At 45.5% G+C, this 72,089-nt stretch overlaps 2 long non-coding RNA genes across 2 annotated transcripts in view; both read right to left on the bottom strand.

Moving 5' to 3' along the window:
• Positions 1-26,617: 26,617 nt before the first annotated feature.
• On the bottom strand, positions 26,618-47,719 carry LOC130541721 (uncharacterized). Its single transcript, XR_008955816.1, has 9 exons — positions 47,492-47,719; positions 46,367-46,543; positions 44,426-44,796; positions 44,081-44,267; positions 42,903-43,120; positions 38,888-39,005; positions 38,057-38,194; positions 33,957-34,035; positions 26,618-26,933 (listed from the first exon to the last, which is right to left on the bottom strand). It is a non-coding gene; the product is annotated as an uncharacterized LOC130541721 (long non-coding RNA).
• Positions 47,720-68,656: 20,937 nt separating this feature from the next.
• Positions 68,657-72,089, bottom strand: part of LOC117981574 (uncharacterized) — a 14,265-nt gene continuing 10,832 nt past the window's right edge. Inside the window, exon 3 of the long non-coding RNA XR_004673162.3 lies at positions 68,657-70,953. This is a non-coding gene — a long non-coding RNA (uncharacterized LOC117981574). The remainder of the gene's footprint in view (positions 70,954-72,089) is intronic.

The raw sequence follows: 72,089 nt of genomic DNA, 5'->3' as shown, positions 1-72,089 counted from the left end.
AAGTGTCAAAAAGAAACGTGGAATGTCACTACCAAGACTTTTAGATGGCAAGCATACTTAATGGAAACACCTCTTTCTTAACTCAGAACACTTTCTGTAGCATGCAGATTTCTGCTTTAATTGAATTAAGCTGTGCAGTGTTCTGAGCGCATTTTTGGGACATTACAGAGACACTCTCTGTAGATTACATGATCTGAAAATATAGTTAAACAAAATTTAATGAAGTGGTGCAACTCTCAGAAATCAGACATGACTATGCTGTCCAGGTGCAGTAGCCCAAGCCTATAATCCTAGCACTTTGGCAAACTGAGGTTGGAGGATTGCTTGAGCTTAGGAGTTGAAGACCAGCCTGGGCAACATAGTGAGACCACGTCTCTACTAAAAATAATTAAAAAAAAAAAAAGCTGGGCATGGTGGTGGGCACCTGTAGTCTCAGCTACTTGGGAGGCTGTGGGAGGATTGCTTGAGCCCAGGAGGTCAAGGCCACAGTTAGCTGTGACCGTGCCACTGCACTCCAGGCTGGGTGACAGAGCAAGACTCTGTTTCAAATAAAAAAAATTTTTTTAAACCACGACTATGCAAAATAAATGACATTATTTTTGTATATTACTACCTCCAACTCTCCTGGGCCATTAACAACTAATCTCGGTCATATTGGAGTTCCCTTCCCCTCTTTCCTCTGGGATTCTAGTAAGTTCCAGGGACAGGGTAATGATGGCAAGACTTACATGGTTCTGAGGCTTTGGGAAAGGGGACCTCTCATCTTTACACACTAGTTTCAACTTGTATTATTAACAGAAACTTCCACTGTCCCATCTGGCCTGTGACCAAGCATCCACACAATTTGTCCACAAGGACTTCTCCTGATCTGTGTCCTCTCTTGGACCCATGAACATGATTCAACATCTCTTGTGTAATGGGAGGTGGACAAATGTCCAGTCCACCTGGTCACATCATACCATTTCTTCTCCTAGAAGCCATGACTTCTGAGTGTTGAAGGCTGCAAGCTTATTTAGGATTTGGGGCCTCCCTGAGGCTCACAGCCTGGGGAATGGGCTGCTTGTCCTGTTGTCTCCAGAACCTGTCCACCTGAACACCACACTTAACTCTTGATTCTGTCTCCAACCCCTCGCCTGGGAGGAGGCAAGAAAGCCTTGCGCTTAGCCATATCGTCTCCTCCCACGTTTTCTGCCAGATATGTTGTGCATGCACTGAGTCTTTCTTGTTCCTCAAAGAACCTGGACTTATTTTGTTTTGATTTGCATTTTTAAGTGTCATTTATACATAAGAAAATGCGCAGATCTTAAGCATTCACTTTGAACAAGATACAGAGCATTTTCTTTAGCCCAGAAGGTTCCCAATAAAAGGGCCTAGACTTTTGAAAACTAAAAAAGCCAAAAAGATCTTCCCCTTTTTTTCCTCTACCCTGTTCTGCTACTCCTCTTTGCTGTGATAATGAGCACACCCTGGCCTACTTGCAGCTACCTAACTGGGCCAAGGTATATAAAGAAACACCAAGGGCAGAGGTACCCATGAGATCACATTTTAAACAGTATCCTCAATATTAATCACTCAATAACAAAGAATGTTTCTCATGACATTCATGCAGTACATTAGAGTCTACTAGGTGCTTTTCCACTGTTCATCTCATTTACCCTTATAATGACCCATTGTATTCATGTACAAATTACCATGCCTGTTTTGCAGGTGAGAAAATGGAGCTCCAGAGAGAAGATGTGATTTTCTAATGCTCCAAAGGTGCTAGATGTCAGGGATGAGACAGGATCCTGGTTCAAGCTCCTCCATTTCCCTTTTCAGAGAATCTAATTATCACTATCCCGCAGAAGAGAGAACAGAAAAGACAGCCACTGATGCAGAAGAAGCTGAAGGGCTCCCAAGCTGCCTTCCCTTCCCCAGCCCCCCATTAAGTTTCCTAGGACAGGGCTACCTCCTTGTACTCTCCACTGGTTCTTCCTGTGTGGTAAAGCTTCAATGACCTCAATGAACTGCCCCTGTAGAGGGTGCCATGAAGACAGGGCCCAACAAATTTACTTCCAGGAGAGAAGGAGTGCTGGAAATGAAGCAGAATGAGATGGAGGTCCACAGCATGGTGCGGGCTGAACTCCCCAGGCCAAAGCTAGAGTACGCACTTGCAGGCTCTGTGATTCTGGGTAATTTACCAAAGCTCTTTATGCCTCTGTTTTCTCATACATAAAGAGAAGATAACAATCAAATCTCCCTCAAAAGGGTTAATGTGAGACTTACATGATATCATCCAGGTAAAATATTTCTCTGATGCAGAGTAAGCATCAATTAATGCTAACAAATATTACTGCCATCAGGTGTGATAGCTCACGCCCGTAATACCAGCACTTTGGGAAGTCAAGGTGGGAGGACTGCTTGAGCCCAGGAGTTCAACAGCAGCCGAACTGGGTGACATAGCGAAACCCCATCTCTACCAAAAATACAAAAATTAGCCAGGTTTGGTAGCATGCACCTGTAGTCCTAGCTACTTTGGGAGGCTGAGGTGGGAGAATCACCCTAGCATAGGAGGCCAAGGCTGCTGTGAACTGCACTCCATGCCACCGCATTTCAGCTTGGATGACAGAGCAAGATCCTGCCTCTCTCTCTTTTTATATATATATATATATATATTTTTTTATATATATATATATCTCCTTTCAATTATATATAATATATAATATTATACTAGATTATATATTATAACATTATAAGATATTATAATGTATTATATAATATATTATTATATAATATATTATTATATAATATATAATATATTATATAATATATAATATATTATTATATAATATATTATTATATAATATATTATATATTATTATATAATATATAATATATTATTATATAATATATTATTATATAATATATTATATATTATTATATAATATATAATATATTATTATATAATATATAATATATTATTATATAATATATTATATATTATTATATAATATATATTATATAATATAATAATATATTATATTATTACATTATATATTACATTATAATATAATAATATTACATTATATTATAATATACTAGATTATATATTATAATGTTATAACATTATAATATATAATTATAACATATGTATATTATATGTATAATATGTATTATAATGGTATATTATATAATTATATTACATTATATTATAATATACTAGATTATAATATTATAATATATAATATATTATAATGTTATAACATTATAATATTATAATCTAGTATAATGTAATATATATTATACATTATATTATATATTATACACATATGTAATATATATTATACATGTATATAATATAATATATATACTATATACAATATATGCTGTATAATAATATTATAATATATAATTCTAATATTATATATATAACTGAAAGGATGCTGTAAAAACATGCAGATACTAATCTTTCACTGGCGTGTCACTAACGCTACAGAAAGACATTACTGTTGTTGAAGTTGAATAAACTACCGACACAAATCTGTAAGTTAAAAATGTTTTATCTGGGAAGCAAGAATTGCAATTCAGGGCATACACACAGACCAGGTGGTCTTCTGTTTGTCCAAAGGGCAGAGAAGTTTGGAGGTTTCATAAAAAGATAAATGTTACAAATTGTTTTGATAGAAAGTTCATTGGCACTAGTAAAGTTTTGGGGGCACTGGCAAACACTGATTGGTGAATGGTGGTGTTAGATTTCAGCAGATTATTTCAGTGACTGTTAGAGAAAACTGGTTTGAGGTTAACAGCAGGCAGTTTCAGCAGCCAGGAGCACAGAGAATCGTATCCTTCGAGCAATGCTATGTGCCCTGAGTGTTTCCCCCCAGGCCTCTTGACTCTGTTTTAGTTGAATATGACAAGAAAGACCCAATTTGTATGATCAACTGTGACACTGTTTTGTAAATCCTCTTTGATGCACTGTTCTTTTGGGGAAGCTTCTGGAAGTAACCAGCCAGGCCAATCAGAAACAAAGGTGGAATTCAGTGGTTACAGGTGGAGGCCATCACTCTATTTTCCAGGGAGAGCAGACCAAGAATGAGCCTCATGGAGGACAGCAATGCTGCCCCCAGGAAGCAGAACAGCACTGAGCAGAGAGAACTGTCAGAAAAGCAGGCAGGTCTGAGCTGGTACCACTGGCCAGGCCGGGAGACATAGGGTGATGCATGGCTGGGTGAGCCACTCACCAGGTAAGAGCATTCTTCAGGGTAGCTCACCCCAGATGGAGATGGGGACTGTAACCAAGGAGGGCATGAAGGTCAGAGTCATGTGTGGGGCTGAGGGGCCAGGTGGCTGCCTTTTGAGGTCCAAGGACAGGAAGCTTTGGAACAGGACAGAAAGGGGAGCCCAGGGTAAAGGGAGGGGTCCGAGCAGTTCTGACCTCCGACTTCAAGCTGTGCAGAAATGGAGAAGATCCTCTTTCATGTGGGTGTCCAGGGCACCCAGGCCTGAGGGAGCCAAGCTGAAGGGTATAAGGTTTCATGTCTGCATAGCAACTGGATGTTTAAAAGCAAAGATGTAGGTCAGATGCGGTGGCTCATGCCTGTAATCTCAACATTTTGGGAGGCCGAGGTGAGCGGATCACCTGAGATCAGGAGTCCAAGACCAGCCTTGCCAACATGGCAAAAGCCCATCTCTACTAAAAATACAAAAATTAGCTGGGCATGGTGGCACACACCTGTAATCCCAGCTACTCAGGAGATTGAGTCAGGAGAATTGCTTGAACCTGGGAAGCAAAGCCTGCAGTGAGCTGAGATCGCACCACTGCACTCCAGCCTGGGCCACAAAGTGAGACTCCATCTCAAAAAAAAAAAAAAAAAAAAAAAAAAAGCAAACTGCCCATTAAGCCCTTTGGGAGATTGAGGAGAATTGGTTTGCCATTTTAGGAATTGTTTGGTTTTGGCTTTCTTTTTTTTTCTTTTTCACTAAGATATTGAAATCTGAAAGAGTCTTTCAGCTTATTATTGAAAATCATCAGGACCTAAAAATTAGAGGCTGAGACTGAGATTTCAGCAGATTTGAACTCACTGGAGTGAGGTGGAAAAAATCATGGGAGGCAGATTGGCTAATCTGGAAAATAGGGAAAGGGAAGACAAGCTGTATCAGAGAAACACAGTGCCTATCCTCTCCTTGATGTAACCTGGACCACATGTAAATCTTTGGCCACTGAGGCTGAGAGGCCTGCTCTGGGTCTAACCATTCTACCTTGGGGCCTGACTTGGCCCTGCCCTTTGGAACATTCCACAAACACTTGTAGAAGGAGTGAACAAATGACAAGTCACTAAAGCTTCAATTCAGGAGTGTCACAAGAACTCCTCCAGACAGCTAGTCATTTAGCACTGCACAGATAGCAATGTTTTAAATACTTTACCTTTAGTGTTGGTAATTTCATATTTCTTTCTTTCTTTTACTTTAGCATACTGTTTTATGGTGTCTTAAACTATCACACAATTTCATGGATATACAGCACAAAAAATTGAGAAGCAGTTCTGCTAAGGAACAGGAAGATATCGATCAGAACTGACATCCATGTGACACTTTACAGTTTACAAAGTGCATTTGTTGCAATTCCAGAGTTTTCAGTTTTGGAGGAGACTGATGTGAGGGGCATAGAAAAGCAGACCATTATCTTAGAGACACAAAAATGACCATGATAAATTCATTTAAAGTAAAACCACATGAATTCTGTTACATCACCAAGCCCTGATCATTTCCAGCATCCAGGTGAGTGGATGGTGTAAATTCTCCACCAATAATTACAGAAGGAAACAAATAAAAGGGAAGGGGTAGGGGGAGAAGAAGCCCAAACCTACATTTATCTTCAGGGTCTCTTTACAAACAGGTGAGCTGGATGAGTTGGGAGTGAAAGCTCTTCTGAGTGTGGAAGATTTGGACCAGAACAGCAGCCAGATGCCACGACTCAAGGCCAGGAGGCTCTGCTGGATGATTTGGTCTCCCCTTGGTGTGTGGCTGTTGGAGGTGAAGGGAAGCAAGCTTCCTGCGGGGTGAGGAGTGAGGCCATCCCCTTGTCACCTAAGCCTTCCTTTGATGTGCTTGGAAAGCAAGTTTCTCTCTCTTCACTGGGAGGGGAGAACTAATTAATGTTTGCAAAGACCTTTACGATCTTTGTCAAAAGGGGTTTGGCTGGCTCTAACTATCCAGGTTCCAGCTGCCACTGCTTCTATCTCAGCATGGCATCTCTGCCCTGGAAGATGTCAAACACGATTGCTGTTGTCAGAGGTGTATCCAACTCCTGTGGTTTTCTATCTGCATCCCAATTACTGCTGAGATTCCAAAGCCCTATAGAGAGAAGGCATCTTGTTTGGGGAGGTGGCGACACTAGACCTGTACCGTCATCTAGCTCCACCCCATGAGAAGGCAGCTGCCTGAGAGGTATACTTTGACAAGCTTCTCAAATGCCTCACACATTCAAAAGCAACTCCCCCATTACTTCTCATGGGGGCCAGAAATTTCTCCACTAAATATTCACTCCTTTATGGGTGTTGGATGCTTTTTTGAACAATATAGAATGTGGTGATGAAAGGAGAACTTGCCCAGGAGCCAGGAAGCATAGTCCTGAGTTTCCTCCCTTGTTTTTGGTGCTGGCTCTGCCCTCACTGGCCTGGTGACCTGGATAAGCGCATTCTCTTTCTTTCTCAGTTTTTTTTTTTTTCCTATCTAAAATGGCAATGCTGATGCCTGTCTCAAAGCGCTAATGTGAAGATTAGATGAGATAATGGATGTGAAAGCCAAGTGTTGCAGAAATGTAAGCAGCATCATAGTTACTGAAATATCCAGGCTAGATAATGCCCAGGAGGGATTAGCTGATGGCTCACCAGAACCACATGGGCACCTGGGGTGGTCACAACAGAAGAGGCAGAGGGACTACAGCGAGGAGAAAGACTTCAGGAAAAGGAAAGAAAGAGAACTCACCGCTGGCACAATCACGGAAGTTTTGTGGGTGGGGAGGGGCTCTAGAAATTTCCTCTTTTCCCCAGACAACCGTGTGTACTTACAAGGGAACCGAAGCTGCCCAGCTCAGCTCAGGCTTGACCCCTCGCCTTTCTGCTGCCCTGCATGTGCAGGATGAGGAGTGATGGCTGATGAACACCTGCTTGGTGAAAGAGCCAATAAGAAAAATAAACAAATGAACCTGAATCAATGCAGACACATCACTCAGGTAATTTAGACAAAAAAGCCCAGTTTGGGCACCAGTAACTGATGTATGTCAGACTGGAGTAATTGCTTTCTTTGTCAGAATTCCTGGATAATTTCTTCCCCTTTGTTCAGCTGAAAGAAACTGGTCTTGCATCTGGGAGCCTGCTTGCTAAACACGATTGGATCCTTAGAAATGAAAGACACAGCATGAGCTACTTTCTATAAACACATTGGCACATGGATTAATTACTACAAGGGGAATATAGGCCCCTATCTTTTATGTGAGAGGTGCATGGTGCCATGGGGCAGCAATGAGTGAAGGGAGGACAAATCCTCATGAGATCACAGTAGCTACTTCTCACCAGGAACCCGCCGCGATCTAGGCTTTGTTCTGGATATTTTGCATTAAAAATATTAATCTTCACAACAGGCCTATGAGGCAGAATCCAGGAACGAAAAGAACTTGAGTTTAGAAGCCAAACATTGGTGGATTTGATTCTGTACTCTACCATTTACTGGGTGAACTGGGCAAGCTACTTGCTTGTTGGAGCTTCAGTTTTCTCATCTGTTAAATGGAAATAATGCTGGCCTCAGTGTGTTGTGAGAATTAACTGTAGCAATGACCATGAAGCAGCTGAAACCCTGCAGGCAGGGGGTAAAAGATAGCTCTTGTGTGACCCTTTACAAAGAAGCATGCAAGAAGGATAGGATGCTTGGCCAATGTCACATTGCTAGTAAACAGCAGAGCTAGGCCTGCCTCCCTCCCAAGGGCGGATGTTTTGCTTGGAGGCCACTGAACCCATACCTTTCATGACCACCTTTGCAGTGGCTGGATATAAGTCTCTCCCCACTGAGAGTAAGACCATGCATTAGGTCTCTGTATCCTTAGCATCCTCTCACATGGTACCTTCAGTATTCCTTAAGTGAATAGCAGAATTCAGGAGCACCTAGAATAGATGGACTAAGCTAAGTGCAGATAATTGCACAACAGGTGTTCACTGTGTGTGTAATAAATTCAGCGTCTTCCACATTGGTGGGACACGAGGTCCCTTCACTCCATATCAAAAAATAGTCTGAGCAACTCTAAGGCTAGCTTGCCAGGATGCAAGACTCAGGATAGGAAGAGGGATGGACCCAAGGGGAATTGGGTCAGAGCTCAAAACTGAACCCACATAGAACTAGCACAAATGGGGATTCCATGAGGAAGCTTGTGACGAGCACACATGAGGAAGATCAAATGGCACGATGGATGGGAACATTCCTTAAAAATGCGAAAGCCCATGACAATGGAAGGGGTCACTGCTTAGATCAAGAGCAGAAGCCTGAAACAGTGGTGAACAGGAGGCTTGTTAGTGCTTCCCTGGGTTGTAGGGAGATGGCAGGGAAACAAAACCCAGGGCAGAATCCCGGTCAGTGACTCACACGGAGAAGTCTGTGTTTGAGAAGCAAAATCTGAAAAGTCCCCTCCCCACTCCTCTCCTGTTTTCTGTCACATCCTCTGGTCTGAGGCCACAGTGAGGCAGCTCCCTTGGCCCCCAGTGGAATGTAGAGGCCCTTGGCAAAAACCCTCCAGCTAAGCAAAAAGGGGCAGCATTGTGGGACTTGGTCATCCTGGGCTAGTCCTTGCCTCCCTCGAGCTGCCAACTTTCTTCAGAGGGACAAAACCCTCTCCAGGCAGGCTTTGATAAATGGTATTGTCCCTGAACCCCTGCCTAAGCCCCTGGGCACCCCACCAGGCAGGCCACCACAGCCCCTGCCTGGCCTGGCACATGGAACATGGGGTGTCTTGGCACATGGAGTGGTGCCAAGTACCTGTAGTCATAGACTGGAACTCACTGGAATCCCGCCCCACCCCATGCTCCTGGCTGACAGCTTCCAACATGCAGGAGCTGAATCTGAAGACAGTGTTCTGACTGGAGCAGGCCTTATAATGAGCTGGTGATTTGATTTCCTCCCGACAGAAGGAGAAGTCTATCCCTCCCAGAAGAAACATCAGCTGACCCATGACAGGTCTCAACCCCCAGAGGCCTGGCTTCAAGCCTGCTGATGAACTCACACTCCTCCAAGTAGCTGCCACTGTGAGGCCTTCAGAGAGTGGCTAACTAGGGTCTCACCTGGCCAGCTCTGACGTGCAATCATGAACTCGTTGCCCAGCTTCCTATCCACGGTACCTTTGGGACCCTACTGCATGTCTCACAGTTGGTGTTTGACTTCCTTCATCTTTGCAAACAAGAATTCTGCTTTATTCAAACAGAAATAATCGATTGAAGGATCTACTATGTACAACACACTGCCCTTGCACCTGATACAAGAGTTAGAAAAGAAATGTGATATCCTCTGAGGTAAAGAGGTGAAGAACCCCGTGGGGAGGTAGCAGAAAACATCAAACAGTAAGTGGCTGTCAAAACAGAGATTGGGACATGTGTGCTGGTCAAGGAGGGCTTCTCTAGCAAAGTCATTCATGAATTGGGCCTTGAGGCACAGATGAGCAGGAAATGGCACAAGACACAGTTAGATGCCATTTTACCACCACTCCAGTGGCACAAATGGAAAAGGCTGACCATGCTGAGTGCTGGGGAAGAGGTGGTGCATAGCTTGTCTACCTGTTGGCTGTGGGAGTATAAAGGAATCAACCACTCAGGAAAATAGCTAAACAGCCTTCAGAGGAACAGTCTCATACACAATGACCCAGCAATTCCACTCGTAGATGTATACCTTAGAAAAACTTTTACACAAAAATGTTTATGGTAGGACTGTTCAAATGCCTACTGATGGAAGAATGGATAAGCAAACTGAGGGGTGTTCCTACCATGGAGTGCCATTCAGTAGTCAAAAGAGAGGAACTGCAGTGACCCCTAACAGTATGGACAATGCCTATCAACTTATTAGTAAGTAAGAAAAGTAAGTCCTAAAACATTGCAAACAGCATGACACCTTCTTAAAGCAGGTAAAGAGAGTTAAAATGTAATATACACATTTTAGGACTCCAAGGAATAGGTAAGATGAGAGGATAGAAAAGGAAAATAGGAGAGGTGCAGTGGCCCACGCCTGTAATCCCAGCACTTTGGGAGGCCAAGGCAGGCAGATTACTTGAGCCCAGGCGTTCAAGACTGGCCTGGGCAAAATGGTGAAACCCTGTCTCTACAAAAAATACAAAAATTAGCCAGGCATGGTGGCATGCACCTGTAGTCCTAGCTACTCAAGAGGCTGAACCAAGAGGATTGACTGAGCCCAGGAAGTTGAGGCTGCAGTAAGCTGTGTTCACATCACTGCACTACAGCCAGGGCAACAGTGCAAGGCCCTATCTCAAAAGAAAAGAAAAAGGAAAACACAGAAAGAAGGTACATGGGATTCAGGGCGTTGACTACCTTGGAGAAGGTGGGGATCAGGTGCGATGGGGTGGAACACACAGCCAATGTCAGCCATTGCTAAGGCCCTAGCTTTCAGGCTAAATGGTGGCTTCAGAGGTGTTCATCTTGTTACTTTAAAATGTGATCTGGCTGGGAGTCGTGGGTCACACCTGTAGTCCCAGCACTTTGGGAGGCGGAGGCAGGCAGATCTCTTGAGGTCAGGAGTTTGAGACCAGCCTGGCCAACATGGTGAAACTCCGCCTCTACTAACAATACAAAAATTAGCCAGGCATGGTTGCAGGTACCTGTAATCCCAGCTACTTGGGAGGCTGAGGCAGGAGAATCACTTGAACTCAGGAAGCAGAGGTTGCAGTAAGCCAAGATTGTGCCACTGCACTCCAGATTGGTTGACAGAGCGAGACTCCATCTCAAAAAAAAAAAAAAAATGTGGCCTATAATACAGCTAAGGAAGTAGGGCCATGCCTGTAACAGCAAATAGCATTGTAAGCCACAGGGTTATCATTTCACCACCTCTTGCGTACCTGTAGTCCATTAGACTTCTTCTAGTGGGAGGGCATTCATTGAAGGGGAAACGGCATGAGCAAAGGAATGATTCTGGTTGTATGGGGGACCATAGAGGAGCCAGACTGGTGCAGAAGGTAACCTGATGGTGACCTGGATGCAAAAGGAGTCTTTATGCTTTCTAGTCACTCTGGTCAGCAGTTCAGGTGTGGGTGCTTGGAACCTCTCAAGTGCCAAGGGCCCAGCCCTGTGGTCTCAATAATCTTGCCCTTGGCTTCTAGGAGCAGAGAGCTCTGCAGCTGTCCCCCCTGCAGATAACACAGACTGGGTGTGAGCTGGAGACCTGGGGTCAGTGGCTGCAGGACAACACTCTCAGATAGGGTAGGAAGCAGGGGATTTGCCTTCTTGTGCAGTAGTTTACCCATCCCTAAGTCATGTCTCTGAATTGACATACCTTTCACTACAACAACTTAAATGTTCTAGGACTAGGGCACATCCCATCAGGCCTGAGATCCCACTAGGTTCTAGAATATGTGCTGCTTGTGAAGAAGGTGGAGCCTTGGATTCACAATTACTGGGCAGTGTTCTGTCCCCCTGGTCTCCAGGCATCCACCCTGATGACCTCCAGGGTCCCCTCTGTACCTAAATAAGAGGTGACTTGTTATCTGGCTCAGACCAGATTCCTGGAGCCCTGAGTTCTGGCTGTAATTCTCATGAGTGCCCACTTCCAGAGGGGCCACCCCACAGGCCTCCAGAAGTTCTGCAGCCTGAGCCGCCTTCCTCAGACCTCTCTGCCTCAGAGTGTGCAAGAGCCTCGGGGCCTTTCCACCCTCCAAGAGCCAGGAAACAGCAGGGAGCAAGAGAAGTCTGTAGCTCCACTGTGGCAAAGAATGGCCTATTTAGGCCAATGGCGGGCCCAAGAGATCACAAACTTACATTTTCTTTGCCCAAAACGTTGAATTTAAGGCTGATTTAAAAGGATGTTCAGGAAAATCATGCTAGAAATTCCAAATATGATTAAAGAATCCTACATCAGAGGTGAACAAAGACCTGTCCCCATGTAATTCCCGAGAAGGTAGGAAGATAGCATCCCCTTTGCCCAGCTCAATGACAGGCCAGGGGACCAGATGTGGTTGTGCACAGGATGAAGCAGCAAGGGTGGAATCTTCCAGAACCCCAGGGAAGACAGGAGCAGAGGGAAGCCTTCACAGAGTACCCAAGAAGGGTGCAGGGAGCTAAACTCTTCTGCCAGAACCCAGCCATATTGCAGTCAAGGGCAAGGATGCCACTGCTGGGGCCTGCAGGGACCTGTGACTGAGGCTGCAGGAGTAGAGAATGCCTCAACACAGCATGGACAACCCCCCCAACACACTCATCCCTCTCTCCCTAAACACACCCCCAACCCCACAGGGCTGGTCCTTGGCAAGTTTCTTGGGATTGAGCCATAACAGAGGGAAAGGAGGGCTAGAGGACCCAGGGAGGCTGGGAAGAAGGCTAGACTTGTTTGAGGTAGACCTCCCGCTACCCGATAGAATGAGAACCAAAGCAGGCATTTAGACCAGTTAAATAAGAAAAATGAAAGAAATTAGCACAATGGCAAAGTGCGCGCTGGCTCTGGGGCCAGATGGCCTGAGTTTGTACCATGACTCCTTCACTTAGTATTAGTAGTGACAGGTCCATACAGGTCTGCAGCAACCTCAATTCTTGCCTCCTCAAAAAAAAAAAAAAAAAAAAAAAAAAAAAAAAAAAAAAAATTCAACCAAGCAGCATAATGCAGAAAGAGAGAGAGAGAGAGAGAGAGAGAGAAAGAGGGAGAGACTGAGGCAAGTTTTAGAGCAGGAGTGAAAGTTTATTTAAAAATATTAGGGCAGAAATGAAAGGAAGTAAAGTATACTTGGAAGAGGGTGAAGCAGGCAACTTGAGAGAGTCAAGAGAGTGGTTTAACCTTTGACTTTGGGGGCACTTTTCTGAAGGGTTGTATCCCTTCTCCTCTGATTCTTCCCTCAGGATGGGCTGTTCACATATGCAGTGGTCTCTCAGCATTTGATAGGGGCCACATGCACAGTGTGTTTACTGTAGTTGTATACAGGCTCACTTGAGGAATTCCTCCCTTACCAGTCAAATGTTCTCAAAGAAAGATCATATACCAGTTAAACTCCACCATTTTTCCTCTTAGTGTGCATGTTGAGCCCACTCTCCCAACTTCTGAGACCTTATTGGGAAGCTGCTGATCACCAACTTCAGGTGTTTCTATCTATTGGAAGACTGCCTTTTCCTAGTGCTTGCTGTGACCAATTATTGCATTAGAGAGACAGTGTAACAACCACCTAAACATCACCTGGTGATTGCCTGACATTCCTGGTGGTGGGTTGCCAGGGGAGTCTCTCCTACCCTGCTTGTGTTTAACTAGCTACCTACTGTAACATCTCCCTTCTCAAGAGAACAACAGTCCAATTCTTTAAGACAATGGATGAAGTTCAGTCTTCTGTAACTGCTTCCTGTTGACAAAGGCATGGTGGTGGTTGTTTTGTGGGTCTTGGCCTCTTGCTAGCTGTCAGGGCAAAGTGGCTCCATAGGTTGTTGAAAGCAGTATCTGGTTAGGTCTAAGTGAGACAGGAGCAGGATTTCACCTCTGTCATGTCCCACTGATGGGCAGTCTAAAGGTCCCCTGTAAAAGGGTGACTCTTGAATATTGAGAGAATGTTATCCCTTACTAAGGATCATCTGGAATTTGATAGCACATTCCTCTTGTTTCTTCTTAGCTGCAGCCAGAGATCACTGGTTGGTTCACAGGAATAAACAAGGGTAGTCTAAATTGCAGAACAAAATTAAAAACAACTGTTAAGACTAGAATCTAGTAACAGATGTACCATAGTTTTTTAACATAATTGTTTTTCTCTCCAGTTCTCATTTTTGTTAAAAACAAGTTATGATAGGACTGATTTCTCTACATAATAAGCTCTAGTCTTATTATATGTGGCCTGATTATTTGCAAAAAGAACAGCAAGAATAATTATCTGCATATATATATATATATATATATATATATATATATATATACTCCTTTTTAAATTGGCTTTGATGAACCATCCTTTCATAAGGAATCTCAGACAAGACTTTCTAGAGCCTTAAGCCCAGCCATGGGTTTGTGCCATCAAATACCTGTATGAATTGGATAAATTCCTCTTATTTTGATGTCACAAGATAACTTGAGGCTCCCAGACTTGTCAGAAAGTGACATTCTTTACTTACTACAGGTGAGAAACCCTATACAGGGACTGTGTAGACAATGAATTTGGCCAATTTTCCCAAGGGACTTTTATGGGCTTTATAAGTCAAATTTGATTTCTTAAAGGAAAGCAGGCCATTCCAGTCAAAGCCTTGGTAAAATAACCAGTTTATCTAATTGTGTCCTGTTACAAAAGAAAACAGATTCTTATTGTACTTGTGCAAATAACAATATTGTCATAAGTTAAGAATACTCACAAATAGTTTCCAAATTCTAGAGAAATCAGGTAGAGTGAAACAAATATGCTCTAAATATTATTTACAGGAATACTCAATTGTTAAATGCTGTAAATAGCTCAAAAGAAAAGTTTTCTTAACTTCAAAAAACAAAACAAAGAAGCAATGCTTTAAGCAAGAAATTAAAAAAGATTTACTTTGGTTAATTAATTCCTGTTTTGCTCAAAATTTATGAACATTTGTTTTCCAAGAGAGTCTTGAAACTTCTTTCATCTTCATTTTGATGTAACAATCTCCAAAGTTATCAGAAACCTGCAGCCAAAGCACCTGTCAAAGTTTTATAGCCAATTTTAAAAATACCTTTTAAAGAGAATCAAAATAAGACAACAATTGTCTGTGGATAACAAAATGTCTTAGGGCAGCCACAGTCAAAGACAAAATTAACAAGAAACTTTGTTACTTCTTTGGCACACAATAGATTAACATAACACTTATAAATATTACTGATAATTAATAGTGATATATATCATAATAATTGGAGTTTTAAATAATTTTGGAACACATATCAATAACACATCTATATTATTGATATTAAACACAATTCTTTATGAAACCTTATAGACAAATCTATTCAATCTTAATCAGTTCGACCATAAGGTAAGATTCTCATAAACCTTTTATAACTATTTCCAATTATTGGTTAAGTGAAGTACAATGTTATAAGAAAACATTATGGTGTTTTTTTTCCAATGTTCAATGTATGGATAAACTGAATAATACCCCTTTAACTTTAGCCAATAGGTTTACAAACAGAATTTGTTTTAAAACATTAATCCTTCACAAACCTTTCCTAACGTACTCAAAACTTCAGATTTATTCTGTCTTACTTAAAACAATCCTTTAACCATCTAAACTAAGCAGAAAAACCCACATTTTCATGCTTTCTTGTAATCTTTTACCAAAAGCACATTCTACTTTCCTTACACACCTTGCACGTAAAACTGTTTTTCCAGTAGTCTTAAATACAGTAACACTGTTAACTCTTAGCAACTTTAACTTTTACTTTTGGTGAAAAACCTGGTAAGTTATTTTAATTATGTACTAAATGTGGACCCTAGGACACCAGACAGAAATGCAGACAATCTCTGACACTTTTTAGCATAGCTAGGGGTCATGGGTAACTCTGTATGCCTCCAGCCTTATATAGCTTAAAAGCACACAAGTTGTACAGTTAAGAGTCACAGTAACAGCTTATGAAGCATTTAGTAGATCTCATAATCTTTAAAATTGTATAAGATTTCTTTTATAAATTCCCTTTCATGAGTTTTTAACTTACCCAGACCATCTATGACATGCTTGGACTTTCTGACTTTTCCTAAACATCTGTTTTTAAACAACCAGTTATTTTACTGTAGGACAAAAATTTACCATACTGGATCCTTTTTCATATAAAATCTCTTTTCTTTATACCCTTTCTTCCCAGAAATACCTTTACCTTTATAACCTTTGAACTAGACAAAAGTCATTTTCATTCTGTTAGGAAGTTATGGTTTGTACTGCATGTTGCTGTGTGAGTCCTGTGAAGAGGGAGCAAGTAAAGAGGTTGTCTGCATACCATAGAAGTTATCCCCCCTCAAGAGATTGCGTGGTTAGATTTATTGCTAGGGCACATTTGAATGAGTGTGGGCTATTTTAAACCACTGAGGTAAGATTATCCAAATTAAAGTTATTGCTTAAAGATTTAGGTTGCTTTCCCAGAAGAGATAGGACTATTAGAGGGAGAGATGAAATTTAGAGGTTGGGTGAATATTGAGCAGGCACCCATCTTGGAAAGTATATTTTCACCCCAAAGGGGTGTGAATCTTTTCTTTTGGAGGGAGAGGGTGCTACTTGCCTCCATTATTGGGCAGGATTTGGAGGAGAATTGCTTAGAGAAAGAAATTAGCAGAGTAAGCAGCTCTTAAATGCAAAAGAGAAATTCACAATTTTACTTGCCACTTCGAGTTGTCCTTGGCTTTGTCCTATTGATGACCATGTCTGATCTGGGAGCCAGCTGGAGCAGAGGGTCCCTTCAGCTCAAAACCATCAGAGATTGGGGTTCTGTCCCAAGGGCCCTTCAGCCCTCAGAGCAGTCCTGTTTCCTGTGGCTGAGCTTGTGGCAGAGGGGGCATTCCATGCAGGGCTTCTTCTTATTTATCCCATTAGGCAGTTTGCCTTCCAGTGGCCTGGCTTCCTGTACTGATTGCAGTTACCTGGAGGAGTGTCCTTAGGTCAACCTGGAGGGGGCTGTTGGACTGGCAGAGCAGCCAATAGTTGAAACTACCTCTTCTCCCTGCATTTGTTTTTTTCCTTAGCCCTGTCCTTCTTGTTCTGATCTTGGTTATAAAAGACTCAGGAGGCTAATTTGAGGATTTTCTGCTTAAGAACCCTGGATTTTAAGGTTGACTTTTGTAATTTTTCCCAGTTCATTTTTAGGCCAAACAGTATTACCAAGGAAACCTAGCTTTTGTTTAGGTGATCAGACTTTTCCCAGTCCTTAAGGATTCATCTGAGGGGCATGGCCTGTGGTATGGAGATTGAATTACCCACCTGCAAAGAGAGAATGAGGAGAAATAAAGGAAAAAGGAAAAAGAAGGCCTCCCCTCTTACTGTTCTATTATCCCAAATGGGGTGTCCCAAATTCATCCTTAGCCAGCCTTCTGGAATGAACTGGTCTTACCATGTACCCTTAACCTTGGTACCATCTCATCATGATTACCCACTTGAGGACAGAAAACCTACTGGAGTGAACAAGGTGGGCCCCTTTTTATCTTTGGGGTTCTGGAATAAACCAGTCTTATTTTGTACTTCTCACCTTGCCTTCATCTCTGCTCTAATGGTCATGTGTTAGCCTGGGACAAACCTTCATCTCTGTCTTATGGGTCTCTTGTGCCTGTGGCCTTTGGCCAGGCTCCAACCTTGTCTCTATGACCTTAGAATGACCGTCACTCAGAGCATTTGAGCAACAAAATAATTATCTCTTTTCTCAGATTTCCATTTCCCATGTTCTTTAAGTAGATGAGAAGCCTGCCTTTTAGCTAACTGCTCCAAAGGGGCTGGACTTCCTTCCCTTCGAATAGGACTGTAAGGTCTTGATGTATATTAAGAAGGGCATGGAATTGATTAGAGAAATGAAGGCTACAATAGGAAGTGGAAGGAAGTGAGAGGAATACTCACAGAAAGCCTTTCTATGCTCCCCAAGACAGCAGCCTTTGGACTCGAGAGGGTAACGTTTATTTGCCTTCCTGACATAAAGTAGTAACCTCTGGAGGACTTGGGGCTTAGGGTAAGAACCTGCAAATGGCAAAGAAAGAATTTCTTCTCCTCTCAAAGAGGTACTACCTCAAAAAAAAAAATAAAGCAAGTAGATGGGGTCCTTAAAAGGCTACTGTTTAAGGCCCTATGCAGGCAGACAAACTGCTTCAAAAGCCACCAAACAATTTAGCCCTGGAGCATAACAAGAATGAAAAGTGTGTGGTAAGTGATGATGCAATAGGAGAGCTGGGGTTCTGATTAGCGTCTGTTCTGGCAATGCACCATCAGACAGGTCTTCCAAGCTGGCAGGATAGAAACAAGTATAAATCTCAGGGGATATCAGCAAGGCAGCCCATGTCTTTGCTGTCAAGCAAATGCAACAAGAGCCACAGGTACACAAATAACAGAAAGTGTGTATTTAAGAAGTCACAGGGCATTCAAAATGAAAGCAAAGGAGGCAGAGTTGCCCCTGAGGCAGATGGTCTGGTAAGTGTGCAAGAGCATTTTAGAATACACACAGAGAGAACAGAAGAATAAGCAGTGTGAGTTTTTGGGAAAGAGTCAATTTTAGTTGAAAAAGCAGAGGAAACCCCAGATATTGCATGGTATTAGGCTTTAGCCCTACCACTCCTGTCCAGAAAAGCCAGTAGTGTCTCAGGTCTACTTGGTATTGACTCCAGGGTTCTTCCCGCCCCTGCAAGTCACCGGTGAGGGTAAGCTGAGACATCAGCCAGTGGGAGCAGAGGCAGTGTGGCCAAGAGAAACAATTTTTAGGGTTGGTTAATAAGCAGGAGAGCAAAAGGAGAGAAGGAAACTCTCCATAGGGGTTGAACGCCTGCAAACAGAAAAGGTGAGGCTTAGATGTATCTTATTGCCAGGAAATGTATCTGAGTCATGCAGCAAAAAAGTATGTCAGCAGCAGTGAATCCACAGGGGTCTGCAGCAACCTCGATGCTTGCCTCCTCAGAAGAAAGAATTTGACCAAGGGGCATAAGACAGAATGAGAGACTGAGGCAAGTTTTAGAGCAGGAATGAAAGCTTATTAAAATATTTTAGGGCAGGAATGAAAGAAGTTAAAGTATACTTGGAAGAGGGCCAAGCAGGCAACTTGAGAGAGTCAAGTGCATGGTATAACATTTGGTCTTATATGTAGGCAGACTTCTAGAGGATTGCATCCCTTCTCTCCTGATTCTTCCATTAGGGTGGGCTGTCTCCACATGCCATGGCCTGTCATCATTTGGGAGGGGCCCATATGCAGCGTGTTGAGAAAAATACATCACAAATCTAACTGCAAGGAACTGGTAGCCAAAATAATTAAAATTGGTAAAAATGCATAATGTGTAGGTCTAGATGCCCCTCCAGGACATGAGCAAAGGACAAGTCCAGGTGGTTTTCTCAGAAGCCATTGTCACAGCCCAAGAGAGCCACACTGTGGCCTAGAGGCCCCAACTTCAGTAGTAATTCAGAGTCCACAGATCCAACTGCTTAATGAGCCTGCACTTATTTCTTCATTTGTAAAATGGGCATGATTATATCTACTTTGCAGAAATCTTATGAGGACAAATTAGACAGCCTGTCACTATAGTAAGTATTCAAGAAATGGGATTATTCTATTATCAGAGGAATTATTCTAATAATTATTCTATTATCAGAGGAAGAAAATGCACAACATCACTAGCAATGAAAGATGTGGAAGTGGTGACAATTTAAAGGTAAGATGACTCATTCATTAAAGTAGAAAGAGATATTCTAGTTCACAAAAAGACTTCAACAAAAACATTAGCAGCCGTTTTCTTTATAACTTGCAAATTCTCAAAGAAGCCCAAATGTCCATTCGTAGATAAATAAATTGTAGTATATTCATGCAATAAAATGCTTCTCAGCAACAAAAAAGAGTAATTCACTGGTGCATGCAATAACGTGAATAAATTGCAAAATCACTATGCTGGGTAAAGGATGGCTTATGCAAGAGATTTCATACTGATTTTTTTTAAGACAGGGTCTCTCTCTGTCACCCAGACTGGAGTGCAGTGGCACAATCACAGCTTACAGTAGCCTCAACCTCCTGGGCTCAAGGCATTCTCCCACCTCGACCTCCTCACTGCAGGTGTGCACCACCACGCCTGAATAATTTTTCGTAGAGACAGGGTCTGAGTATGTTGCCCAGGCTGGTCTCTAACTCCTAGACTCAAGGGATCCTCCTGCCTTGGCCTCCCAAAGTGCTGAGATTATAGGTATGAGCTATAGTGCCTGGCTATAGGATTTAATCTGTATGAAATTCTGGAGCAGAAGAAACCAATCTTTCTTAGAAAAAAATCAAAACCCTGATTCCCAGAGCCCAGAAATTCTGATTTCATATTCAGATTGTATCTATTACAGAAGCGTATCATACACAAATATATCTACATAATACTTTTCACTTATCCTTCTTAAACATTTTCTGTAAAACATACCTAACCCCTTTTGGTTATAACTTTGGAATTCTGTCGTGTATGACTGCTTCAAGATCTTATTTTCTTCCTCCCACCTTTAATACTCCTTTTGGTACTGTCCAGTACTGCCTTGCCCAATGGAGAGATGGAATATTTGCTGGGTACTTCCATATTCCAGGCCCTGTATTAGGCACTTGGTATGTGTCCTCTTACTTTATCTTCACAATAGCCAGGTGGGGGATACATTATTTTTTTCCATTTTACAAATATGGAGACTAAGACACAGATTGCTAATGTAACTTGACAAATGTAACATAGGTAATAAGAGGTGTTTTCTTCCTAGTGAATAAAGATAATTTTTTTAGGCTAAGACCATTTTGAATTAATCTTATTTCAGAGTGAAAAAATTTCATTACATTAAAAATGGCAAACTCTTTCATTCTATAAGAGTAGAATTGGAGAATGGTTAAGACTCTGGTGGTAGATAGAGCTCCCTCTCCCCTCTCCCCTCTCCCCTCTCCCCTCTCCCCTCTCCCCTCTCCCCTCCCCCCTCCCCCGTCTCCCCTCTCCCCTCTCCCCTCTCCCCTCTCCCCTCTTTCCACGGTCTCCCTCTGATGCCGAGCCGAAGCTGGACGGTACTGCTGCCATCTCAGCTCACTGCAACCTCCCTGCCCGATTCTCCTGCCTCAGCCTGCCGAGTGCCTGCGATTGCAGGCGTGCGCCGCCACGCCTGACTGGTTTTCGAATTTTTTTGGTGGAGACGGGGTTTCGATGTGTCAGCTGGGCTGGTCTCCAGCTCCTAACCGCGAGTGATCCGCCAGCCTCGGCCTCCCGAGGTGCCGGGATTGCAGACGGAGTCTCGTTAACTCAGTGCTCAATGGCGCCCAGGCTGGAGTGCAGTGGCGTGATCTCGGCTCGCTACAACCACCTCCCAGCCGCCTGCCTTGGCCTCCCTAAGTGCCGAGATTGCAGCCTCTGCCTGGCAGCCACCCCGTCTGGGAAGTGAGGAGCGTCTCCGCCTGACTGCCCATCGTCTGGGATGTGAGGAGCCCCTCTGCCTGGCTGCCCAGTCTGGAAAGTGAGGAGCGTCTCTGCCCGGCCGCCATCCCATCTAGGAAGTGAGGAGCGCCTCTTCCCGGCCGCCATCACATCTGGGAAGTGAGGAGCGTCTCTGCCCGGCCGCCCATCGTCTGAGATGTGGGGAGCACCTCTGCCCTGCCGCCCCATCCGGGATGTGAGGAGTGTCTCTGCCCGGCCGCCCTGTCTGAGAAGTGAGGAGACCCTCTGCCTGGCAACCGCCCCGTCTGAGAAGTGAGGAGCCCCTCCGCCCGGCAGCCACCCCGTCTGAGAAGTGAGGAGCGTCCTCCCTCCTCATCTGGGAGGGAGGTGGGGGGGTCAGCCCCCCGCCTGGCCAGCCGCCCCGTCCGGGAGGTGAGGGGCACCTCTGCCCGGCTGCCCCTACCGGGAAGTGAGGAGCCCCTCTGCCCGGCCAGCCGCCTCGTCCGGGAGGGAGGTGGGGGGGTCAGCCCCCCGCCTGGCCAGCCGCCCCGTCCGGGAGGCGAGGGGTGCCTCTGCCCGGCCGCCCCTACTGGGAAGTGAGGAGCCCCTCTGCCCGGCCAGCCGCCCCGTCCGGGAGGGAGGTGGGGGGGTCAGCCCCCCTCCCGGCCAGCCGCCCCATCCGGGAGGGAGGTGGGGGGGTCAGCCCCCCGCCCGGCCAGCCGCCCCGTCCGGGAGGGAGGTGGGGGGATCAGCCCCCCGCCTGGCCAGCCGCCCCGTCCGGGAGGGAGGTGGGGGGATCAGCCCCCTGCCCGGCCAGCCGCCCTGTCCAGGAGGTGGGGGGGGCGCCTCTGCCCGGCCGCCCCTACTGGGAAGTGAGGAGCCCCTCTGCCCGGCCAGCCGCTCTGTCTGGGAGGGAGGTGGGGGGGGTCAGCCCCCAGCCCGGCCAGCCGCCCCGTCTGGGAGGGAGGTGGGGGGGTTAGCCCCCCGCCTGGCCAGCCGCCCCATCCGGGAGGTGAGGGGCGCCTCTGCCCGGCCGCCCCTTCTGGGAAGTGAGGAGCCCCTCTGCCTGGCCAGCCGCCCCGTCCGGGAGGGAGGTGGGGGGGTCAGCCCCCCGCCCGGCCAGCCGCCCCGTCCGGGAGGGAGGTGGGGGGGTCAGCCCCCCGCCCGGCCAGCCGCCCCGTCCGGGAGGGAGGTGGGGGGTCAGCCCCCCGCCCGGCCAGCCGCCCCGTCCGGGAGGGAGGTGGGGGGGTCAGCCCCCCGCCCGGCCAGCCGCCCCGTCCGGGAGGGAGGTGGGGGGGTCAGCCCCCCGCCCGGCCAGCCGCCCCGTCCGGGAGGGAGGTGGGGGGGTCAGCCCCCCGCCCGGCCAGCCGCCCCGTCCGGGAGGGAGGTGGGGGGTCAGCCCCCCGCCCGGCCAGCCGCCCCGTCCGGGAGGGAGGTGGGGGGATCAGCCCCCCGCCCGGCCAGCCGCCCTGTCCGGGAGGTGAGGGGCGCCTCTGCCCGGCCGCCCCTACCGGGAAGTGAGGAGCCCCTCTGCCCGGCCAGCCGCCCCCTCCGGGAGGGAGGTGGGGGGGGTCAGCCCCCCGCCGGGCCAGCCGCCCCGTCGGGGAAGTGAGGGGCACCTCTGCCCGGCCGCCCCTACTGGGAAGTGAGGAGCCCCTCTGCCCGGCCAGCCGCCCTGTCCGGGAGGGAGGTGGGGGGTCAGCCCTCCGCCCGGCCAGCCGCCCCGTCCGGGAGGGAGGTGGGGGGGTCAGCCCCCCGCCCGGCCAGCCGCCCCGTCCGGGAGGTGAGGGGTGCTTCTGCCCGGCCGCCCCTACTGGGAAGTGAGGAGCTCCTCTGCCCGGCCACCACCCCATCTGGGAGGTGTACTCAACAGCTCATTGAGAACGGGCCATGAAGACAATGGCGGTTTTGTGGAATAGAAAGGGGGGAAAGGTGGGGAAAAGATTGAGAAATCGGATGGTTGCTGTGTCTGTGTAGAAAGAGGTAGACATGGGAGACTTTTCATTTTGTTCTGTACTAAGAAAAATTCTGCCTTGGGATCCTGTTGATCTGTGACCTTACCCCCAACCCTGTGCTCTCTGAAACATGTGCTGTATCCACTCAGGGTTGAATGGATTAAGGGCGGTGCAAGATGTGCTTTGTTAAACAGATGCTTGAAGGCAGCATGTTCGTTAAGAGTCATCACCACTCCTTAATCTCAAGTACCCAGGGACACAAACACTGCAGAAGGCCGCAGGGTCCTCTGCCTAGGAAAACCAGAGAACTTTGTTCACTTGTTTATCTGCTGACCTTCCCTCCACTATTGTCCTGTGACCCTGCCAAATCCCCCTCTGCGAGAAACACCCAAGAATGATCAATAAAAAAGAAAAAAAAAAAAAAAAAAAAGACTCTAGCTCAGGACCCCAGTTTAAATCTAGGCTTCCCACTTACTAGCTGTGAGACTCTCAGTAAGCACTTTGCCTCCTTGAGCCTCCATTTCCTGTTCTCTAAAATCACATATATATATATAATGTATATTCCATATACATTTTAGAATATATATATAATGTATATGCCATATACATTTTAGAATATATATAATGTATATTCCATATACATTTTAGAATATATATATATGGCAGATTATATTGTGCATATATATGTGGCAGAATTATATTGTGCATATATATATGGCAGAATTAAACACTCCATGTTTGTTTAATGAGAGGAATGAGCCAGTAGTAAATAATGTATCTATAAGGATGAGCTTTCACTTGGTCCAGCTCCCTGCACCCAGGAAAACATGTACACAGACCCCAAAATATAACAGTCTGAGGACTGAACCCAGAGCCATCCACCAGCCAGAGGTTAGGAGGAGGAGGACCTCCCAGAGACTGAGAAGAGGCAGCCAGGGAGGTGAAAGGACAAGGGGGAGAGGGATCCCTGGAGGCTGAGTGAAGAGAGTGTTTCAAGGAGAAGAGGATAATCAGCTCTCAGATGCCACCAAGAATTGAGAACTGATGACTGAACTGGCAACTTAGAGGCCACTGGGAACCCAGTGGACCGATGGGGGACAAAGTCTCACTGGAGTGGGCTCAAGAGAGAATGAGAAGAAGGAAGTGGGTGATGGAGAGGACTGGTGATTATTTTCAGAGACTATGCTGAGAGAAGAGAAGATACAGCGCCAAGGAATTTTTTTAACAACAGAATTAATCCCATACCACACAGGTCAGACAGACCTGTAGATCATAGAAGAGAGCGCAGAGTGCCCCCACCGCTGCTGGGGCTGGAGTGATCCCCCAGGGCTCAGGCCACTACTCAGAGAGCCAAGTTGGGGCAAGGGCCAAAACTGTGGGGCCAAAGCGGGGGATGGTCTAAGAATGTTCCATTAAATGTTCTCCTGCCCCAGAAGAGTCCCAGACACCCAGGCACTGCTTAGGGACCACTGTCCCTCCACGTCACCCCAGCCTCAGCTCATGCTCCACCTTCTGGTGAAAAAGTAGATCCTCCTTTGAGAACTTGCCTTCCAGGGGCAGTGGGATCCCAGCAGAAACAGCTGGTGCAGAGAAAAGTATCCTGGCTTTAGAATCATAAGGACCCAGACCTGGACTCAAGTACCAGTTCCAGCTCACTGGAGGACCCTGGGCAAGTCCCATCACCACTCACAGCCTCCAGTTCGTCATCAGTAAAATGGGAGTAATAATTCCATCCTCCCAGCATTGTGGTGAGGACAGCAGGAGAAAATCTGAGTGCAATGCCAAGCACGGGGGACAGCCCGAGGGATGGCCCAAAGCATAGGTGATCCTTTCGTTCTTTCCTTTCCAGCCTGTTCCCTGGGACTCCTGAGGGGCTCTCCTCCCACTTGCTTACTCCCATTGTGGGTCCCCATTTGGCCCTGGAGGTCTCCAGCTCCTCTCCTGCTTCTGCCCTGATGTGACAGAGTTTCATGGCTGGGGCCAGCCAACCCACGACAGCTGCCAGGGCAGCAATAGCTGCCAAAGGTGTCCCTGAAATAGGAAGTCTTCCAGCTCCCCAAGGTGTCCACGACCCCCTGAGGGCAGATGAGAGATGGAGGAGCCCTGGCCCCAAGGGATGTTTAGCAGAGTGGTTAAGACCCTAGCCCAGGACCCTCGGTTGAATCTAGGCTTCCCATTTACTAGCTGTGAGGCTCTCGGAAAGGCGCTTCGCTTTCCCAAGTCTCCGTTTCCTGTTCTATAAAATAGCATCTACTTCACAGAGTCACCATGAGGATTAAATGACATAATGCATGAAGGTGTTTACCCAGCACCGGGTCCATGGGGTGCACAGTACATATGGGCCATGCTGCCATTACTGGCTCCCACCCAGCTTTCCCAGGGGCTGGTGCCCCCACCCACCTGGAGCCTGAGTTTCCTGTGAGCCAAGCCCGGGTTGAGAGAGCCAGGTAGAGGCAAGGTCAGAGGCTGCTCCCTCCCCTAACACAGTCCCACCTGCATCCACAGCTCAGGCAGGGGCTTCATACTAATAGAAATCCCCTAATCACCTGCTCATCACCTCTCCAGTATCTCAGACCTGCACCTCTCCCAGCCAGGGCCCCTCCTGCATTATCCCTGCTACTCCTGGCTTGGGAGCAAGATGGGACCCCATAGAGGGGCAGACACCACCTCCATCTTCCTCGGATGGTATAGTCCAGCAGTTGAGAGTGTAGACGGCCTGACTCTGCCTCCTCCTAACTCTGTGACTTCAGGCAGGTTACTTGGCCTCTCTGTGCCTCAGTTTCATAATCTATAAAATGGGGCTAAGAATGGTACCCCCTCATAGGGTTATTGCATAGATGAATCAGTGTGAAGTGCTTGTAATGGTGCCTGGCACCACTAAGTACCATTCAAGTATTTGCTGTTCTTCTTGCCATTATTATATTTATTCAGTACATGTCCAAGTGCACAGTAGGTTTCAGGACATGCTTGTTGCATGAATGGATAGATGGATGGATGAATGAATGAACCAACTGGCCTCTAAGGGTTCCTTAGTTCACTGATAACTGATAACAAAGGCTATGGGTTTTGAGCACCAAGTAGGTGCCAGGTGCTTCATGCCACATGATCTAACCGAATCCTCACCACTGCCCAATGAAGTGGGTATGATACACCCATTTCTCAGATAAGGAAATCATGACTTAGAGGTTCACTTGTCCACAATCCACAGTGATTTTTCCTCCCATTTAATTTTTAATTATACATATGATACAAAATCGCTGATGAAAAAATTCTGAAAAGAAGCAAAATAAAAACAATAAACATAAAATCACCTGAGATTCCACACCCAGAAAAAAAAAAAAAAAAAAAAAAGAGTAGAATTGGTGGTCACTTATTTGGTCTAGAATCTTAGGAAGCAAGATGCTTATAGTTTCAATAAAGAGCTAATTTTAATTAATTGATTGCCTCTCTGTTCTAATCCCACAGCTTATAAATGACATTAGCAGTGGCTTGGATTTATTGTTGTGGTCTCTGGAAGAAGTTGGGCTTGGCATAACCTCCTGGGGTACAGATTTGTTAATCAGGTACTGAATTGTTGATGAAGGATGGAGCTGGTTGTGGAGGCAGTTGTCCTGGGATACTCTGCCTGGCCCATGAGAGCTGGCACAGAGGCAAGGCCGTGGCCTGTCTTTCCTCAGCCTATCCTCATTGTCCTGGACAGCTCCTTTCCTGGATCTGAGAAGAAGCTATGCAACACATAGAAAAAAAAAAAGGAAGAGTCTTTTAAATACTTTTAATGAGCTATTAATTATAAAATAACACAAGACTACTGGAAAAATGAATTTCTTTTATCTCAGCAAAAAGTATAAAGGTATTTCCAGTTCTTAAGAAAGTTTTGAAAATCTTTTGTTATATGCATAGGTTGTTGAATCCACCACTGCTGATTTGAATTCCTGAAAGTGTTATCCATGAGATCAAAGGCAGAAACAGGTTTTGTTGTTGTTTGTTTGTTTGTTGAGATAAGGCCTTGCTCTGTTGCCCAGTCTGGAGTGCAGTGGCATAAGCATAGCTCACTGCAACCTCAAATTCCTGGGCTCAAGTGATCCTCCTATCTCAGCCTCCTGAGTAGTTGGGACTACAGGTGCAGGCTGCCATGCCTGGCTAAGTTTTTTTTCTTTGAAGAGACGGGGGTCATCATGTTGTCCAAACTGATCTCAAATTCCCGCGTTCAAATGATCCTCCCACTGTGGCCTCCTAAAGCACTAGGATTACAGGCATGAGCCACTGCACCTGGGAGAAACATTTTTAAGGCTCTGAAATAATAGAAAATATTGCTAAATTGTCTTCCAGAAAGGTTGTATCAATGTATGCTTTTGTCAGCAGTGTGTAAAAACCATTTCATGATGTCCTCAGCAACACTGCACATATTAATTTTAAAGACAGAGCCAGATTGAGCCGGGTGCGGTGGCTCACGCCTGTAATCCCGGCACTTTGGGAGGCCGAGGCCGGTGGATCACGAGTTCAGGAGATGGAGAACATCCTGGCTAACACGGTGAAACCCCGTCTCTACTAAAAATACAAAAAATTAGCCCGGAGTCGTGGCGGGCGCCTGTAGTCCCAGCTACTCGGGAGGCTGAGGCAGGAGAATGGTGTGAACCCGGGAGGCGGAGCTTGCAGTGAGCCGAGATTGCGCCACTGCACTCCAGCCTGGGGGACAGAGCGAGACTCTGTCTCAAAGAAAAAAAAAAAAAAAAAAAAAAAGGACATAGCCAGATTGCAAAATAAAGGGTATTTAGGAGTAGCATTTTATTCATAATAAAGTCTTAATTTTTCTATATGCTTATTTTTGGCTTCTATGATTCTATTCACTTGAAACTGTAGAACATAGAGTTTTTATTTATTTATTTATTTCTGTAAGTAGCTTTACTTTGTAAGTCCCTTGCTCATTTTTTCTTACAGAGTTAATATTTTTCTAGTTGATTTTTATGAGTTCTTTATATATTAAACACACTAACTCCTTAAACACACACACATAGTAGAAGAAAAGGTAGAAAGTGGGTCATAGAGTGGACAAGGTATTGGTAGGAGAGTAGACAGCAACTTCAGTATGTATATTAGTTTCACACTCAGAGTTTTTTAATGCAGTTTTTAATTGGTGACTCAAAGATATGGGCTCTTTCATCTCACTTCCAGCACATGACTGCCAAGGTCATGGTGGAAGAAGGAGAAAGAACATGGATGGCCACTCAGGGCATGATGACCAGGCCTGGAAGTGGCATGCATCACTTCCAACTATTTTCTATGGACCAGAACCCAGTCAGATTGTCCAAGTCTAACTGCAGAAAAGGCTGAGCAACATGATCTTCTTGTATGCAAAAGAAGAAAAAAGGGAACTGTGAGCATTTGGCCATTTCCTACCACCTTACCATGACAACCATCCTATGTTAACTTGTGAACCACCACAGCCCTAGCACTCTTAATCACGTTCCCTTTTTTTTTGTTGTGTTTTTCTTTTGTGTAGCCCTTATTTTTGACATGCTGTATATATTCATTTATTATTGCTAGTCCTCCCCCAAAGAACATAAGCTCAACCAGGTTAGGGATTTTTGTCTATTTTGTTCACTGACCCAGAAGAGCACCTGGCACTCCTATTAGTTAAGGAGATATTTCCTGATGATATTTCCTGGTACGAAGTCCTGGCATGTTTCCCACGCTTTCTCCGTGGTGCATCCTTCCTCTATAGCCTGCTGCCAACACCTAGTCAGCCTTCAAAATTCAACCCAAGATCCTTATCCTGCATGAACTCCTCTATTACCCTCCCACCTCCTGCAGAATTGATTGTGACCTTCTTTGTGACATAGTCACACTTTGTACCAAACTACTCTGCACTTATCTCACTATTTTTCATTTGTGAACTTCTTTGTCTGCCCTATGCAACAGTAAGCTCCTATGAGACCTGGCCACATTAAGGATGTCATAGTGTCAGTTGAATAGATGAATGAATGAATGAATGAATGAATGATTTGATAGGCCAACCAATTCTTTACAGTTTGGACAGTTTTAAAAATGCCCCCAATGAAGTCGGAATATGGACTGCATATAAATGACACTGTTAAATTTGTTAGGTGTAATTATGACCTTAGAGTTATGTAATATATGTAACATTATATAATGTATATATACTGGGTTTATTTTGTTATATAAAGTATACATTATATAACAGACATATATTATGTAATGTACTTTTATTGGAGATAAATCCTGAATTATAGGTGGACTGATAAAGTGCCTGAAATTTGCCATACAATAAAATAAAAGGAAATAAAATGGAATAAAAATAAAGTGTGTTGGAGGAGGAGGAGAAATGGAAGACAAGATGGACAAGAGACAAGTTGGAAAAATGTTAATAACTGTTCAAGTTTGGTAGTGAGTATTTGACACTCATTGTACTGTTCTCTCCACATTTGTATATGTTTAAAATTTCCTTAATAAAAATTAAAAACAAAGGAAGTGATATAGCCACTTACACTCTGCCAATATGAAGGAAAAAAGGTTTCCCAACCCTGTGACCTTGTTCCACACTTAGCCCAGTTCTGCATAAAATGCCTCTCGCCTCTTCTGGTGTTGACCATGACATCTCATACTATGTGTAGAGAAAGCCATGTGTATCCCCACCCTCTGTGGGAGGAAAACAGATGTATGCATTTGTAGCAAGAGGACACCTTGCCCCTGCATGTCATAGTGTATTCTTCTAGAGTGTTAGGTCTGGTGAGGGGTCTTAAAATCACTTAATTTAACTCCCTTATTTTACCAATGAAAGGAAACTATGAATCAAAGGTTGTGTGACTTTCCTAAGTTTACACAGTGAAATAGCAGCAGCAAGATCAAAAATAAAATTCACATCTGTAGACCCTTGAGCCAATCTCAGATATGTCTACGAAGAGTGGTTGCCTCACATACAACTATCAAATACTTTCCCTTCTCTACACCAATCAGAGAGGCAGGCCTAGTAAATAGATTAGTATGTTGTGGATAAATATTTGTAAAGAAGTGACTGTGGCTCAGACATACAATAAAACTTACTAAAACTCATCAGGTTAAAATTCAGAGTCCCCTGGAGACCCACGAGTTTATGGAGATGTAGCAGAAGGGTCATTTATGGAAGAGACGCATCCATCAAACAGCAGAATAAGCCTCCTTATTTCCTGCCTTCTATCTACGGGTCAGGTGAGACTGACTGAAGAGAGTCAGGTGTGTCTTAAGCAGGTCACTCAGCAATCTTCTACATAACCAGTGACCATTCATTGACTGTCAACCCTACAGCCACTTAGTGCTTGTCCTCTGGTGCACTCAACAACCCCACCAAGTAAGAATCATTATCCTTATTTGACAAAAACAAATAGGCTTAGAGAGGGTGATATAGTTTGGATTTCTGTCCCCACTCAAATCTCATGTCAAATTGTAATTGCCATTGTTGGAGGTGGGGCCTTGTATTAACCCGTTCTCATATTGCTATAAAGAACAGCCTGAGACTGGGTAATTTATAAAGAAAAAAAGTTTAATTGATTCACTGTTCCATAGGCTGTACATGAAGCATGGCTGGGGAGGCCTCAGAAAACTTACAGGGGCAGAGGAAGCAGGCACGTCTTACATAGCCAGAGAAGGAGGAAGAGGGAGCAGGGGGAGGTGCTACACACTTTAAAACAACCAGATCTCATGATAACTCCCTCACCATCAGGAAAACAGCAAGGGGGAAATCTGCCCCCATGATCCAATCACCTCCCACCAGGTCCCTCCACTGACACATGGGTTGACAATTTGACATGAGATTTGGGCAGGGACTCAAATCCAAACCATATCATTCCACCTCTGGCCCCTCCCAAATCTCATGTCCTTCTCACATTTCAAAATATAATCATGCCTTCCCAACAGTCCCCCAAAGTCTTAACTCATCCCAGCATTAACTCAAAAGTCCAAATTCAAAGTTTCATCTGAGGCAAGGAAAGTTCTTTCTGCCTATGAGCCTGTAAACTCAAAATCAGTTAGTTACTTCCAAGTTACAATGGGGGTACAAGCATTGGCTAAATACTCTCATTCCAAAAGGGAGAAATTGGCCAAAATAAAGGGGCTACAGGCTCCATGCAAGTTCAAAACCCAGCAGGGCAGTTATTACACCTTAAAGCTCCAAAATAATTTCCTTTGACTCTATATCGCACATCCAGGCCACACTGATGCAAGGGGTGGGTTCTGAAGGTCTTGGGCAGCTCTGGTCCTGTGGCTCTGTAGGGTACAGCCCTTGCAGCTGCTCTCAAGTCCTGGCGTTTAGTGCCTGCATCTTTTCCAGGTGCATGGTGCAAGCTGCTGATGGATCTACAATTCTGGGGTCTGGAGGATGGTGGCCCTCTTCTCACAGTTTTACTAGGCAGTGCCCCAGTGGGGTTTCTTTGTGTGGACTCCAACCCCACATTTACCCTCCCCGTTGCCCTAGTAGAGGTTCTCCACGAGGGTTCTGCCCCTCGTAGCAGAGTTCTTTCTGGATACACAGGTGTTTTCATACACCCTCTGAAATCGGGGCAGAGGCTCCCAAGCTTCAACTCTTACACTTAGAACATCCACAAGCTTAACACCACATGAAAGCTGCCAAGGCTTATGGCTTGCACCCTCTGAAGTGACAGGCTGAGCTTTTTAGCCACGGCTGGAGCTGGAGTGCCCATGATGCAGGGCACCAAGTCCCAAAGCTGCACAGAGCAGTGGGACCCGGGGCCTGGCCCCCAAAACCATATCACTTTCCTAGGCCTCCAGATCTGCAATGGGAAGGGCTGCCTCAAAGCTGTGTGAAATGCCTTTGGGGCATTTTCCCCATTAACTTGGCTATCAACATTTGGCTCCTCTTTACTCATGTAAATTTCTGCAGCCAGCTTGAATTACTCCGGAGAAAATGGGTTTTTTTTTTCTACCACATGGTCAGGCTGCAAATTTTTCCAACATTCACACTCTGCTTTCCTTTTAAATATATGTTCCAGTTTCAGATTATCTCTTTACATGCATAACAAAAGTGACCTTGGCTCCACTTCCCAATAAGTTCCTCATCTTCATCTGAGACCTCCTCAGCCTGGGCATCATTGTGCATATTATTGTCAGCACTTTGGTCATGACAATTTAACAAGTTTCTAGGAAGTTCCAAATTTTCTCTCATCTTCCTGTCTTCTTCTGAGGCCTCCAAACTGTTCCAACTTCTGCCCATTACACAGTTCCAAAGTTGCTTCCACATTTTTAGCTATCTTTATAGCAATGCCCCATTCCTAGGTACCAATTTTCTGTATTAGTTTATTCTCATATTGTTATAAAAAACTACCTGAGATCGGGCAATTTATAAAGAAAAGAGGTTTAATTGACTCACAGTTCCACAGGCTGTGCAGAAAGCATGGCTGGGGAGGCCTTGGAAAAACTTCAGTTATGGCAAAAGATGAAGGGGAAGCAGGCACATCTTAGGTGGCCAGAGAAGAAAGAGAGAGAGGGGGAGGTGCCACACACTTTTAAACAACGAGATTGTATAATAACTCATTCACTATCATGAGAACAGCAAGAGGGAAATCCACCCCCATGAATCAATGACCTCCCACCACGCCCCCTCCTCCAACACTGGGGATTGCAATTCAAAATGAGATTTGGAGAGAGATACAAATCCAAACCATATCAAGCCTGGTGGGAGGTGATTGGATCATGGGGATGGATCCTTCATGAGTGGTTTAGTACCCTCCCCTTAGTACTGTTCTCATGATGGTGAGTGATTTATCCTGAGATCTGGTTGTTTAAAAGTGTGCAGCACCTCCCTCCTCTCTCTCCTCCTCCTGCTCCGACATGTGAACTGCTGGCTCCTTCTTTGCCGCCATCATGACTGTAAGCTTCCTGAGGCCTCCCCTGAAGCTGACACTGCCATGCCTCCTGTACAGCCTGCATATCTAATAGCCAATTAAAGCTCTTTTCTTTATAAATCACCCAGTCTAAGATATTTCTTCATAGCAGTGTGAGAATGGACTAACACAGAGGGTAAGGGGCCTGCTGAAGGTCATGCACCTAATAAGTAATTAGTTCAGGGCTTGAATCATGTCTATCCCAACTTATAGCTTTCCCCTTTCCACTCTGCCAAACTGCATTTGAAGAATCCAAATGATTTTGGCCAAATTAAGATCACTCCCACAAGAGCCAGAGATGTCTGTCATCCTGAAACATGATGGACAGTGAAAGATGGAACGGTTACATTGTCCTGGGTCTCCACATGAGGTGTAAGGCAGCAGCATTACACTCTACAGATTCAGGGGGCATTGCAGGCTACTGCTGGAATAGGGCCATGGGGCAATAGGAAGGCTGTCCATGTTGGCTGACCCACTGATGGGTGATTCCACATTCACTTACCAAGTCACAGGGCCAAGCTGAGGCCTGAGCTTAAATTGCTTTAAATTCTCCTCTCCTGTATCTTTTGCTAACTCAGCAAAAAGGAGCAGGAGAGGAGGAGGGGGGGTCAACAATTCATCACTCTTTCCTCCAAGAGTTACCTTCTGTCATGATTGCCTCTACAGCTGTTCTCCTGACTAGCACTCTCTCTCCGCCCTCACCTAGCCAGGCATACAGAAAGACATACACCTGTCCTCTGCACACACACACACGTGCACTCACATACATGCACACACACAAACGCACCTGCACACACACAAGCGCATGTACACACACTCACACACTCTGTGCTGCTCTTCCCAGACCTAACTTACAGACAAGGAACGTGAGCCCAAGCAGGTTTCTGGTTTACTCAGTGTCCTTGATGAGAGTCTCTATCACCATATTTGGCTTCTAGAAAACAATGATATAAAAATAAATAATTGAAAACATATGTCCACACAAAAACCTGCACAGAAATGTTCATAGCAGCATGATTCATGATAGCACCAAGGTGGAAACAACTCATATCCATTGACTGGTGAATGGCTCAACAAAACGTGACCTATCCATGCAATGGAATATAATTCAGCCTTAAAAAATAAGTGCTGATACATGCTGCGACACAGATAAACCTTAAAATTTATGCTAACTAAAAGAAACCAGATACAAAAGGCCCCATATTTTATGACCCATTTATATGAAGGATTCTGAATTGGCAAATCCATACAGATAAAAAGTAGATTGATGACTGCACAATGACGGGAATGGTGTGGGATTACTAGAGGGTATGAGGTTTCTTTTGGGGAGATGAAAATGTTCCAAAATGAATTGTGGGCAGGGTGCGGTGGCTCACACTTGTAACCCCAGCACTTTAGAAGGCCGAGATGGGTGGATTACTTGAGGTCAGGAGTTCGAGAGCAGCCTAACCAACATGGCAAAAACCCACCTCTACTAAAAACACAAAAATTTGCCAGGTTTGGTGGCATGCGCCTGTAATTCCAGGTACTCAGGAGACTGAGGCATGAGAATCGTTTGAACCCAGGAAGTGGAGGTTGCAGTGAGCCGAGATCACACCACTGCACTCCAGCCTGGGTGACAGAGTGAGACTCTGTCTCAAAATAAATAAAATTAAATTAAATTAAATTAAAAAAATAAAATTGTGGTAATAGTTGCCCAAGTCCAGATAGAGTAAAAAGCATTAAACTGTACACTTTAAATTAGTTAATTGTATGGTTTGTGAATTATATCTCAATCAAGCTGTTTCCCAAATAAATAAGCAAATGATGAAGCTTCCTAGACTCTCTAAGGATATTGCACAGCTACCTGCAGTCTCTCTAGCACAGCTCACTTTAGGAAGCCTTGAGACTTGTGGGAGGCTAAAACACAAGACTGGCCATCTTAAGCAATCTTGCTGAGTGGCCAAAACCCACAGAAAGCCCACCTCAGGGATCACACTGCACATAAGGCATGTCCAGCACAGGTGACAGGACTGACACTGTGGTGCCAGACGGACCTGAGTTCCAGCCTGACTCTGCCACCTCTCAGCTGTGAGATGGGGGCAGGTCACCTAAGACAAACTCGCATCTGTAAAATTGAGGGGGTAATAATAGGGTTGTGGTGAGAATTAAACGAACTCTTCTACATGGCTTGCACCAAAAAGTTAGTTGTTGCTATGATAAACATGACATCACCCAAAGAGAAGAGCTGGATAGTTAAAACTTGGCTGACAAGGGGCGAGTGCCTGTGTAGAACGTTCATCTCAGCATTCCACTCATCCACAAAGGGACATATTCAAGGGCACGTCCCAAAGTGAGCAGGCTCTGCCTCCTTCTTGTAGAAAACCTCAGAGCAGCAGAGTCCAGATGGCAAATCTGCACAAGATATCAGTGTGTTACGGAAAACCTAGTGCCAGTCTATCATTTCTGAGGCTTTGCCTAAGAGGTTTCCCCCATTATTTCATGTTGCAAATAATCAACAAGTATGCACTATTAATAATCAACAAGTATTAGTTTATTCTTGCATTGGTGCTGGGCTGAATTTCACACAGGTACAAAAGAAAGAAGTTCAGTCCTTGTTCTAAAGGAGTAACTCTCACGGCAATTCTTTGAGGTAGGCAGGACAGTTATTAGCATGTCCATTTTGCAGATAAAGAACCTGAGGCCCAGAGAGGCTAAATGCCCTGCCCAAGATCTTGTAGCTATTATAGTCACTGGCAACATTGAAATTCAAGCCTAAGGGGTCATGACCTCCAGCCTCATGTCTTTTTTATCTGGCTATGGATTCTCTAGGACATCAGGCTTAAGGCTGTCTGAGGCACAAATCACCTCACAAATAATCAAGTGATGAGGACAACAAACTGAGACAGATGCTTTGTCAGGACCTACTATGTAATTTGCAGGGCCAAGTACAAAATAAAAACGCAGGCCCTTTGTTCAAATATCATGAAGATTGTGACAGCAGAGCATCAAAACAAGCTCAGGGCCTTTCCATATATGGGGACCTGTGTGGCTGTGACTGCACAAGTCACACATCCCTGGAGTCAGCCTGCCCCTTATCCCTGTCACACAAATGCCTAGCGCAAAGCAGATGCATCTGAGCAATTCTGATCTCTGGCTCCAACAAAAGCAAACTCTCCTGGCCAGGCTGTGAGCTTGCCCTGACCCCACATCCAGCCATGTGCCAGGTGGACATGTATCTCTCCGGGCTGGCTGATCCAGCAGCCTTCAGCATTTCCGATTTTGCAGATTTGCAATCTCTTGGCTTACACTGCAGCCACCTTCTCTGCCTGAGAAACCCAGTCTTCCTTGCTAAGGTTCAGCTGCAGTGATACACAGGTCCATTAATGCTCCCCTGGGCACGGAGAAGTGGAAATGTCTACTTAAAGCTGGAGGGCTCTTTGGCCGGGGTGTCAGAGCTGCATTTTTCTTATGCAACTGTTTTCTCCCAGTTTGTAATAACTGTGACTGTCTTGCAGAAAACAACACACTACACTGACAACCAGCTGATCTTTCTTTTTTTTTTTTTTTTTGAGATGGAGTCTCGCCCCGTCGCCCAGGCTGGTGTGCCGTGGCGCGATCTCGGTTCACTGCAACCTCCAGTTCCTGGGTTCAAGCAATTCTCCTGCCTCAGCCTCCTGAGTATCTGGGATTACAGGCATGCGCCACGATGCCCGGCTAATTTTTATGTTTCCAGTAGACATGGGGTTTCACCATGTTGGCCAGGCTGGTCTCAAACTCCTGATCTTATGATCTGCCCGCCTCAGTCTCTCAAAATGCTGGGATTACAGACATGAGCCACCACGCCCGGCCTGATCTTTCTTTCCATTTGTCATGTAAACCTTATTTTTCTGAATAACAGGGACACAAGAATGGCAGACAAGCCAGATGCTCCTAGAATTTCACGAGTAAGAAAGACAACTTGATAGTAATTAGAAATAGAGGCAGGCAGAAATGAGCCTTGGGTCTTCCAAAGATCCAATGAATTAGCTGTGAGATTTAAACAGAGCATATTCTCTCTCTCTTATGGCTTGAACTGTGTTTCCCCAAAAACATATCTTGAAATCCTACCCCCAGTACCTCAGAATGCGAGCTTATTTTGAAAGTATGGGGTTGTTGCAGATGTAATTAGTTAAATCAAGATGAGGTCATACTGGAGCTGTGTGGGTCCTTAATCTAATATTTCTGGTGTCCTTATGAGATTAGACAAAGAGGCTGAGTGCAGTGGCTCATGCCTATAATCCCAGCACTTTGGGAGGCTGAGGTGGGAGGATTGCTTGAGTCCCGGAGTTTGAGACCCATCTGGGTAACATGGCAAAACCCCATCTCTATAAAAAATACAAAAATTATCTGGGTGTGCATGCCTGTAGTCCCAGCTACTTGGGAATCGAGATGAAAGGATCACTTGAGTGTGGGAGGTCGAGGCTGCAGTGAGCTATGATCATGCCATTGCACTCTAGCCCAGGCAACAGAGTGAGGCCCTATCTTAAAAAATAAATAAATAAAAAGTAAAGAGAGAGAGACACACCACGTGGCAATGGAGGCAGAGACTAGAGTAATGTTTCCAGAGGCCCAGGAACATTGAAGATGGCCAGCAGACCACCAGAAGCCAGGAGAGAGGCCTGGACTAGATTATCCCTCATGGCCTGTGGAAGAAACCTACTCTGCCATTACCGTGATCTCTGCCATTACCGTGATCTCAGGTTTCTGGTCTGCAGAGATGTGAGAGAACACATTTCAAGTGTTTTAAGCCACCCAGTGAGTGGCAGTCTGTTACGGCCACCCCAGGAAATGGGTGACCCCCTTTACCTGAAACATAACAAGGTTGGACTGAGTGGTCTCTGGGTTCCCTTCCATCTACACATTTATGCTATTCTGACTTTGGTCACATAGCCACCTTGTCCCAACAGTCAAACTGCCACTCAAGTCAAACTTACCCAGTTCTTTCTACTGTTCCTTCATTCCGGGAGATTCTTAGGCCCCAGCAATTTGGGCCATCTCCCTCTGAAGCTCCCCAGTGAGTTGGCTGCCTCTTTCACACTCCACTGCACATCTGCTTTGTGTCTGGGCCTGTGCTGGGAAGTGGCGTAAAAATACAGACTGGGAGCTTGACCTTGTGAAGGTTGAATTCTAGTAGAGCCTGGCTTTGAACACATTCTCCACTTGGCAGCCGTCCCCCAGGATAGCTCCCAGTGAGCCCCACATCCTAGTGAGTTCATACTCCCATGGAGTTGCCTCCCCCATTGACACCGGGCTGGCCTATCAACCGATGAATGGATACATGAAGTGTGGCACATCCATACAATGGAATAGCACTCAGCTACAAAAAGGAATAAAATTCTGACACATGCAACAACATAGATGAACTTGCAAAACATGATAATAAGTCAAATAAGACAGGGACGAAAGGGCAAATACTACAGGATTCCACCTCCATGAGGTACCTAGAATAGGCAGGGTTCACGAGATGAGAAGCAGGCCATAAGTTACCAGAGTTGGGGAAGTGAGGGAGATGGGAGTTATTGCTTAATGGGTACAGAGTTTCTGTATGAAATTACAGAAAAGTTTTGGAAGTAGATGTGTGATGGTTGTACATTGTGAATATAATTAATGCCACTGAATTGCACATCTAAAATGATTAATATGGTATAATTTGCTGTATATATTGTACCACAATAAAATAAACATAAGTTCTAGACCAGCCTGGGCAATATAGTGAGACCTCATATCTAATTTTTTTTTAGTTAGCGAGGCATGGTGGCACGCACCTGTGGTCCCAGCTACTCAGGAGGCTGAGGTAGGAGGAACACTTGAGCCTGGGAGTTTGACGCTGCAGTGAGCCGTGAGTGTGCCATTGCACTCCAGCCTAGGTGACAGAGCAAGATCCTGTCTCAAAAGAAGGAAAAAAAGAAATACAGGCAGGGAGGGGAATATCAGCACTGTAAAAGAGGTTAAAATGCTTACCTCTGAAGAGTGGGAATCAGGTGCAAAGGTATAAGGCAGAGATGGCTGTTTTTGTTAGAAGTGTAGTTAACTATTTGACTTTATAACTCTGCACATATGTCAGTCCAATAAAACAAAGAGGGAAAGGCTATATGTCATATCTGATACATTAACAAGCATTAAAAAAAATTAGCATAAAATTGCGGTGAAACTAGAACACTAAAATCCTGTTAACAATATAAATGAGTACAAGCCTGGTGGTTTTATTTCCAGAACACTTCAAGAGCCATTGAAATGCTGGGACCTTTTGACCAATTCTCTCACTCTAAAGCAAGGACCTGTGTGGGAAAACTATGACCCACAGACCAAATCCAGCCTACCACCTATTTTCGTATGGTACATAAGCAGGAATGATTTTTACGATCTTTTAATTGTTTAAAAAAACCCCAAAAGAATAGCATTCCCTGATGCATAAAAAATGATAAGGTATTCAAAGTTTGGTGTCCATAAATAAAACTGTGTTCTCACACAGCCTGGCCCATGCATTTGTGGAGGGCCTATAGCTGTTTTGTGCTACAAGGACATCTGCAATAGAGACCACATGGCCCATAAAGCTAAAAATACTATTTGGTCCTTTGCACAAAAAGCCTACTCATCCAGGTACAGAGGGAGGCAGCACAGTCAGGGAGGGAAGCTGAAAGCCTGGACCCTCTGATGCCTGGTTATGTGACCCCGAGCAAGTTTCCCAACTTGTTTGTGACTTGGTTTTCTCATCTGTAAAATAAAGATATTATTAGTACCAACCTTCTAGGGTTGTTGTGAAGATTCAGTGAATGAGCCAGCCTAAATCAGAAGAGCATCTGCACTTGGTGCAAGTGAACTGCCATTGCTTCTCCAGAGAAATCATCAGGAAGCAACAGGATGTGCATAAAGGTTTGCACAGCTAGTGCTACCTAAGGCATGCTCCTGACACCTGGGCATCCCCACCCACAGCTCGGGCCACAGCACAGACCCATGGCCAGACCATGAATTCAAATATTTCTGCGATGCTGTGACACAGGCATCCCTAAAAATCATTAGGCTCTGCAAAATCATGTGATATGACCCACAGGGCTATGAGAGAAATAGAGTTAGGGGCTTCATCAGCAACACATTTTTAAAAAAAGATTAGAACCTAATAAAAATGATAGCACAGGTTTACAGGTTAAATGTTTAAGAAATATGTAAATACTAAAATAAATATGGTATTTACCTTTAAAAAGACGAGGCTTGTTTGAGAAAGTGGGCATTGTGGTTGTAAGCTGGGTAATCTGGAATTAGGAGGAACATTCTAGCCCCAGAGGTTAGTGGATGTAACTCCTAACACACCCTGTGAATGGAGGGACAGAAGATGCTAGGATTTGCGTGGGTGCAGTATGTATTCATAGGGTATGTGCACGGATGTGGTTGTGTATCCCTTGGGTGTGTGCACAAGTGGGTTTGTGTATCCCTAGGGCGTTTGCACAGTGGAGTTGTGTATTTTTAGGATGTGTGCAGAAGTGGGGTTGTGTATCCTTAGGGTTCGTGCACTGGTGTAGTTGTGTATCCCTAGGGTTTGTGCACTGGTGGGGTTGTGTATCCCTAGGGTTTGTGCACTGGTGTGATTGTGTATCCCTAGGGTTTGTCCACTGGTGTGGTTGTGTATCCCTAGGTTTTGTGTACAGGTGTGGTGTATAACCCTAGGGTGTGTGCAGAAGTGGGGTTGTGTATCCCTGGGGTGTATGCACTGGTGTGGTTGTGTATCCCTAGGGTGTGTGCACTGTTGGGGTTGTGTATCCCTAGGGTGTGCACTTGTGCTTGTGTATTCCTAGGCTCAGGTCGGCCAGGTGCTCTTCTCTGTATTAACCTGGTATTTCTGAGGACAAAATCATGCAGAGCAAATGTGAACTTTGAAACTCATGTCATGTTCAATTGTTCCCTAATCTAGCAATTGTATTGGAGAAAACTCATGTTTTAAATCAAGCCATAAAGCAGAACTGAATATATCACATCCCTTGAGGACTCTGAACATGGTTGGGGTAGGGGAACTTTCAAGGAGGTGGCATTGCAGACAGGGACTCAGAGCCTTGACTCATTCCCTGATGTGGACGTCAGTGGTGGCTCCAGAAAGGGTTCTGCAAGGCCACGTGGCAGCAGCTCCTTGCAACTGCCTCACTCTCCGGGCTGTATACTCAGTGCTGAGCCTGATGGCCCATACCAGGTATACAACATGATGTGTACGAAGCCCTTCCACACACACACAGGGCACCTCACAACAGGCTCACAGGGGCAAAGTGCAGGGATCATGAATCCATATTTGACAGGGATGGAGAATGGGGATCAGAGAAGTTGATGACTTGCCCAAAGACACAGAGCCTGAAAATGGAGGTGGGCGCTTCCACATCCCAGGCCCTGGCTGACCCGCCATCTGTCCTCTGACACTGTACGTCTTGGGATCCCCTAGCCAAACACTGGGGTAAACTCCAGGGGTCAGGCTCAAGGCCACACGTCCAGAGGCATAGTCTACAAGAGGAGGGGTGCAGGACACCTGGGCGACATAAAGGCACCTGCCTCAGATGGGCTCACCTCCAATCCTGACACCTATTTCTCCTTTAAATGGAAAGGACAAGCCTCCATCTGCACTGCATCTTTAACAATCACAGCCAGTAAGGATGAGGAATGTTCCAGCACAGTCAGAACGTGAACTTCTTTGTAGCAGGATTGCAGCATTTATTTCAATCCTGAGTCAGAAGGCCGAGCAAGTAGCTCGCATGATGTTTCAGGAGCTTAACGTCGACTGTGGCAGGCAGTCGCTTCTCTGATTAAAACAGGCCTGACACCCTACCCCCGTCACATCTGTCCTCAACTCTCAGGATGCACCTGGGCCCTCAGGCTGGGTGTGCTCAGGGCCTCCGTGTGCCTAGAGAAGCCATGACACTCACTTGTGGTCATGTCAGTGGCAGGTGTGCCACCTGCTCACATTTGCCCAGCAACTTCCCCTAACCCAACAGAAACAAGGTATGGCCTGAAGAAAGCAGACCTGAAATAAGACCCCCCAACAGCTAATTCTCCTTCAGCGCTCTCCAGGCTGTATAGGACCAGTCAGTCACTGCACAACCCCACATGGCCTTGGGGAACAAGCTTACCCTGCTGGAATATGCTTTAAAGATGTGGCCATGTAACACTCATCTGGGCCAGTGGGCCTATACACACACACACACACACACACACACACACACACACACACACCCCTGGGAAGCAAAAACTGCTTTGTTCAGGAAAGGCAAACATGCATTTATAACCCAATTCCAATGTCAGCTACTTGGAGCATAAAATGAGGTCACATTCTCTAGCATTTGGGATTACATCATCTCTTTCAAGGGAATCTCGGGGTCCTCCTTCTAAATAACTCTAAGAGCCCCCCAGCCCAATGGATGCTTTCCAAGTCCAAAGGGTCAAGTCCTAGTCACAGCACCTCATCTGAGGGTCTGTTGCAGTGGCCACTGCCACAGGGTGTCTCTGTTAGGAAAGGTGGCCTACCGGCCTGACATGGTCCCCCAAACTCATGGCCAGGCAGCCTGCAGGCCTCAGCTGCCAGGCTAGGAGCTGGCCTGTCTTATATTCCCATCTCCTCTCTGCCTCAGCTGGACCCACAACATCTAACCCCCTGGTGATGGAGCACGGCATGCTGACCACTCTTCTTAGGGACGCCCAGTCACAGCCCCATGCTGTGTTCAGAAACCCACATTCAAGATCTCTAGCCAGGCTGGGGCGGGAGCCAGGCTCCCATCTCAGTTTCAAAGCCCTTCCCTCAGTGCCCACCTTGTTTCTCCTGTGCAGAGATCAGTGATACTTCTTTCAGGGGAAACCACAGTCATTCCATATCAGGTTTGAAAGCATGTAAATTACAGCTGTGTAGTGGAGGGCACATTTTCTTGTGAATCTTTGTAATTGCTATGAGAATCTTGCTCCCGGCTGCACTCCATGTGATGCCTGTTGGAGGTGTGCACTGCATCAAGTAAGGCCAAGATCCTGCCCACCTGTGATCCAAAAAATATTTGCAAGGAGAATGGAGATCTGGATCAGCCTGCATGATGGCTTCCTGAGCCTCAGAGGCAGAAGTCAGTGGTGCAAACTCCAGGGCCAAGTTACTGCAGTGTGCATATATTTGCACACAGGTATGTGCCAACTCATGCATTTGTGCATACACACAGATATGCACGTAGGCTGTGTGCATACATATGTTCACACTTAACATATAGCGTGTACAATATACTGCTCTGTATGTGTGTGTATATGTATTATATCTATTTTAGACATATATACTGGTTTGTATGTATGTGTATGTATACTAGTATATGTGTGTATACTATCATGCATGTATGTGTGTATACATATACAGGTATGTATGCACGTATATATAGAGAGATATATGTGTGTTATGTGTGTACATATATCCATTTACTAGTATGTATGGTGTATGTGTGTGTACTGGTATGGATATGTGTGTGTGCACACACACATTTGCTGGTATGTATGCCTGTTTGTGCTTATAATGCACAGGCAGAATGTTTCTAGTGGACCACACAGCCTCTAGTTCTCAGTCCCCAGCCCTCCCTTTTGCCCTACATGCAAGGCCTTTCTGAGCTTCATTTACATGTAACCATGCAAGTTCTGACCCAGCAGCACCATCTTCTGGCCACCTGGCAGAGCCTGGCTATGAGCACTCAGAGGTCAAGATGAATCTGACCCATATCAGGGATGGGACGCTGAATGAAGTCCCCAGGGTCACAGGGTTCTCAGACATCCCCAGCAGTTCATTTACAACTCCGTAGATGGACTCCAAAGGACTAGGACCCTTAATAAGTCAAGGAGTCTTCAACCCTACAGCGGGGAAGGCTCAACCCCAAAGGCGTACAAGTCTGAGTGACCTCAGGAAGGGCGTCTGGCTTTGTACTTCTGCAGTTTTCATGGGAGGCTGGCCCCAATCCCATGCTCACCCCCCATATCCAAACTCGTGGCCAGGCAGCGCCTCTAAAGAGGGTGATGACCCAGGATGAGGGAGAGTGTCTCTTGCAAGATGGAGAGAGAGGGTGGTGGGAGCAGTAAGCCAAGGGAGGGGAGGCTCCAGAGGGTTCAGAGATGTGGTGCTCAGGACTCAGGAGAGACAGCTGGCGGCAGGAGAACCTAGAGTTGAAGAGAGTTTTCAAAGAATCAAGCCAGGGAACCAGGCTGTGTAAAGACCAAGGACCCTCCAGATCCTCAGGGTGATCGGCTGGGGCAGGGGTGGGCTAATCTTGGGGTTCAGAGCTGGAAAGGAGCTGGAGCACCCTGGTTCCACCAACCTCTCTAAGCAGGAGCCTCTTCCAAGGCAGCAGCCCCCCAGGGAGTCAGACAGTGAGCCCACACCTTGCAGAGCTGCTTGTTTCCAACATGGGCTCTCTGCCTGTTACGAAGTCCTTCCTTGCCTAAAGCTGGCATCTGCTTTCTCAGGATGTCCTCCCACTGGTCCTCAATCTGCCTTTGGGATCATCCTGGATAAGCCCACTCCTCTCCCAGAAGACAAACTCCATCTATTTGAACACAGCCTTCTTGTCCTTGAAGGTCAGTTCAGCCTCGCATATTTTCCACCTCTCCCTCAAATTCTTCCCTCCTGGCTAGGTGTCCCAAGACTTGGATCTTGTCACTGCCATACTGTGGGTCTCAGATCCCTAATCTGTAAAATAAAGAGGTTAGACTGGGTGGTTTTGAAAAGCTTTGACATCCATAGTACTCTGAAAGTGCGAAAGTCATCTAGCAGACAGATTGGTAACATAAAGGGGGCTTGATCAAATAAGTAAATGTTTGATCTAAATATATGAATGTATAGCTACATATAGAAATATACCTGTAAATATTATGTCTACATATACATACACATAAATGCGTGTTTATCTATACTTACACAGACATACATTTCACTGATGGGGCCTGGAAACAGCACCTCCCCCAGTAGCAATGAGCACAGCTCACACCCACATATTCTATTCTCCCTGAAAGAAACTGGGGCTCCTTGAAGAAATGGCTGACTCCAGGGATGGGATAGTGAAAGCACAAGTTGAACTCAGGGTTTTTTGTTTGTTTGTTTTGTTTTTGTTTTTGTTTATTTGAGACAGGATCCTGCTCTGTTACCAAGGCTGGAGCGCAGTGGTGCAATCATAGCTCACTGCAGCCTGAATTATTGAGCTCAAGTGATTCTCCCACCTCAGCCTCCTGAGTAGCTAGGACTGCAGGTGCATGCCCCCATGTCTGCCCACTTTTGTTGTTGTTGTTGTTGTTGTTGTTGTTGTTGTTGTTGTAAAGACAAGGTCTTGTTATGTTGCCCAGGCTGGTCTTGAAATCTTGGCCTCACATCTCAGCATCCCAGAGCGTTGGGATTATAGGCATGAGCTACCATACCTGGCCTGAACCCAGGATATCAAGATACCTTGCTGAACCAGAAAGCAAGTGAACACTTAAAGAACAAGGGAGCGTGTCAGAAGGACATAGAAGCCAGCTTCAAGGGACTCCCTGTTTGCCAAATCTGAGACAATTTGAGCATCAAATAAATCATGAGAGTAATGGATTAGAACCCATTGACTTAAATAAGAAACCACAAGTCTACAGTGAAAAAAATGAATAAATCGAATGTCTGATGAGAAATGGAATATTCAGTCTCAATATACCACCTCACAAAATATTTATTTATTACAAGAGGAAAAGAGTAACTTTACAGAGAACTCTGGAAGACACCATTTTAAATGAATAATCAAAGTGAACATTAGCATTCAAGATGAGCCTTGGCATCACAGCAAGACCCCACCTCTAAAAAAAATAGCTGGGTGTGATAGTGGTACATCCGTGGTCCCAGCTCCTCAGGAGGCTGAGGCAGGAGGATCACTTGAGCCCAGGAGGTTAAGGCTGCAGTGAGCCATGATTGTACCACTACATTCCAGCTTAGGTGACAGAGCGAGATTCTGTCCAAAAAAAAAAAAAAAAGAAAAAACAGAAAGAAGAAAAAGAATGCTTACACAGGGCAAACTGAAATCAAGTGCAGTGGAATAACGCTTCTGCCATGTTCCTGCCATCAAATCCCAAGGGATCAGCACACACTTAAGTGAAGGGACAGTCCACAAGATAACTGGTCCTTCATCTTCGAAAGTGTCAAGGTTATGAGACTCAAGTAAAGACTGAGCACAGCCTCAGACTGGAGACTAAGAGATGTGACAACAAAATGCTGCATGCCAACTTGAACTGGATGCACTTACTGTGAAGAAATCACTGGGCATGGGGAGACTGAGCGGCAGTGATGCACCACGTGACCTTCTCAGTTGTGACTGAAGGTTGTTCGGACTGACCATGTAGGAGAAGATCCTTATTTGCAGGAAATACACAGGAGTATTGGGGGTGATGACGCATTGGAGAGTAAGTGTTGATAACTCGCCCTCAGATGGTTCAGGAAACATACATTATTTGTGCTGCAATTGAAGCTTTTCTGTAAGTTTGAGATTGTTTTAAATTTAAAGAAAATTATACACACACCCACAAAACTATCTCTTGTAAATGCCTGAGAAGATCAGGACTTTCTTCCTCCAATGAGCAACTCTAACCAGGAAAAGCTCTCTAACCTGTGTGTACCTGTCTTCAGAATCTGGCCCACAGGGTGTGCTTCCCTGACCCTGCCCCATCTTCCCTGAAATTCTAACAGCATGGATGTCAGGGAAACAGGATATCAGCACACCTGGCTGCCCCACCCTAAAGAGCACCAGCACATAGAGTCATGGCTGGCTTTTACTGAGCACTCATTGTATGGATGGGGTTTGATGTCAAGCTGACCGGGCATTGGATCTTGGTTCACATTCGCTGTATGATCCTGGACAAGTCACTTCACCTCTCTGAGTCTCTGCTGCCTGCTGGGTAAATTAAAGACAATAGCCTCTGTCTTGCCAGGTGTTGGTGCGGATTACAGAGAATTGTGCAGGATGTCAGGTACAGTGATAGTTTCTAGACTTTAGGCCTTTGGGAAGTCAGCCTCATAATCTTTTGGGAATCTCCTTATCAAATACAGATTCCTGCAACCTACTCCCAGAGTGATCCCAGCTCACCTGTCCTGTTTCAGCTCCAGCTGATTCACTTCCCCCGCCTCAGGCTTAGACCAAACACTTCACAATTTCCCACATGCACCATAGCACCTCTTGCTCCCATGCCTTTGTACACACAGTTCACCCATCCGGAATGCCCTTCCCCCTTTGATTGGAAAACTCCTACTCCTCCTTCAAAACCCAGGCGAAATGTCTCCTGATTTTTGAAGCCTTTTCTGATCACGCCCCACCCCCCAATTCCCAGTACTCTCTTCTTTGACCAGTTGTTATGACATTAATAAGTATAATTACCTCCCATTTAGTGAATCTATTATATACCTGCAATTTCACACGCGGGATGTATTTTAAGCCAAGGACTAATCATTAGCCCTGTTTTCCTGTTTGCTCATGAAAAAGCTGAGCCTCTGAGAGTTTAAGCAGCTTGCCCTAGGTTTCCTAGCTGATACGGGACAGAGCCAGGACCCCAGGCCGGAGTCTCTAGCTCTGGGTGTTACGGTTTTGGCTCTGCCTCCCGCTCAGAGCACGCGCTCTCAGATGCAGGGTTCCCATCAACCAGCACAGCCCCTGAAGCACAAACATCAGGGAGCAGTGTCAGTCGGTCCCTATCTCCCAGGTCCACACTTCCTTCAGTCACACCAGGCTCTCTGGGCAGGCTGAGAGAATGGGGCTAGGAGCCTCTGAGGCTGGTAAGCCAGGTGCCTTTGGGAAGTGGCCAGGACTGAGGGTGGGTTAACCAAGCAGGACCTCTCATAAGGAGGGTATTGGCCTTCCGCGGGATGCAGCACTGAGGTCTGCCACCAGGGGGCGCTGCTGCTTTATTTCAGGAGCTGCCTCTGCCCAGCGAAGGACAGGAGCGTTTTCCACTGTGTGTGTCTGGGGCTGTGATTGTCAGAATCCTCCAACTTTAGAATTCACAGACTGAAGAATTCATGCTCACATAACTGAACAAAAATATATGGAGCATGAAATTTTTACGCAAGAAGTAGGGCACCTCTCTCTCCCTTGAGGAAAAGCGTCCTCCCTACTTTCCTAGGAGTTAACTTGCTGAGGCTCGCAGGAGATTCCACGCAGCTATGCGCTCTGCTCTCTTGTTAGAAAAAAGATGCCAAAATTGTAGAATTTGACCACAAACAACCGAGCTCCACAACGGAGTGTCGCTAATGTGCCAGGCCTTGTGCTGGGGGGTGCAAAAGACCCCAGTGTTTAGATTTGCAGTAGTAACTTCAGGGTCCCTTCAGCAAACTTTAGCTACAGTTGTTGAATCTTGCTGACTGATATATTCTACAACTATAGCTCCATTTTTCCAGCCCAAATTTAGTACATATGAAGTGACAAAGCATCCCAGAGGCAAACTGCTTTCTAGGAAGTGTAGCTCAGGCACCTAAATGTTGGCATTTTAGGGATAACGGCTTATGGGACCTATGAGCAGAGTATTTGAAAACAGACCTGTCTGGAAAGCCCAGGTCAGAGGCTGCCAAGAGCAGAGCAGGGCAGGCCCCAGACCACATGGCTCTGGGGTCTTTTACCCTCACAGACCCTTCTCCAGGAAGCTTCTACCAGGGGTCACAGCAAAGCCCCTCTTCTGTCTGGCATTCCACTCCAGGCCTTCTCCTTTTCTCTCTCTGCACCTTCTCCTGGGAAATCTCATCCAAATCCATGGCCCTAAGTATCTATTAAAGATGCCCCTAAGAAACCATTGCTGAACATATAGACCAAGAAATAATACTGATAAATGATTGCTGCGGTGATTACACAAATCTACACACGATAAAATTGCATAGAACCAAACCACACCACACACACACACACACACACACACACACACACAAACAATAAATCCAAAAGTATGAGAGAGGTCTCGATTAATTTAGAAATTTTTTTTTGTTTTTTGTTTTTTGCCAAGGTTAAATGTGTGCCCATAACACAGCCTCAGGAGGTCCTGACCACAGGTGCCCTAGGTAGTGGGCGCACAACTTGTTTTCCTACATTTGAGGGGGGCATGAGATATCAACCAATATTATCAGATGTACATTGGTTCTGTGCAGAAAGGCAAGACAACTCAAAGTGGGGCCTTCTAGGTCATAGGTGGACAAGAAACATATGGTTGCATTCTTTGAGGTCTTTGATCAGCCTTTCACTGAATACACAATTTACATGTGAGAGGGGGTAGAATAATAGTCACTTATGCCTTAATCTGACTCAGTGAATCTGCGTCTTTACAAAAGCAATAAGGCAGAGGAAGCAATTAGATACGCATTTGTCTCAGGTGAGCAGAGGGATGACTTTGAGTTCTGTCTGTCCTTTGTCCCACACCTGTGAACATAAACTATCAATTCACATTGCCAGGGTGAAATTCAACAGAACTGTTTTCAGGTAAAGATCTTGCGATCTACAAAGAACTCCTTGTGGGCAAATCGTGATGGAAGAATGTAGCTTTAAAAAAATATATTTTGTAGCTATCTTATTTAGGACTAAAATGGGAGGCAGGTTTGCCTGACTCAGTTCCTAGCTTAGCTTTTCCCTTTGGCTTAGTGATTTCGGGGGGTCCTGAGATTTATTTTCCTTTCACAACACACACACACACACACACAAACACACACACACACACACACACACAAGGTATTAAGCTGGTAAAATATGGATATTGTGTAGGAGTCCTGAGGCTCACCTTGATTGGACTTCTTGGATCATATGCCCAATCCCAAACCAATGACCATGGCAGGGGGAATGGAACAGCTCAATCAACCAGGGCCCTTCCAGCTGGGAGTGGAGCAGGCTCCCCTCAGGCACAGAGATATCCTGGCTGGGATGGAGGAAGTGGTGAACAAATACCAGTGGACAACCAGCCATGCCGGCCACTTGCCCTAATCTGCATTTGAAGCTCACCTTTTCCTCTGGTCTCCAGAGCTGGACACTGGATGTCCAGCACTAGACGTTTCTTTAGTGCTTCACAAGCATTCACATTCAGCAAGTCTAGAAATGAACTCTTGCCCTCAAGCTCACTCCCCCTCCTTCCAGATTTTCTGTCCTGGTTGATGGTCCCACTAACCATCCTAGTTCCCCAAAACCTGGGAATCAAGTCTGGTCAATTCTGTCCCCTTGGCAACTTTCATATCTGGCCCCATTTCTTCTCTTCCAGTTGCCACCAACCAGACCCAGATCCCAATACCCTGTACCCCCAGGCCACTGTCTTCAGGCCAAATATTTGCTCTCTAGCTCTTACCAGAAGCTTGCCAACCCGACCTCAGTCATAGCAATGGCACTGTAACTGGTTTCCCCATGCCTGTCCATTCTCCACGTCTGACTGCATCATTTAACAATGTCAGGTATGTGGCCCCTAGTGACCACCCTTCCTTTGATTGTCACCCACAGCCTCACCCTACAGCTTCGCACCCACCCTGTGCTTGGGCACCCAACACCAGCAAAGGCTCCCAAGCACACCATGGTTTTTCGCTTTTGCTTTTTACTTCAGGTACAAGAGGTTTAGTTACTCATATTCCTCAATATGATCATTGCTCCATGTGAGATCCCATCTTTCTAATGATCAATTTTATCTCTTCTATTTCCATAGACCACTCCCACTTCCCTTCTTCCCAAAGGCAATAATGTGTAATATGTATCTTTCATTTGGGTCTTGCAAAATATATATTGCTGAGTTTTTTATTTGTATTGTGTGTCTTTTAATGCCTATATATAGTGTTGTTTTATATATTACATTCTGGGTTTTTTTAACCATTTCTCTCAACACTGTGTTTTAAGACACATTCCTTTTGCTCTTTGTATGACTCATTTAACAATTTTTATTGCTTTGTAGTTCTCCAAATTGCGGATTAAAACAACTTTATGCATTCATTCTTCTGGATTGCTTTTGAACTGCCACCAGTACAAACAAAGCTGGAGGGCATAAATTTGTATATGCCACTTATGGATGTAGGTGAGAATTTCTTTGAGAAATATTCCCAGGAGTAGAACAACTGGGTCACAGAATAAACATGTGCTTGATTTGGTACATGTTTATTCTTCTGCAGAAGTGCAGCTACATTCTCTCTTGAAGACCAACGTGGCACTTCCTTTATTCCCTCCCATCTTCATCAACACTTGCGTATATGCAGGTTTCTAAATTTTTTCAGTTGAGTGATTTTAAAATATTATTTCATTATTGCCTTAATGTACAGTATATTTCTGTTTACTATAATTTGGGCATCTGTTGATATGCTTGTTTGATATGGGGGAATCTTTAATAAATTACATGTCCCTATCCTTTGCCCACTTTTCCATCGTGGCTGCTGATTTTCAGGAGTTCCTTTGCCTCTCGTTCTTACCCCGTCCCTGCGGGCCTAATCCATCTCTGGTCCTTTTAAGGTGGCTGTGTGCTCACATGGCACACTGGAAAGCAGGCATTCCCAGCCACAGACAAGCCCCTGCCTCAGGTGGTGATGTGAGATCACTGCTGCGTTCTTCTTGAGTTTTCTGCTCTTCCATCCTGGACCTATGCTCTTGCTCAGTGACTTCTGGGATCCACCAGGCTCATTCCCTTGATCTTGTCTCAATAAAAAGCCTTGCTTTCCCTGCCTCCATTCAGTTCTGGCTGCTGTCTCATGCCCTCCTTTCCCCTTGCCAAGCCAGGGTGGGGGCTGGGTACAGCCTCTCCTGTCTGAGCTCCATTCTCCAGGTGCCCCCTTTGGGGTCTCAGCTGTAGTGTCACTGTCTCTGGGGGCTTCCTGACATTTCCAGGTGAAGCAGCATCCTTTGTCTGGTGTAATACCGGAGGTTCCCTGCCTCACACTAAGGAAATCGAGGATGCGGACACACAAGGAGTGAGTTTAAGAGCAGAAGTTTAATAGGCTAAGGAAAGAGAAAAGAGAAAGAGAAAAGAGAAAGAGAACATCTCTCCAGGAGAGAGAGGTTCCTAAGTGGATCTTCCTGTTCCATGGTGAAATGCACAGGGTTTTATAGACAAGCTTAAGGAGGCGGTGTCTGATTTACACAGGGCAGGAAAGATTGGTCAGACCAGGTGTGCCGTTTGCATAACGCGCAAAGAAGCTGGCCATCCAGCCCTAATCTTTTACTACGCAGATGGGGTCTCTAGGAGACCAGCACCATGTTGCCTGCTTTTTACTGCACACGTGGCGACAGAGAAGGAAAGAGGGAACTTTCATGTTGAATATACCTGACTTCCATGTATCCGTGTTATATTGGCACAGCTGCCAGCATTTACCTATGCAAGCTTTTAGCTTGCTTATCTATACTTGCAGCTTGATTTTTCAGGCTGCTTTTTGTTAGGAAAGAAATTATTTGGGGCTGCTTTCTATTAAAAGAAAATCTTACCGAGGACTCTCTTACCCTCACTATCTGCCTAAATAATTTTTTTCTAGCTCCCGTACCACAGGCAGCTTGTTCCTCCCTCCTCCATGGTTCCTTGCAGCATTTATTACTTTACTAAAATAAGGGGCTTTCACATCTGTCTCTGCAGTTACTGAGTGAACTCATTAAAAGCAGGATCTGATCTCTCTCCTTTCTGTTTTCCTGGCATCTGCAGGCCCTGGCTCACAGAGGTGGTCAGCAAGTGCTCAATAATCAGAAAGATTTCCCAAGCACTGACAATGTGCCAGCCATTATGCTAAGTACTTTACAAGCGTCACAATTTTACAACCCTATGTGGTTGGTACCTTTAATATTCTCCTTTTATAGGTGAAGAAACTTGAAGAAATTAGGTAAGGTGTCCGAGACCACACAGATAGCGAAAAGCATTCAATGAATGAACCAAAGTATGAATAAATGCTTCCAACGCTGAAGTTCATGCCAAGCAGGGCCACTGCCCAGAGCAGTCTTCCTTGGCACACAATGAATTCACAATTACTAACTGTGCTCTGTGGACAGTAATGTGAGTTGCTGGAGCTGAGTTGGAAATGGGGACTTCCCACATATTCCTGCTGCACACAACCCTGGCCAGGCTGGCTTTTAAGCATCTAATCTGCAAGGGTGCTGGCTGCCCTGGCTGGGCATGACAGTCCTCACGTAGCCTTTCAGGTGGCACCAACAGTGAGGGACAGGGAAGGGTCAGGGACCTACTCTGGCTCCAGCAAGCACCTGCTTGCAACTGCTGCCAGCCAGGAAGGGGAGTCCTGGGGCCTGGCACCCACCTCGGCTACTGCTCCTGCGGCTGATTGCTTGGCTGGGAAGTTAGAGGGGGTCCCCTGGTTATTTATGTTGCTCATGTCCAGGAAATTGTTGGGTTAAGCCCCCTTTGGGAGGACCAGCCCTGGATGGGCACCTACCTGTGAAGAACCGGTGATGATAATCAGACAAAGCCTCCAGGCCACTTTCCTGTCTCTAGGGCAGCCCCTAGTTGGGGGACCCTGGTGATGCTCAACAGCTCTGGGCTCTGTGTGTCCTGGACAAGGCTGACCACCTCCTGCCTGCCCCCAGCAGCACTGCCCCATTGGTGGACTCCCCATACCCCATGAAACCAGCTACAGAGGAAATGAAGCTTGATCTCTGGCTGGAATAGGCCAGGGATCCTGGCTTTCCTACTTACAAATAGAGTGATTTAGGGCAATTTACTTAAGCTCCCAGTTTTCTCGTTAGTGTGGTGGGAGCAATAGTGCCTCCTCCAGGGCTCTGTGGAGACTTGCTATGATATGTTTGAGGTACTGGAACAATGGCAGGTAGAAAGTCCTCGGTGTCTGTGAAGTGTGATTGTTCTATAGGCAGTGCGTGATGTTTGGATGGGAAAGGAAAAGAGTCAAGGCCATCAAGGGAAGGGAACCAGCATTTGTCAAGTCCACATATATTTGTTGAGTGCCCTGTGGTTAGGCAGTGATCAAAACTGTGCTCAAAATGGTCCCAGCTCTCAGAGCTCATGGTCCAGTATGGAAACTAGATACTTGGGGCTGAGAACGGGGCTAACTCCAGTGAGTATAAAATCACAACCTGGACAGTGTGCTCTGAAGGAGTGGAAGAGTGTTCTGAGGGACTAAGGCTCTGTGAGGTGGTGGGGGCTGGGCTCTCCTTTCCTGGACACCACACCAGGCATTTCCAGGATCATTATTCACTGAATCACCTCAGCAGTCCCCTGGGGCAGGTCTCTTTGATGCCTGTTCTACAAATAAAGAAACAGTGGCTTAGAGAGGTTGAGCTACTTGCTCAGTGTCACATAGCAAGGGTGGACAGAGTTAGGAGGGTCAATCGCAAACTCACCTAAATGGAATTCAGTCCACACCTTTCCTACCACTCCTCACTACGCTGACCCTTAGAATTTTGGTTCACAGAGGTCACCATCAGTCTCTTTATCCCAAGGGGGACAGGCTCTGATGGCTGCTGAGGCAACCTGCGTTTCTGTCCCCCACAGCTGGCCATGAGGGGACAACCCTTGGAGGGGCCTTGGGGAAGACCGGGTTATCCAGGTCCAGAAAAGAGCCAGCCATGGACTCTGTGACTCAGCCTAGGGACGAAGGACCCTTAAGGGTCTCATTGACACAAGGCTGCTGGCGGAGTACCTGGAAAGGATGAAAGTTCAGCAGCTCTCAGGTGGCCACATCTGTGCCCCAACACTGTCTGAAAAAGATGTGGAACCCAAGGGGGCAAACTCCAGGAATAAAATTATACTTTGCAGCAGGCGGGGGCATAATATTCAGAACTGACCGTTCCTTTTATTTGTCCCAAATATGACAGAAAATTCTACTTTAAATGACTGCCAGTGGGGCATTTTTAATCCATTCTTCGTGTATTGACCATCAGAGTGCAGTGACCTGGCACGAGGCACCCACTTGAGGCACTAGAGCTTCAGAGAAACAGGGGAGACTTCTGTCCCCAGGGAGCTCTCGGGCTACAGGGAGACAGGGGCAGACACGCCAGCAGTCATTCTGAAACAGCATCCGTGTTGAAGATGTAGCCCTGCACGAGATATCATGGGACCCTGATGGGGAAATTTAGCCCAGGAAATCCACGCAGGCTTCCTGGAGGTGGTAATGCATGAGTTAGTATTTGTCCAGCTATGAAAGGAGAGCCCAGACGAGAACAAGAGGCAGGAAACAGAGGGCCTGTGTGAGGATGCTGCAGACAGGTGTGTATCTCAGAGAGTTGGTGACGGGGTGTGGAGAGCGAGGTGGAGGCGGACCGGGCTCCACACCTTCCTGAGTCTTACTGAGGAGCAGGCCCTGGAGACTCACTCTGGGGTTAGAAGCATGGGATGTCCTGATGGATTGGGTGGACATGAGGGAAAAGAGGGAATCAAAAACTTCACGTATATACCAGGGCCGGCGATGCACACACCTGTCATTTCAGCTACTTGAGAGGCAGATGCAGAAGGAGTACTTAAACTCAGTAGTTCAAGCCCAGTCTGGGAAACAAAACAAGATTCTGTCTCCAAAAAAAAATTATTTTAATACCTGGAATTTTTCCCACTGATATCATGTATATTTGTGAAATGATGTTTATTAAAGCATTTTTATAATAAAAACTAAATGCCAATCAATGAAGATGAGGTTAAATAATGATGGTGCATGGAACACTACACAAGCATTAAAATACATTCTTTTTAGAACTACTGTGGGATACTCTAGAGTGGCCTCCAATGACCCTGGCCTTTTGGAGTTGACACCCTCATGTAAAGGTGAGGGATGTCACTTCTAAGACCAGGATACAAACTGTGGCTTCCATCTTGCTCTCTCTTGACTGTGTCCGTGCTCACTCTGAGGGTGGCCCTGTGGACAGGCCCAAGTGGCAAGAAACTGATGTCTATGGTCAGCAGCCTTTGAGGACCTGCAACCTGCAGACTGCTACTTGAGTTAGCATGCAGTGGGTGCTTCTCTGGCTTCCCCCGATTGTGGCCAGTGAGAGATCCTGAGCCAGAGGGCTTGGCTAAGCCCACCATGTTACTGACCTGGAAATGACAGTCCCCATGCAGCCCTTCAGGTGGCACCAAGAGCGAGGGACAGGGCAGGGTCAGGGACTCACCCTGGCTCCAGCAAGCACCTGCTTGCAATTACCCTAAAGCTACAATGCCATGGCGACTAACAAGTGAGAAAAAATATGTAAATATACCTGAAAGAATGCCCAGGAGGCCGGGTGTGCTAGGTCATGCCTGTAATCCCAAGACTTTGGGAGGCAGAGATAAGAGGATCGCCTGAGGTCAGGAGTGTGAGACCAGCCTGGCCAATATGGTGAAACCCTGTTTCTACTAAAAATACAAAAATTAGCCAGGCGTGGATTAGGTGGTAATCCCAGCTACTTGGGAGGCTGAGACTGGAGAATTGCATGAGCCTGGGAGGTGGAGGTTGTAGTTAACCGAGATTGTGCCACTGCACTCTAGCCTGGGTGACAGAGCAAGACTCCATCTCAAAAAAAAAAAGAGGAAACTGGTAATACTGCGTGTTTCTTCGGAGGGAACTGGGAATGATTAAGGTCATTGGGAATTAAGGTGAGGAAGAAGTTTTTCACTGTATACTCTGGTGCCTTTGAAATATTGAACCATGTGAACATATAATCTATTCAGTAAATATGCAGATATAATTTAAAGAGGAAAAAGATTGAACTTTCCCTCTAGACAAGGGATTATGAAAGTATGGGGAACAAGGCAGACTGATGATGCCTTGCCTCTCACTCCACCTGGGACTGACCGTCAACTAATCGATGATGGATGGATCCAGGAAGCTGCTCAGAACCCACAGAGACAAATTCTTAGTGCTCCCACTGTACATACACCCACCATACACACTCCAGAGTGTTGTTTTACCTCCTTCTCTGCCTACTTGCCCATTTCAATGTATTACACTCATGAGGAAACAAGGACCATGTATTTGAGTGCTGCAATTAGGGAAGGAAATGGCCCCAATCACCCGTCCCAATCTCCTGTTCTGGCTGGTTCACTAATAGCAACTCTTCAGTCTGAGGATGGATGGAATCGATTGGGGGTACAGTAGGGTTTCCCATCTGAGTAGAGCTTGGGAAGTGGGGATTGCCTTCCTCACAGGAAGTGTTTGTCCAGCAATGTGAGGAGAGCCCAGATGAGAACATGAGGCAGGAAACAGAGGGCCTGTGTGAGGACGCTCAGAGGCACGGGCTGGCCAGGGTGGGTCTAGGGTAGTGCTCCCAGCCCTAGATGGCCCTGGTAGAGTGCTCCACCTCCTCCAGAGACACCCTCCTGCCTCCTGACAGCTCTAGCTCCATAAGCATGAGAAGAGGAAAAAAAAAGGAAGGGATCTCCCTCTATCTGCTCATTGTCCCCAAGGCCCAATCAGAATACAGAGGGTGTATAATGACTAAATAGCTCAATTGCTTTAATTAGATTAGGGAAACAAGGTTAGTCAAAGAAAACGTCCTTTTAGTGATCTTTTCTTGACCAACACAAGGATGCCTTTTTTGATGGCATCATCTGGACCCCAAACAAGTCAATATAAATGTTGCTTTTCTACAGGGGCGGAAAACAGCACGCACAAAAGACCTCGCAGACATGACTGACCCCTGCATTTCCTTTGTCAACTCATTCCCCGTCATTCAATCATTATAAGAAGACCTTTCACAAATTCCCTATGCACTCTGTTCTGCAGAAGCAATTTATATATATTGTGTAATTTAATTCTACCAGGTGGAATTGTCATCTCCGTTTACAGAAGAAGGCTTCAGGGATGTTAAATACTCTTCTCCAATTGGACACGGGGTCAGACCAAAGGTTTCTCTGCCCCAGGTCTGCGCTGTCTTCACCCTCTTCAGGAAAGCAGCCCTGCTAGATCCTGCAGGCATGAGAGCTGCTGGCTTCTTCCAGGGGCAGCATCCCCTGCCAGTGCTCTGTGCTGCTTCTGTCTCCACCTGATAGCCTCTGACCTGTTTGGAGCCAGTGTGAAATAAATCTATCTAAAGCCAAGGGGAAGAGATCCCTTTCACTTTGTTAAGTCGTGCTCCCTTTGTAGGTCATTTAAAAAAATTGACAAATCAAATGCTTTAAAAATAAAAAATAAAACTATTTCATTCATATAGCCTCCAATTGTACAATGCCTTGTTTTTCATTGTTCTAAAGGGGGAGAGGTGGAGATATTTGGAGTTTCAAACCTGATAGATTAGATGTAGGACAGAGTAACTGGATGGAAATTGCTCAGCAGGCATGGCGCCTGCAGGAGCTCATAAGGCACTGGTAGTTTCTCCCAGGTGCTTGACCACTAACTCATCACCAGGGCATGCTGGTACCTGCTGAGGAGTAAACCGAGTCTTGTGTGTTGAGTCCTTTTCTTCTCCTGGCTATTGGTGGTCATTGTCTTCTCTTCTGAGCTAGTATCTTATGACTGGGATTGAGAAAGAGCAACTTAATCATTTTCCCTTTCTTCCTTATCAATCAAACCCAGATTTAATCCAAGAAAGCAATGTGTCCTACTAAAGAGCTACATTTTCCAGCCACAATGCTGTGTGGTCCTCTGACAGTTTTTAAAAGAAAATTAAATGGAAGACCTTGGGTGAAACTTCTAGGAAATCTCCTTCTGCCCTTTAATGTTTCCTTTCTTTCTTCCTGGAACAGGGGTAGGATGGCTGGAGCTCCAGCAGCCATCCTGTGACTACAAAGGGCAAAAAAACACCCATGCCAGGGATGGCTGTAAGGAAGCACAGACGGGTCTCTGACCAGCTGCCAAATCCATTATGGAATGCCCTTTACTGGACTTCTTTTGCCTAATATAAACATACATCCCAGTCTTCTTTAAGTTACTGTTATTTATATTATCTGTATATATAAACAACATTAAATTAAGGAGACATCAAAATGATAATACCATATTAAATAGAAAAAGGGGAGATTACAAACCCTAGATGTTGTTCCTCAATCTTGGAGCTATCATCTGTAACTGGCTCTTCCATTGACTCTCTTGGCTTCAGGTTAGCTTCCAGGATGACTCCTTCCCTCATACCTCACAAGTAGGGGAATCTCAAAGGGAGTACTTGAACACTCCCCAGGGTATGTGGGAGCCAGGATGCAGCCACTTGCCAGAGCCAGTGGTGTGCCTCTCTCCCCACTATATGTTCAATAGGTGGGTAGCCTGAAATCAGTTGTGGTGGGAGCATTTGTGCCACAGCAATGGAAAAGGCTTCACATCAGGGCTGTTTCCTGGGAGAACTATTCATAAACATTTACCAGCACACCACCAGCTGCTCCTCTCCGTAGATCACCAATATGACCATAAATGGTCTTTGGAAACAACACTCAGATAGTGGTTTCCAAACTTGGCCATGCAACAGAATCTGAGGAGCTGTTTGAAGACAGCATCCTCAATCCTGCCTCTAGTAGTTGTGAACCAGCAGGCTCCATCCATGCGCCACAGACAATGACAAAATGGGGATCATTTTGGGTGTGTGCTTGAGTGGATGAATGGGTGGAAGAAACTTTGAATAATGCTGCAGTTCCTTGGAGGAGTTATACAGCATCACCAAACTCTCCACCTATTATGAGAATTGTACCTTCCTGAGCTCTTCTAGAAGTAGACAAAGCTCCTTCCATTTGGCAAAGATGAGATATACCTAGGGAAATTCTTTGCTCAAGCTATCAAAGCATGACAAGTTGAAATAGATTTTCCTGCAAAAGCGTTATGGAAGAGGAAGACCCCATTAGTTCAGATTAGAACAATTAAAAGCGTACTTCCTTCACATGTCCCAGTTGTAGTCTGACTACATAAGAAGCTTCATCTGGGACCCAGGACATTGGACTTCCCCCGGGAACTGGTTCCATCCAGTGGCCACATATACCATATATTTGATCCTCCTCTTTATCTCACAGACCCTACACAGGATAAAAGTGCTCACGGGAATTCAAAGGATAGAATAATCAAGCAGAAGAAGTGGGCCTCATCTTTCATGGAAGAGGTGACTTTAAAGGATGGTAACAGTGTCCAGGAAGAGGGAACCACTAGGGCACATTGAGGGTCCTGGCCCGGATAAGGTAAATAATGTTATTTGGGGCTAGACTGGTGTGGGTGTAATTTGTGTAAAATAATGCTGTCCTTTAACTTGCATAATCTCCCCCTACCCCCAAAACATAGAATCTTAGACTACTAGAGTTTCAGGTTTAGATATTTTATTTCAGCATTGTCACAGACAAACTGCATGTTTTATTGCTGGGCCGGCCATGCAGGGGCTGAGAGGCTGTCACATGGCCAGGGCCACACGGCCAGTCAGTGATGGAGCCAGGCTGGCCCTCAGGTTTCTTGAGGCCTCCTTAGCTCAGGTTTCTTTCCTCTGTCTAACAGCAGTGGCTTCATGCCTGTTCCCTCTGTGAAGCATCAGCTTCAAACTCTATCCTGTGAGGACCTTGAATGTCTTGAATGTGCATGAACTTGGAGTGAACTTGGTCTATGCATGGAGGTTTGTGGCTCAGCCTGCCTGCTGGGCAGGCTGTCTCTACAGGGGACAGTGATGCTTTCCCCATATAGTAATTTTCATTCGGTGTCTAATGGATTTCATACTGATAAACTGGAGCCACGTACTGGGGTTTGTCCTATGCTTAGATGGACAGTAATTTGTGGGCTATTATAAGGCCCTGTCTGCTCCACATTATCCTTAGGAGTTATTAAGATTGTCCTGTAGGAAAGAGTGCTGAGGTCCTGTGGATAATTCCTGGGAAGGAAGTGACAGGCTGACTCGTCACACAGGCTCCGTATCTGTGACTTAGCAGGGTGGAGCATGCACACGGTGGTGTGGAGGACAGAGAGTTCACAGCCTGTGTGAGGGCGGGTGCTGGGCTGGGGTTTCTGGCACTGGCTAAATGCCTGTTCATCCCCTCACACTGCAGGCAGGTATACCCAGGCTGGTAGTGGAGCTGGACACAACGCCATCCAAAGAGAAGGACAGGGCCTCCTAAGGATGCTGCAGAGGATCCCCGAGGGGCATGGCCAGAGAGAGGCCAGCCTGAAAACACTCTTGTAAGTTTCTAAATTTTTGCTTTGGGCCGATCTTGCTCAGGATCTGTGAGAAGAGTGTAGGAACATTGGGCTGCCTTCTCCTGCCCATCAAAATGCTTCATGCCATGGCAGAAGGAGGACAGGGTTTAGGGTCAAGTCTGGGTGGACATCTCTTCCCATCTGTCTCATTTTCTTATTTGGAAAATTTACTTACTCACTTGAGCCTCAGTTTTACCATCTGTAACATGAGGAAAATAATACCTACCTCAATTGCTTCATAGGGTTTTATAAAACTAAAACGAAATGCATGATCTCCGTAGGGGCAGAAACTCTGAATCATTTTCAGCATTTAACATGCTGACTGACACAAAGTGGGCATGTAATGTTTATTGGCTAAAACTCTGTAAACTGTAAGGAATGTTACACACATAGTAATTATCAGTGATAATTCAGCTAATGGTATTTGACCACAGACTTCTTGCCTAGGCACGGGGAAAGAGAAGGAAGAAAGAAGATCTTTGCTCTGTTTTTCCTAGGGCACACAGAGTTTCTCATGATGCCCCAGGTACCACGCATGACTTTGGAGATGAGAGTGGGGGATTAAGGATGCCAGACACAGGACCCTTGGGCAGGGAATCGGGCCCTGGATCTTTAATCATTTACGAAGGCCTGGAAGATATAGAGTGCTTTCTCATTCCTCAGGGGCTACAAAAAGATGCAGGGCACATTACATGGCCCCCAGGGAGAATGCAGCATGGTGGTCTTTCATTCAAACCAAGGCCACAAGTAACTATCAGATGAGGTTGGAAGCAGAAAGCAGAAAGCAGAAAGCACCCAGAGAGGAACAAGGAAAGGGCTATGGAGCTCAGGAACTCAATCAGAACCAGGATGGAGTGGAGGTGTCTCCATCTCTGAGATATTGCAATCTTCTGTTAATCTGCCTGATAGAATTAAAGTATAATTATTGGAGCGGAAAAGGGTCAAAGAGATGAAATTCAGCACAGCCACCATGGGCCAGCTGTGAGCAGTGCTGGGTCCAGCAGAGTGGAAATACAGAAATAGAGAAGACAAAGGCCTTACCTTCAGGGAACTTAAAACAGTAAGCTATAAAAAAGGCAAGGTGACAGTTGTATTTCTTATGGAGACATGATGGGATCCGAGAGCAAGTAGGCTGACCAAAGAGGTGGCATTTGGATGGATCTTGAAGGATCTGTAGAGTTTCAGTTGGAGACAGATTAGAAGTGAGAAAATGCACTGTGTGTGGAAGCCCACGTGTTCTTCAGGGAATAAGAGGATGCGAATGGAGTGTGGATGGCTGACAAAGGGATTGTGAAGGAGAGTTGGGAAGGAGGAAAAGGGCCAGAGTGTTCATTGTCACATCAGGAGTTCATTCTGGGAGCAGAGGTGGGCCTTGGTGCTTTCCCTCCATTCACTGGATTTAAAGAGAAGGGGACTGAGGCCACGAGGCCGAGGTGGCGCTCGACTTCAGTCCTGCTCCTCCCCACCTTCCGGGCTCCCTCTGGCTCAGTGCTCACCTGTGGCAGCCGTAGGGGACCTGTCCTCCCCATGGGTGCCCAGACCTCAGGAATCTGGCTGAGGCTGGCTGGCTTGCTGTGTGGGTCTGGGCACAAACATGTGGAAAAATTGAGAATCTCGAAGCAGAACAGCTATCCCTAACGTCCATCAAGTGGGTTTCATATGTTTAATGAATAGGGATAACTTATGCATTTTGGGCTTTGGAATGCATGACCTCATCTGATTTTCCCTTTCCTCCATCCAAGCTGGTGGGTCCGGGACTCACTGACCCTTTGGAGGAGGTGAAGGGAGCAATGAGGGAGCTCACCTGGTTGAATTCCTGGGGTCTTTGATTTCGTGATGGGGAAGTAGAATGGCTGGGAGGACAGCGTGGCAAATGGGTTGCCTTCGGGAATGACACAGGAGGAAGGTGGCTGTGGCCGAGGGTGAGGAAAACTGCCAGGAAGGAAGACTGAGTGGGAGTTTCCTGGCAGTGATAAACAGGAGCAGAGATGGGCCTGAGGCCACTGAGAGGAGGCTTTAAGAATGGGAAGTGTCCCCATCTCTACTAAAAATACAAAAATTAGCCCTGTGTGGTGGCAGGTGCGCATCGCCTCACCCGGGAAGCGCAAGGGGTCAGGGAATTACCTTTCCTAGCAAAGGGAAGCTGTGACAGATGGCACCTGGAAAATCGGGACACTCCCACCCTAATACTGTGCTTTTCCAACGGCCTTAGCAAATGTCACACCAGGAGATCATATCCCGTGCCTGGCTCGGAGGGTCCTATACCCACGGAGACTCCCTCACTGCTAGCACAGCGGTCTGAGATGGAACTGCAAGGCAGCAGCAAGGGTGGGGGAGGAGCGTCCGCCATTGCTGAGGCTTGAGTAGGTAAACAAAGCCTCCAGGAAGCTCGAACTGGGTGGAGCCCACCACAGCTCAAGGAGGTCAGCCTGCATCTGTAGACTCCACCGCTAGGGGCAGGGCATAGCTGAACAAAAGGCAGCAGAAACTTCAGTCTTAAACGTCCCTGTCTGATAGCTTCTCCCAGCACAGACTTTGAGATCTGAGAATGGACAGACTGCCTCCTCAAGTGGGTCCCTGACCCCCGAGTAGCCTAACTGGGAGGCACCTCCCAGTAGGGGGCTGACTGACACCTCATAAGGCTGGGTGCGCTCTGAGATGAAGCTTCTGGAGGAAGGGTTAGGCAGCAACATTTGTTGTTATGCAGCCTCCGCTGGTGATACCCAGGCAAACGGGGTCTGGAATGGATCTCCAGCAAACTCCAACAGACCTGCAGCTGAGGGTGCTGACTGTTAGAAGGAAAACTAACAAACAGAAAGGACATCCACACCAAAACCCCATCTGTATGTCACCGTCACCAAAGACCAGAGGTAGATAAAATGACAAACATGGGGAGAAACCAGAGCAGAAAAGCTGAAAATTCTAAAAATCAGAGCGCCTCTTCTCCTCCAAAGGAACGCAGCTCCTTGCCAGCAACGGAACAAAGCTGGACGGAGAAAGACTTTGACAAGTCGAGAGAAGAAGGCTTCAGATGATCAGTAATAACAAACTTCTCCGAGCTAAAGGAGGATGTTAGAACCCATTGCAAAGAAGCTAAAAACCTTGAAAACAGATTAGACGAATGGCTAACTAGAATAAACAGTGTAGAGAAGTCCTTAAATGACCTGATGGAGCTGAAAACCATGGCATGAGAACTACGTGACCCATGCACAAGCTTCAGTAGCTGATTTGATCAAGTGGAAGAAAGGGTATCAGTGATGGAAGATCAAATGAATGAAATGAAGTGAGAAGAGAAGTTTAGAGAAAAAAGAGTAAAAAGAAATGAACAGAGCCTCCAAGAAATATGGGACTATGTGAAAAGACCAAACCTACATCTGATTGTTGTACCTGCAAGTGACAGGGAGAATGGAACCAAGTTGGAAAACACTCTTCAAGATATCATCCAGGAGAATTTCCCCAACCCAGCAAGGCAGGCCAACATTGAAATTCAGGAAATACAGAGAAAGCCACAAATATACTCCTCGAGAAGAGCAACTCTAAGACACATAATTGTCAGATTCACCAAAGTTGAAATGAGGGAAAGAAAGTTAAGGGCAGTCAGAGAGAAAGGTTGGGTTATCCACAAAAGGAAGCCCATTGGACTAAAAGTGGATCTCTCAGCGGAAACTCTACAAGCCAGAAGAGAGTGGGGGCCAATATTCAACATTCTTAAAGAAAAGAATTTTCAACCCAGAATTTCATATTCAGCCAAGCTAAGCTTCATAAGTCAAGAAGAAATAAAATCCTCTACAGACAAGCAAATTCTGAGAGACTTTGTCACCACCAGGCCTGCCCTAAAAGAGCTCCTGAAGGAATCACTAAATATGGAAAGGAACAACCAGCACCAGCCACTGCAAAAATATGCCAAATTGTAAAGACCATCAATGCTAGGAAGAAACTGCATCAACTAACGAGCAAAATAACCAGCTAACATCATAATGACAGGATCAAATTCACACATAACAATATTAACCTTAAATGTAAGTTGGCTAAATGCTCCAATTAAAAGACACCGACTGGCAAATTGGATAAAGAGTCAAGACCCATCAGTGTGCTGTATTCAGGAAACCCATCTCACGTGCAGAGACACACATAGACTCAAAATAAAGGGATGGAGGAAGATCTACCAAGCAAATGGAGACAAAAAAAGGCAGGGGTTGCAATCCTAGTCTCTGATAAAACAGACTTTAAACCAACAAAGATCAAAAGAGACAAAGGAGACCATTACATAATGGTAAAGGGATCAATTCAACAAGAAGAGCTAACTATCCTAAATATATATGCACCCAATACAGAAGCACCCAGATTCATAAAGCAAGTCCTTAGAGACCTACAAAGAGACTTAGACTCCCAAACAATAATAATGGGAGACTTTAACACCCCACTGTCAACATTAGACTGATCAACAAGACACAAAGTTAACAAGGATATCCAGGAATTGAACTCAGCTCTGCACCAAGCGGACCTAATAGACATCTACAGAACTCTCCACCCCAAATCAACAGAATATACATTCTTCTCAGCACCACACCACACCTATTCCAAAATTGACCAGATAGTTGGAAGTAAAGCACTTCTCATCAAATGTAAAAGAACAGCAATTATAACAAACTGTCTCTCAGACCACAGTGCAATCAAACTAGAACTCATGATTAAGAAACTCACTCAAAACCGCTCAACTACATGGAAACTGAATAAACTGCTCCTGAATGACTACTGGCTACATAACGAAATGAAGGCAGAAATAAAGATGTTCTTTGAAACCAAGGAGAATGAAGACACAACATACCAGAATCTCTGGGACACATTTAAAGCAGTGTGTAGAGGGAAATTTATAGCACTAAATGCCCACAAGAGAAAGCAGGAAAGATCTAAAATTGACACCCTAACATCACAATTAAAAGAACTAGAGAAGAAAGAGAAAACACATTCAAAAGCTAGCAGAAGGCAAGAAATAACTAATCAGAGCAGAACTGAAGGAAATAGAGACACAAAAAACCCTTCAAAAAATCAATGAATCCAGGACCTGGTTTTTGAAAAGATCAACAAAATTGATAGACCACCAGCAAGGCTAATAAAGAAGAAAGGAGAGAAGAATCAAATAGATGCAATAAAAAATGATAAAGGGGATATCACCACTGATCCCACAGAAATACAAACTACCATCAGAGAATACTATAAACACCTCTATGCAAATAAACTAGAAAATCTAGGAGAAATGGATAAATTCCTCAACACATGCACCCTCCCAAGACTAAACTAGGAAGAAGTTGAATCCCTGAATAGACCAATAACAGGCTCTGAAATTCTGGCAATAATTAATAGCCTACCAACCAAAAACAGTCCAGGACCAGATGGATTCATAGCCTAATTCTACCAGAGGAACAAGGAGGAGCTGGTACCATTCCTTCTGAAACTATTCCAATCAATAGAAAAAGAGGGAATCCTCCCTAACTCATTTTATGAGGCCAGCATCATCCTGATACCAAAGCCTGGCAGAGACACAACAAAAAAAGAGAATTTTAGACCAATATCCCTGATGAACATCGATGCAAAAATCCTCAATAAAATACTGGCAAACCGAATCCAGCAGCACATCAAAAACTCATCCACCATGATCAAGGGGGCTTCATTCCTGGGATGCAAGGCTGGTTCAGCATATGCAAATCAATAAATGCAATCCAGCATATAAACAGAACCAGTGACAAAAACCACATGATTATCTCAATAGATGCAGAAAAGGCCTTTGACAAAATTCAACAACCTTCATGCTAAAAACTCTCAATAAATTAGGTATTGATGGGACATATCTCAAAATGATAAGAGCTATCTATGACAAACCCACAGCCAATATCATACTGAATGGGCAAAAATTGGAAGCATTCCCTTTGAAAACTGGCACAAGACAGGGATGCCATCTCTCACCATTCCTATTCAACCTAGTGTTGGAAGTTCTGCCCAGGGCAATCAGGCAGGAGAAAGAAATAAAAGGTATTTGATTAGGAAAAGAGGAAGTCAAATTGTCCCTGTTTGCAGATGACATTATTGTATATCTAGAAAACCCCATTGTCTCAGCCCAAAATCTCCTTCGGCTGATAAGCAACTTCAGCAAAGTCTCAGGATACAAAATCAATGTGCAAAGATCACAAGCATTCTTATACACCAATAACAGACAAACAGAGAGCTAAATCATGAGTGAACTCCCATTCACAATTGCTTCAAAGAGAATAAAATACCTAGGAATCCAACTTACAAGGGATGTGAAGGACCTCTTCAAGGAGAACTACAAACCACTGCTCAAGGAAATAAAAGAGGATACAAACAAATGGAAGAGCATTCCATGCTCATGGGTAGGAAGAATCAATATCGTGAAAATGGCCATACTGCCCAAGGCAATTTATAGATTCAATGCCATCCCCATCAAGCTACCAATGACTTTTTTCACAGAATTGGAAAAAAACTACTTTCAAGTTTATATGGAACCAAAAAAGAGCCCAGATTGCCAAGTCAATCCTAAGCCAAAAGAACAAAGCTGGAGGCATCATGCTACCTGACTTCAAACTACATTACAAGGCTACAGTAACCAAAACAGCATGGTACTGGTACCAAAACAGAGATATAGACCAATGGAACAGAACACAGCCCTCAGAAATAATGCCACATATATACAACTATCTGATCTTTGACAAATCTGAGAAAAACAAGAAATGGGGAAAGGATTCCCTATTTCATAAATGGTGCTGGGCAAACTGGCTAGCCATATGTAGAAAGCTGAAACTGGATCCCTTCCTTACACCTTGCACAAAAATTAATTCAAGATGGATTAAAGACTTAAATGTTAGACCTAAAACCATAAAAACCCTAGAAGAAAACCTAGGCAATGCCATTCAGGCCATAGGCATGGGCAAGGACTTCATATCTAAAACACCAAAAGCAATGGCAACAGAAGCCAAAATTGACAAATGGGATCTAATTAAACTAAAGAGCTTCTGCATAGAAAAAGAAACTACCATCAGAGAACAGGCAACCTGCAGAATGGGAGAAAATTTTTGCAATCTACTCATCTGACAAAGGGCTTATATCCAGAATCTACAATGAACTCAAACAAATTTACAAGAAAAAAACAAACAACCCCATCAACAAGTGGGTGAAGGATAGAACAGACACTTCTCAAAAGAAGACATTTATGCAACCAACAGGCACATGAAAAAATGCTCATCATCACTGGCCATCAGAGAAAAGCAAATCAAAACCACAATGAGATACCATCTCACACCAGTTAGAATGGTGATCATTAAAAAGTCAGGAAGCAACAGGTGCTGGAGAGGATGTGGAGAAATAGGAACACTTTTTCACTGTTGGTGGGACTGTAAACTAGTTCAACCACGTGGAAGTCAGTGTGGTGAATCCTCAGGGATCTAGAACAAGAAATACCATTTGACCCAGCCATCCCAGTACTGGGTATATACCCAAAGGATTATAAATCATGCTACCATAAAGATGCATGCACACGTATGTTTATTGTGGCACTATTCACAATAGCAATTACTTGGAAGCAACCCAAATGTTCAACAATGATAGACTGGATTAAGAAAATGTGGCACATATATATCACGAATACTATGCAGCCATAAAAAAGGATGAGATCATGTCATTTGCAGGGACATGGATGAAGCTGGAAATCATCATTCTCAGCAAACTATTGCAAGGACAAAAAACCAAACACTGCATATTCTCACTCATAGGTGGGAATTGAACACTGAGAACAAATGGACACAGCAAAGGGAACATCACACACCAGGGCCTATTGTGGGGTTGGGGGACGGGAGAGGGATAGCTTTAGGAGATATACCTCATGTTAAATGATGAGTTAATGGGTGCAGCACACCAACATGGCACATGTATACATATGTAATAAATCTGCACGTTGTACACATGTACCCTAAAACTTATAGTATAATAATAATAAAAAAAGAATGTTCAATATTGGCCCCACTCTCTTCTGGCTTGTAGAGTTTCTGCCAAGAGATCTGCTGTTACTCTGATGGGCTTCCCCTTGGGGGTAACCCGACCTTTCTCTCTGGCTGCCCTTAACATTTTTTCCTTCGTTTCAACTTTGGTGAATCTCACAATTATGTCTCTTGGAGTTGCTCTTCTCGAGGAGTATATTTGTGGCCTTCTCTGTATTTCCTGAATTTGAATGTTGCCCTGCCTTGCTAGGTTGGGGAAGTTCTCCTGTATTATATCCTGCAGAGTGTTTTCCAATTTGGTTCCATTCTCCTCATCATTTCAGGTACACCAATCAGACACAGATTTGGTCTTTTCACATGGTCCCATATTTCTTGGAGGCTTTGTTCATTTCTTTTTACTCCTTTTTCTCTAAACTTCTCTTCTCGCTTCATTTCATTCATTTGATCTTCCATCACTGATACCCTTTCTTCCACTTGATCGAATCAGCTACTGAAGCTTGTGCATTCATCACATAGTTCTCTTGCCATGGTTTTCAGCTCCATAAGGTCATTTAAGGACTTCTCTACACTGGTTATTCTAGTTAGTCTTTCATCTAATCTGGTTTCAAGGTTTTTAGCTTCTTTGCAATGGGTTCGAACTTCCTCCTTTAGCTCGGAGAAGTTTGATCATCTGAAGCCTTCTTCTCTCAACTTGTCAAAGTCATTCTCCATCCAGCTTTGTTCCATTGCCGGTGAGGAGCTGCATTTCTTTGGAGGGGGAGAGGCGCTCTGATTTTTAGAATTTTCAGCTTCTCTGCTCTGTTTTTCCCCATCTTTGTGGTTTTATCTACCTTTGGTCTTTGATGATGGTGACGTAGAGATGGGGTTTTAGTGTGGATGTCCTTTCCGTTTCTTAGTTTTCCTTCTAACAGTCAGGACCCTCAGCTGCAGGTCTGTTGGAGTTTGCTGGAGGTCCACTCCAGACCCTGCTTGCCTGGGTATCAGCAGCGGAGGCTACAGAACAGTGAATATTGTTGAACAACAAATGTTGCTGACTGATCGTTCCTCTGGATGCTTTGTCTCAGAGGGGTACCCGTCCATGTGAGGTGTCAGTCTCCCCCTACTGGGGGGTGCCTCCCAGTTAGGCTACTCAGAGGTCAGGGACTCACTTGAGGAGGCAGTCTGTCTGTTCTCAGATCTCAAACTCTGTGCTGGGAGAATCACTACTCTCTTCAAAGCTGTCAGATGGGGACATTTAAGTCTGCAGAGGTTTCTGCTGCCTTTTGTTTGGCTATGCCCCCAGAAGTGGAGTCTACAGATGCAGGCAGGCCTCCTTGAGCTGCAGAGGGCTCCATCCAGTTCAAGCTTCCTGGCTGCTTTGTTTACCTACTCAAGCCTCAGCAATGGTGGGCGCCCCTTCCCCAGCCTCGCTGCCGCCTTGCAGTTCGATCTCAGACTGCTGTGCTAGCAATGAGCGAGGCTCTGTGGGCGTGGGACCCTCCAAGCCAGGCGCGGGATATAATCTCCTTGTGTGCCATTTGCTAAGACAGTTAGAAAAGCGCAGTATTAGGTTGGGAGTGACCTGAGTTTCCAGGTGCCATCTGTCACAGATTCTCTTGGCTAGGAAAGGGAATTCCCTGACCCTCACGCTTCCCAAGTGAGGTGATGCCTCACCCTGCTTCAGCTCATGCTCGGTGGGCTGCACCCACTGTCCTGTACCCACTGTCCGACAATCCCCAGAGATGTACCCAGTACCTCAGTTGGAAATGCAGAAATCACCCATCTTCTGCATTGCTCCCACTGGGAGCTATAGACTGGAGCTGTTCCTATTCGGCCATCCTGGAACTGCCTGTAAGAAATTATTTTAAGCAGATAGTAAGTGTCAAGGTTCTTGGTGGAAATTTTCCTGTAATAAGAGACAACCCCCAAACCATCCTTTTCTAACAGAAATGGCAGCTTGAAGGGCCAGGCCAGCAAGCTTTGATATGTAAATGCCAACCCTTTGAAAATGGGTTTACTTAATATGGTAATTTCTGCCATCTTCTCTTTGTCACCAAGGTGTACCAAGTGTCATGACCACCTCCAGATAACACCATGTGTTCAGAACGTCATGGCGATCCACATTTGCATATTAAAGAGCTAAGGTGGGAGGACCAGGTTTGTCATGGGCTACGTAAATAACACACCTGGTGAAACCAATCCCTTGGACCCTATGCAAGCCAGACACCGCCTCTTCCAGTGTCCCAATATAATCAACTACTTTTCTGCTGCACACAGGGTTTTCTCTTTGACTGAATCTCTCCTCCCTCTGTCTCTGTGGGGAGAGCTGTTTTCTTCTTCCTTCCTCCTATCTTGCCAATTAAACTTTTTGCTCCTTAAAAACCACTCCTTGTGTCTCTGTGTTGTTAATCCTATTGACTTGAGACCAAGGACCCTGGTGTTCCCCCAGTCATCAGAGCCATATAAACAACATTCTGGCTAAGAAACAGACAAGCTTCACTTTTATGGTTATGCCTTCTATCTTTATTTCTCTGTTTTCTTCCCTTCACTCCTCAGACTGAACACATAGCAGCATTAAATCTTGTCTTTGTTTTTAGGACTCAGCATTTTGGAGTATGTAGGTCCATTCTTATTGTGCCTGCTGATGGGGTCCTCATGCCCTTTAGTGAAGTTTCTGGGATTGCAGTCTCTAAAAGTCACGTGATCTTGTTTGCATCCTTGTGCTCCTTTTTTAGAAAACAATCCCTGCTGCACACAGAGATTGGCTTTGTGTGGCTCCTCAGCAACAGGAACTGAGACACGAATGCCGAAGAAATAGCAAGACTAAAGATAGCAGTGCTTTCAAAAACCTAGGACATTCATGTCTCAGTTCCTGTTTCCCATCCAAAATACTTGGCCCTATTCCCCTATGATGGAATGGGAAGCAGAGAGGAGAAAAACCCAGAATGGGGAAGGGAGAAGAGAGGCAGGAAGGAACCACCAGTC

This window comes from Pan paniscus, chromosome 7, assembly GCF_029289425.2.
Source record: "Pan paniscus chromosome 7, NHGRI_mPanPan1-v2.0_pri, whole genome shotgun sequence".
In the NCBI taxonomy this organism is placed as follows: domain Eukaryota; kingdom Metazoa; phylum Chordata; class Mammalia; order Primates; family Hominidae; genus Pan; species Pan paniscus.
The sequence above is the reverse complement of the archived record's forward strand: the minus strand, read 5'-3'. Positions and strand labels throughout refer to the sequence as shown.